The following is a 54,456-nucleotide window of genomic DNA, read 5'->3' as shown; positions in this document are numbered from 1 at the left end:
AAGCAAACAATATAGAACAATAGAGGCATGGTATAGGGTCTCCTATATGTATGAGTATATGTATTGTAAACCTCCTGTCTAATGTACTCATCCATCTAATTCTTATTCAGCTATAAAATGCAACTGCAGTAATTCTGCATAAGGAAACAATATACAACAATAGAGGCATGGTATAGGGTCTCCTATATGTATGAGCATATGTATTATAAACCTCCTGTCTAATGTACTCACCCATCTAATTCTTATCCAGCTATAAAATGCAACTACAGTAATTCTGCATAAGGAAACAATATACAACAATAGAGGCATGGTATAGGGTCTCCTTCATAGGAACATTTTCCTATATAAAACCATATAGGAAAATACCTAATAGCTAATGTTATTAAAGGGAATGACCTTTCCTTAGAATAGGTCCTAATATATGATCATGTTTTCAACCATGTTTGCACTTTGCTGTTATTTGATTTTTGTACCTGAGACCTCCACCATGGAATTTGTTTATTAAATTGTCCTATATGTTATTTAGGTTGTTAGACATGGTTCACACAGGCAGGTTTGGTCTGAGAGATAAGGAATGGATTTTTGGATGTATTTCCCAGCCAGGACCATGATTCCCAGTGGTTACCTGTGATTCTATGAGGCATTGTTTTCAATGCCTCATAGAATGTTTTCAGTACAGGGAGAGGAGAGCCATAGCGAAGCATGGACTCCTAGCTTCATAGATGAAGACAATGCTCAGAGGCCAGGTCTCATCTCAGGATTTGGTCCAAGAAATAGGGTCAATGTATCTCATTCTCTGAACCTGTCCATGTGAAGAATGCCTTAATAATGATTTTTTTTTTACACTAGTGTTTATACATTTTGTACTTTTGTCACAACATACAGTACTTCTGATATATTGTATGAATATTATACAATATATAGTGATTGGTACATTGAGGACTTTAGGGGGAATCATGAAGACATCTGTTTCAACACCAGATTCCTAACTCCTTCATTGGGAGAGGTACGGGTGTTCCCCTCACAGAACCATCACTTGCATGGAAATCTATGCCTGCTATGAGCAATCGTTTATACCAGTAAATTGACACAAAATATAATAAATCTGTCAGGTCTTGTGGCCCTGCTCACATAATACCCCTTGCTATACCAACTTTTAAGAAAGTGATGAGGGCAGATGCTGATGCTGTATAAATTGGAAAGCTACATGTATAATGAAGAATAGTTTGTAGGTGATAAACCCCCCAAATTTTGTCTTCTGCCGAACCCAACATGTGTTGGAAATTGTTAATGAGAAAAGGTTTAGTCAACCCTATGTATGTGCCACTATAGAACATTCTACCAGTGGAGGGGCCACTATGGGAAATTATACAGGATTTGGGTCACTATGGTACATTATACTGTGTGGAGTGCCGTTTTGTGGCATTATTTTGTCATAGGGATCTTTGGTGTGAATAGGGTATGTGTGAAGGTGATGCTGCACTATAATGCCGAACAGCCTGGGGCCCATGGTACTTTTAATACGCCCCTGAGGGTGGGTGTTCCTTTCACTACAACTGGCAAAATATAAGACCGTTATCTCAATAACCTTGTTTTGGTGTAATCTGAAACCCCTCCTATCACAAGTCGGAGTCTCACCTACAAGATAACCGACTCACTGTATACCAATTCTTTGGGGGTATCTCTACACCTTTTTCACCAAACACAAACTTGTGATCCTAAAAAGGGGAAGTTCCAACTCGCTTGTCACAGTAGAAACAACCTTCTACAATCAGACATCTACACACAGAGCTGCCACCACTTGCCACTTAAAGGTAGACAAGATACCAACAAACCTAAATCACGCAAAATTTACTTTATTCAGAATTGTGGGGTCAGTTACTGTAGACCTAAATGACAAGCTTATTAAATTTTAGATTTAATATATGCAAAAACGTAGAGCTTTAACAATATGTGATAAAAAGGCATTCATAGGGCGGGTTCGCACCTGCGCCTGGTCTCCGTTTTCGGGTTTCCGTCTTCTTCCAATAGAAACTGGACAGGAGATGGAAACCTGGCGGTCAGTTTTCAAACCCATTCACTTGAATGAGTTTGCAAAGTGACCGCTCATGTGCGTCTTGTGCCTGTCCGTGGGGAAACCAGTTTTTTTAATCGGACATGCTGCGGAGAGGCAGAAGACACTCACGGGCGGTCACTTTGCAAACCCATTCAAGTGAATGGGTTTGAAAACTGACTGACGGGTTTCTGTCTCCTGTCCAGTTTCTCTCGGGAGAAGACGGAAACCCGAAAGTAGAGACTGAGCGCAGGTATGAACAATGTCTGCTCTGCTCTGCTCAGCCAATCTGCCTTTCCTATTTGAGTAACTATAATTCAATTAGTACCTGCGACTTGGTTCTTCCTCTATAGCCTGAATCGTGGGTTTCGCTTTATCATTACTGTACACAGGAAACACGAATGCAGATAAGTACACAAAGGAGCTAACTGCACCCATGAATGAAAAAAACATAACTATAAAACAATTCCGAAATATACACATAACTCACAATATATACATCTTTTATCACACCTCCTTTTTAATATTGGTAAATAACAAGTTCACCTACTCCACCTCCTAAAACTACAGCTACCATTCAGTTCCTGGCCATCTCATAACACACTTCACAGCTCTTCAGAAGTGCGATAATATATACAGTAGCTGTTCTTGATTACAAACTTTTTGTGAGTTTTAGCTTATTGATACAAAGTGGCCCATGCTGAATAATTTCTGTATATATCACCTGTAACACCTGTTCACATAAATATGATCATGATTTGTTAGCTTCTGAGCCATCATGACAATAATTATGTAGTGTAAATGCATTAAGTCAATGATTTCCAAACTTTCTGAAGGTGGGACCCATTTTTGTCAAACAAGCATGCACTAAGTGATACAGAGTCTTGCACACACCAGAGATCCCACAAACTTAACTTTTACTGATATGCATCTAAAACAAGATCCCCATAAACAATATTAGAACTTGGTCCCCAAAAAAACTATATTAGAACTTAATAAAGTCCATTCATTAAAAAATTTGCTCACGATAAAAAAGGAATCGCTTTACCAGATCCAGCAGAGAGAACTAGAATCTTGGTAGATGGGGACTTGATACGAGGGGAGTTCAGTGTATTCTTGGTATCGGGGCGGTGGTATCGGTAATTATTTTTTGGACAAAGAGGAAAATTATTTTTTACAGGGTATTGAAAGTTATTTTCCAGATCAAACATGTGTATTGAGGTTATGGGGGACTACATTGAAAAATAAAATTTATTCAGAATTTTTGGCTTTTTCCTACATGCCTATACCGAGAATACATTGAACTCCCCTCATAGATAGGGGACAAAGTGAATTTATGCCTTTGTATGCTCTGTACTTCAATATATACCTCCTGTCCTTAGAAGGACGGCCCCACAAAAAAGCTCTCCATATTTCTCCCTGACACAAGTACTCCATTTCAAAAATATTGTTTGGGACCCCTCACTACTGTACTTAGCTCTATTAAAAAATATAAAAGTCTCTGTGGCCTCAAAAACATCACCTATATTTTGCCTTTATTCTGTTTTTCAGCTGTATCTGCCTCTTAGGGATACTAATACATCTGTCATAATGGCACATTAATGGCAATAGAGTGATGGACGCAGACGGAGCCCCCTCCCTCTGGCATCCGTTACCATTCACTCTACTGTGAAAAACATGACAGAAGCTTTCTTTCATCATCTTGGTTTATGTTTGCAACAGAATAAAAAGTCCTGCTTACTTGACTTTCTCTTCCATCGGAAAAGTAAACAAATGTGACGGAAAAACTTTTCTGTTTTTTGCATTAGAATTAATGCTCCGTCTACATCAGTCACTCTGGTGCCGTCAATGTCTTCTGCTCTCATTCTGTGTCAGATGAGAACAATGGACATCAATAACATTGACGTGAACTTACCCTTATTCTGCCTCTCACAAAGCTGTGTACTAAACACCTCTATTCACGCCACTGCTACTGGCCGCGTCCATGCATGCAGTACAAGACATTCTCCACAGACATATGAGACAGTTTCTGCATTGATAGGAAATGTATTTCAGTTCCCACAGGCCCCATATAGTCCAGTAACATTGCCTGGATTGCATTTCATAGTGAGTCCAATGGAGGGTGGCATCAGATGATTGGAAAGAACCAATAAACATCCTTAAAGAGGACCTTTCATCAAATCGGGCACAGGCAGTTTTATATACTGCTGGAAAGCTGACAGTGCGCTGAATTCAGCACACTGTCGGCTTTCCCGATCTGTGCCCGGTGTAAAGCGCTATCGGTCCCGGTACCGTAGTGCTTTAGTGTCAGAAGGGTGTTTCTGACTGTTAGCCAGGAACGTCCTTCTGCCTCGCGGCGCCTATCGCGGTGTACTGTGGAGCGGGGAGGAACGCCCCCTCCCTCTCCTGATAATACTCGTTTATGGACGAGCTGTGTGAGCAGAGGGAGGGGGCGTTCCTCCCCGCTCCACAGCACAGCGCATAGGCGCCGCGAGGCAGAAGGACGTTCCTGGCTAACAGTCAGAAATGCCCTTCTGACACTAAAGCGCTATGGTCCCGGGACCGATAGCGCTTTACACCGGGCACGGATCGGGAAAGCCGACAGTGCGCTGAATTCAGTGCACTGTCAGCTTTCCAGCAGTATATAAAACTGCATGTGCCCGATTTGATGAAAGGTCCTCTTTAATGTTATTCAGCTCTTGCTGCTAGCAGTGTGGAAGATGTCATTCTGTTCATTAACTAGTTACGAAGTGAAAAGACAGGCCATCAATATGGTAGTCCCCCAAAAATCCCAGTAATCCACAGAATAGGGGATAATGGTCTGGTCATTGTGATCTGAGTGCTGGGACCCTGAATGCTGGGACCATCAGCCATCAGGAGAATGAGGATCTGTATGTCTTCTCAAGTTCCTATATGAATAAAGTAGTCACCACTTTTACTTTTATGGTACTACTGGGATCTGATCATCTTCCCTTTTAGATCAAGCATTCATGGGCTCCTGATCACACAACTTCATCCTTTAGATAAAGAATAAATGTCATTAGACAAAATACTTATTTAAACATTAAATAAATACAAAAGTGGTTGAAATACCTAAACATAAGACATTCACAGAGTGTATAATATTTATTGCCATATTGCTCTGCTTTTTTTCCAAAAGCAGGACTTGTGGTTCCAGGAAGCCCTGAATTACTGAAGAAGAGAGAAACGGCCACTTCCATTTGCAGAATTGGGAAGCGAAGGCATTGAACTACAAGAGAACCAATTAGGCCCAGAGTCCAGATAATATGTCTGACCCACCAACAGTGGCATAACAATCACAGTCACAGGGGCTGTGATCATAACGGTAAGTTCACACAGAGTTTTATGGACTGGAACCTGAGGTGGAGGCCGCCTCAGGTTCTGGTCCAAAAGACGAGTTGCCGCAACTGAAAGCCAGTGCCCTGGACTGTCATCCAGCCGTGCACTCCACTCCGGATTAGGCCCAATGAATGGGCCTAGTCCGGAAGAGGGTGTGTCTTCAGGCCAAATCGCGAGGCGAAACGGCTTGAAGAATGAGCTCCTGAACGGCTCTCATTGATTTCAATGGAAGCCATCTTTTTGGTCAGGATTTTGAGGAGAATATGGCCTCAAAACCCTGACCAAAAAACTCTGTGTGAACTTATTCTAACATAGCGGCCGTCCTGACCGCTATCTTCACTATACACCACCAGCAGCAGAGATTAGAACTAATCTCTGCAGGCTGTAGACAGTGCTTCTAATATGAAAGGGGCCTGGAGTAATGTGATGTATGTATATGCCATGGAGCCCTTTCCCAATTGAAGCCTGTCCAGGGATGGTGAGTAAAAATAACAAGTACTTACCTCTCCTGGGCATCATTGGGCTTCTGTGGTAGATGCCACTCATCCCGGGTTCATCTCTGAGGCCTATGATTAGGCCTCAACAGTTCACAGTCCATTCACTCTACTGGTTATCATTATGAGATACTGAAGGCTTACTTCCCTATAGCTCTTCACATCAGCACATAGCAATCTATTTAGTTGCACTTCTCCCTACCACACGTAAATTTGCTCAGTTTGCTGTAGCCCACGTCGATTCAGGTTTTATCTACACTAATGAGGGCAATTTTAATTAGATTTTAATAAGTTATATTTTACTCTTATTATCCTTTTTGATAGGGACTAGAGATGAGCGAACACTAAAGTGTCCGAGGTTCGAAATCCAATTCGAATAGCCGCACACTGTTTGACTGTTCGAACGGATTTCGAACCCCATTATAGTCTATGGGGGGAAATGCTCGTTTCAGGGGTAGGCAACATTCGATAAAATCATACTTACCAAGTCCACGAGTGACGGTCGGGCTGGATTCTGCTTGAAGTTTTCTCCCGGCGCAGGGTCCCCGCGTCCTCTTCCGGGTGGAATTCACTCTGCCTAGGCATCCGGCCTAGGCAGAGCCAACTGCGCATGTGCGTGCGGCTCTGCCCAGGCCTGATGCCTGAGCAGAGCCAACTGCGCATGCGCGTGTATGCGCGTGTATGCCCGCGCATGTGCAGTCGGCTCTGCCTAGGCTGGATGCCTAGGCAGAGTGAATTCCACTCGGAAGAAGACGCGGGGATGCAGCGTGGAGAAGACTTTGGAAAGGTAAGAGAAGAACCAGCGTTGATTGGCAGAATGTATAGCATTCTGCCAATCAACGCTGGTTCTGCATCGAACATTAAACTTTGAACAGCTAGTAGTGTTCGATCGAGTATGAGTATCTCGAATACCATAGTATTCGATCAAACACCTACTCGATCGAACACTACTTACTCATCTCTAATAGGGACCTATTTCTGATGTTGCACTGAATATAAAGTGTTTCATGATCTGTTGTGAAACCAAAGACTGTATAATTTCTATTCAAGTACTTCTGTTATTTGGAAACAAACTTTCTGACAAATCTATAAGAAGTTTCCAAGATAACCCCGGATGACTATACAAGGGGTATGAGAGGAATACTCCTTTCCAACAAGCACACCTCCAAAGGCAGGCTATTACAGACAAGGTAACCAGATCATATATTTGTTGTATCTAAGTGCCACTATTTGGATACTAGAGATCCTGTCTGGATACTGACATGGTGCATAGTGCTGCTGGGTGAAGTGTTTTTACACTAACCACTTTAAGCATATAATTGAAAGCTGTGTAATACCAGTGTCCATAAAAATCATAATCATAGCACATGTTTGTGTCCTATGCCATTATTAATACATGCATCATTGAAACAACAACCTAAATATATGAGGCGTAGTGGTGGGAATTGAGAAATTGAGTCTGATAAAATACTACATCTGGGATTTTCTATGTTCAGCTATGATTTGCTGCTCACGATCCAGCCATCAATCACTTAGGCAGCTGCCGTTAGTTTATGTCTTGTGCAGCCACCTATGAAGCAATTTCAATGTTGGCAGTCAGGCAGCCTCTGTCATTTACTTAACAATTGAGAAAGATTGGGTGATAGGCGATGACTATATTCACAAGGGTCAAATCGCCTGATTTTGTATGTAAATTGGTAGTTATATAAGGCACCTCTGATCATGATAGACTCACTCATAACTTCTTGGGCAATTGCAGCATACAGAATATGGAGAATATATCTGTATATGATCTATGCAAAAATATAAGGGCATAGCCACTGGTAAACTTAATAAACGTTAACCCTTGTGCTCCTAATATCTTATATCAGCAGTACACTAAGAATACAAATTAAATGTGTAGTATGAAAGGAAAGCCTACTACCCTAGACCCGTAAAACAAGTTTAACTACATGTGATAGCTTGTAATAGCTTGAATAAAATGCCAACTGTTTATGAGATTACCCAGTAGAGTCCCTGGCACAATACACCATTCCTGCAAGCAGCTTCTATTAATCTGAACAATACATCCTTAGACTGAGGCCCCATGTTGGAGAAATGCAGTTGTTTCAGATTTTGGTGTGCTTTCATGTGCCAAAGCCAAGAATGGCTACAAAAGGAAGGGGAAATATATAGGAAGTTTTTACTGCAGCACTTCGGCCCACTATGTGTGTCCTTAGCCTTTGCAAGCACCGGGACTCACCACAGGAGTCCTGTGGTTATTACTAGAGATGAGCGAACAGTGTTCTATCGAACACATGTTCGATCGGATATCAGGCTGTTCGATGTGTTCGATTCGAATCGAACATCACGTGGCAAACTTCAAAAAAATTTGATTCCCCTCCCACCTTCCCTGGCGCTTTTTTTGCACCAATAACAGCGCAGGGGAGGTGGGACAGGAACTACGACACCGGAAGCATCGAGAAAAATCGGAAAAAGTCATTGGCTGCCGAAATCAGGTGACCTCCATTTTAGATGAATAGTGGATTTCAAATCTGGGTCATATGAGAATGTGAACTTTGTGACTAAGAGACAGGGATAGCTGTACAGGCAGGGATAGCTAGGGATAACCTTTATTTAGGTAGGAATGTTATTAAAAATAACTTTTTGGGGCTCTATCGGGTGTGTAATTGTGATTTTTGTGACATAAACTTTTTCCAATAGGAATGCATTGGACAGCGCTGATTGGCCAGAATACGGAACTCGACCAATCAGCGCTGGCTCTGCTGGAGGAGGTGGAGTCTAAGATCGCTCCACACCAGTCTCCATTCAGGTCCGACCTTAGACTCCTCCGGCAGACTCCTCCGGCAGAGCCAGCGCTGATTGGCCGAAGGCTGGCCAATGCATTCCTATGCGAATGCAGAGACTTAGCAGTGCTGAGCCAGTTCTGCTCAACTACACATCTGATGCACACTCGGCTCTGCTACATCTGATGCACACTCGGCTCTGCTGCTGCATCAGATGTAGCAGAGACGAGTGTGCATCAGATGTAGCAGAGCCGAGTGTGCATCAGATGTAGCAGAGCCGAATGTGCACACTCGGCTCTGCTACATCAGATGTAGCAATCTGATATAGCAGAGCCGAGGGTGCACTAGAACCCCTGTGCAAACTCAGCTCACGCTAATAGAATGCATTGGCCAGCGCTGATTGGCCAATGCATTCTATTAGCCCGATGAAGTAGAGCTGAATGTGTGTGCTTAGCACAGCATTAGCGCTGATTGGCCAATGCATTCTATTAGCCCGATGAAGTAGAGCTGAGCACACACATGTGCTAAGCACACACATTCAGCTCTACTTCATCGGGCTAATAGAATGCATTGGCCAATCAGCGCTGGCCAATGCATTCTATTAGCCCGATGAAGTAGAGCTGAATGTGTGTGCTTAGCACAGTGCACACTCGGCTCTGCTACATCAGATGTAGCAATCTGATGTAGTAGAGCCGAGGGTGCACTAGAACCCCTGTGCAAACTCAGTTCACGCTAATAGAATGCATTGGCCAGCGCTGATTGGCCAATGCATTCTATTAGCCCGATGAAGTAGAGCTGAATATGTGTGCTAAGCACACACATTCAGCTCTACTTCATCGGGCTAATAGAATGCATTGGCCAGCGCTGATTGGCCAGAGTACGGAATTCGACCAATCAGCGCTGGCTCTGCTGGAGGAGGCGGAGTCTAAGATCGCTCCACACCAGTCTCCATTCAGGTCCGACCTTAGACTCCGCCTCCTCCGGCAGAGCCAGCGCTGATTGGCCGAAGGCTGGCCAATGCATTCCTATGCGAATGCAGAGACTTAGCAGTGCTGAGCCAGTTCTGCTCAACTACACATCTGATGTAGCAGAGCCGAGTGTGCATCAGATGTGTAGTTGAGCAGAACTGGCTCAGCACTGCTAAGTCTCTGCATTCGCATAGGAATGCATTGGCCAGCCTTCGGCCAATCAGCGCTGGCTCTGCCGGAGGAGGCGGAGTCTAAGGTCGGACCTGAATGGAGACTGGTGTGGAGCGATCTTAGACTCCGCCTCCTCCAGCAGAGCCAGCGCTGACTGGTCGAATTCCGTACTCTGGCCAATCAGCGCTGGCCAATGCATTTCTATGGAGAAAAGTTAGCTTGCGAAAATCGCAAGCTGACAGGGATTTCCATGAAATAAAGTGACTTTTATGCCCCCAGACATGCTTCCCCTGCTGTCCCAGTGTCATTCCAGAGGTGTTGGCATCATTTCCTGGGGTGTCATAGTGGACTTGGTGACCCTCCAGACACGGATTTGGGTTTCCCCCTTAACGAGTATATGTTCCCCATAGACTATAATGGGGTTCGAAACCCATTCGAACACACGAACAGTGAGCGGCTGTTCGAATCGAATTTCGAACCTCGAACATTTTAGTGTTCACTCATCTCTAGTTATTACTTTTTTATTTTCACCCTACTACCTATCAAGTTCCAGATAAATTTAGAGATAACCTAGGTGAAATGCATAGAGGGAGTGAAGTGAGCGATACACAGCCCCCCACTAGGATGATAGACATATGAATCACTATAGGTGATTCATAGACTCAGATAGGGAAGGAAGGATTGGGTTTGCAGTTGAGTTGTCTGGCCAATTCTCACTGGAATCTCCAAATTAACCCCTGAGGATCTGATAACACCAGAGTTGTTTATGCATGCATGCATGTTATATCTGTAACATATACTATATTGTGAGCAGTCAGGGAATCGCTGATTTATTTTGGGATATCCCTGATTGATATTTATAGGGATACAAATCCCTGATTGATATCTATAGGGTTACAAAGGGAGAAGAGGTTCCTCAATCGGAGAGCTATCAAGCTGATGAGGTTCCACCTAACATCCTTTGAGTTGTATATATCAGGCAATTGAACAGTGAGGGATATAACAATATATAGTAGATCCCCCAGATGACACAAGATACACACAAGTGTATGGTGTTAGCTCTCTAAATAATTAGTCCCAGAATCTGCTCAGTCCTGGTCAGTTCAGATTGTTAGTATGGAGACTGGAGAGTTAAACCAGATTGTACACCCTTCACTTCCCTGATGGAGCAGTGAAAGGTACTGATAAAGGCACTCTGATAAAAAAAATATTTACGTGTCCCTTGAAATATGTTGGATACAGGAGTCTCAAGGAAATAAATACCCAAGCTACCTAATAAATTGATATTAGCTGGTAGAGTGAGTTTCCAATGATATTTTGCTATACAGAGAGGATTAATAATTTTACAGCTAAATCTATACTTGAATGGCCATGATAATCCCCAGATATCCTTATATAGCCAAATGTATTCTTAAAAAAGGCTATACACATCCCCAGGGATATAGTTAATTTAAGTCAGCAAGCCAACCAGATATTTAGGTGCTTGCTGAAATCATAATCCCTTGGAGACATAATATTGCATTATTCTGAAAAGTTAATGCCAATTTCAAATTCCTGTATCCTCCAAAACATGGTAGCCATTAAAATGTGTCCATGGTCACTATTCAAAGGCACAAATTGATACATTGAAAGGGGATCAGATGAAGACAGGGTACATACTCAAAGTCAGACCCATCTCCTGACTATACCCTAGGTACTGCATGACCAGGTAACTAGCACCTGCTCTAATGATATTAAGCCTGTGTGCCAAATGCCAAAACCCTTGTGCTGGATTAGTGAACCTAGGAGTCACTAATCAATTCCTATAAGGTCATACTCTCCTGATGAACCCAGCACAAGGTTCTTATGCTGGGGGAAGTGCGTAGAGGGTTTTGGTTATCTAACAGAGGACTGCTTTGACCTATTTGCCACACAAGCCATATCATTAGAGCAGACAACAGTCAAAAATGGATAGTTATGGTCACGGCAAGTGGTTGTTGGTAACGCACATTGTGGGCCACTTGGGCCCAGTCATTACTTTCTCTCACTATGTCACCATTAGGTCGAACCATGATTGTTTCTTGGTTCATCTGGATGGCACTGTTTTTAGTTGGTTTCAGTTTGAGACCTCGTATAAACACTGTTTAACTGCGATAGGGGTTTACCATTCCAATTTGGCACTCATTCGTTATGCATCAGGGTGGCGACTGCGGCTGATGTGACGAGTTTGCCTGAGGAGGAGGTTAAGCACATTGGTAGATGGCGCTCAAATTGTTTTCAGCGTTATGTTCATTTGGGTTTGTTGATATTTTAGTTTACATTAAAAAAAAGGGGGGATTTCTTTAGTAGTAGTGTAGTCTTTCCATCGGTTTTTGCACTTGCCTAATATTGTTACAATTTGTTTCTTACCCTTTGTTTTTCTTCAAGGTGCGGTTCCAGTGGTTTGGATCCTTGGCCTTTCCTACATCTATTAGGCTGCCGAGAGGCTTTACGTCCACCCAGTCGGTTTACAGCTGAGTTTCCAAGAGGCGGAGTTGTGGTGGTGTGGCATTAGAAGATGAGCTGGCTGCAGGTGTTGCCAAAAGACATAGCACTCAGTAAGACCTACGCACTGTAGACCTCCCAGGCCCCTACAGTGCTGGTGATTCATGCCAGAAGAAATCATATTGGTTTGGTGCGATTGCTGGAGCTTATTTCTATAATTCATTTGGATTTTGATTGCTTTCCAGCCTTTTTCACGGCAATGTTGGTAGTGTGGTCTTAAGTAGTTCTGCAAGCACACTGGAATGGCATTGAAAAACCCCACTAATATCGAGCAAGCGAGACAGATATTGAATATGAGGGTGTCTTGACATGTCAGGCTGGGTGAAGGTATAGTGCTTTGCCATAAGCAATTGGAAGGGGACAATCGCGCCCTGCTCAAACAGTACATTATCCATTTGAATGAGATGGGTTTGGACATTTTCCTTTCTGAATGACAGGATGCCATCAAAAGGACTCTATTGCTGCTATCTGGTGGAAGTTTAACCTCAGTGTAGGTTTACACCTAGGTCCTGTGACATATGGCAAGACTTTAGTTTATTAATAACCTAGACCTTAAGTTTATTAATAAAGCTATGACCGACCCACACATGATTGCTGTGTTGTTATTGATTATCTTGTATGGAAATTGGAGGGGGTTCTTAATATTGGACGGGGTACAGTGGGTCTGCTGTGTTTGGAAACGCAGAAGAAGCATCCACTGTGCTTTGAAAGCTTGCAAATGTAATTTTTCTGCCAAATAGCCATTAGCCAATAAAATTATCATATAAAAACACTTTTCTCTTTTTGACACAAGTATAAAATATTGTATGATTGATCAATCAATCTATATATACACAGTATATATGTATATATACATATATATCTAAAGCTTTATATACATATGAAAAACAACAAAACACTTGTAGCTCTGTGTTAGTGAATCGAAGACTGGTCTTCCGCATGCCAGTCAGGGATACTTACCAGAGATAAACTAACAGCGTTCGATTGAATATCAGGCTGTTTGAGATATTCGATTCCAATCGAATACCACACGGCAAACGCAGTAAAAATTCGTATCCCCTCCCACCTTCCCTGGCACTTTTTTTGAACCAATAACTGTGCAGGGGAGGTGGGACAGGAACTACGACAATGGAGGCATTGAAAAAAAATTGGAAAAAGCCATTGGCTGCCGAAATCAGGTGACCTCTGATTCATAAGAATAGTGTCGTCCATGTTCATCTCATTTTAGTTTTGGAGAGATCAGGAGAGCTTGTTCTCAGGGCGATACACTAATTTTAGCATTTTAAAACAGCTTTATTCTTATAAAACAGCTCTTTTCAGAGCTACACTGCAGGAACACTGTACACATACAGTGAACCTGCCAATCATGCAGCAGGGTAGCAGCAGGGGACGTGGGCGAGGACATGGATATCCAGCTAGGCATCCAGTCCACAGTCCATGTACTGGAGAGGGGCTGTCAGCAGTGCCCCTCATCAGTAGCAGAAGGGGGCGAGGACGTGGATATGCAGCTGGTTATCCAGTCCACAGTCCAGGTACTGGAGAGGGGCTGCCAGCACCCGCTTCACTCCTCCTCCTCCTCCAACCCCAGCCCCTTCACCCTAATGTAATACTTAAATAAACCTCACTGAAGTTACCTCATTAATTTTTTAGGCCTCGCCCCCCCAAGGGACTGCAATGCAATTTTTTAGGGCTCCCACCGAAGGGCCTGCAAATCAATTTTTTAGGGCTCCCCCACAAGGGCCTGCAAATCAATGTTTTAGGGCTCCCCCACAAGGGCCTGCAATTCAATGTTTTAGGGCTCCCCACAAGGGCCTGCAATTCAATGTTTGAGGGCCCTCCCACAAGGGCCTGCAATTCAATGTTTTAGGGGTCACCCAAAGGGCCTAACACTCTGCTGCTACAAGGCTCAATTCACCATAAGGGCCTACCATTCTGCTGGTGCAAGGCTCTACTCACCCCAAGGGCCAAAAAATAAAACACTGCTGGTGCAAGGCTCTACTCACCCCAAGGACCAAGATATAAAACACTGCTGGTGCAAGGCTCTACTCACCCCAAGGGCCAAAAAATAAAACACTGCTGGTGCAAGGCTCTACTCACCCCAAGGACCAAGATATAAAACACTGCTGGTGCAAGGCTCTACTCACCCCAAGGGCCAAAAAGTAAAATACTGCTGGTGCAAGGCTCTACTCTACTCACCCCAAGGGCCAAAAAATAAAACACTGCTGGTGCAAGGCTCTACTCACCCCAAGGGCCAAAAAAATAAAACACTGCTGGTTAAAGGCTCAGCTCACCTAAAGGGCCCAACATTCTGCTGGTTAAAGGCTCAACTCAATTAAAGGTGCAATGTTTAGATGGCTTCTTTCCAAACCAAGGGTGATTCCTTTTGGTAAGATCTGATGGCTGTTTCCAGCCCTGATTATCCTGGTTGATCGTGTTCAGTAATGAGGCCAGCTCAGCATGAGGATCTTCTACGTTAGGTTGTCCATGCCCACTAATATGCATGAAGACTCAATCACAGTAAATGTTCTTATTTTTCTCCAATTCAATCTCTGAATGAACTGCTCTGAAAGATGGCTTAGGCACTGCTGCAATGGCAATCACTGGGTTTTCCTGTTCTGGTTCCAAAGAATCTTGTGTCTTACTTGAAGAAGAGACAATCTTAGTCTGACTGCTGGTTGCTTGTGCTGCAGCATTTGGAGTTGGGTTTGTCAGCCTTGTGATGAACTCCACACACACACACACATACACACACACACACACACACACACACACACACACACACACACACACATGCACAATGACAGTTAAGGGTGGGTACTGTTGGATTTCCCATTGCCTATTCCATCTGTAGTTGTCATGGGCAACGTGATTTAAAGGGGTGCTTGGTAATGTTTCTTTAGCTTAAAATTTGGATTTCTGTCTATACAATTGTGGAGTAAAGAAGGTTTCCAGGTATTTTTCCACTTTCATAGAGGTCTTTTTAAGTGTGGAAAGTGTGGAAAGTGTGTAGTTGATAGGCTGTGATGGTGGGGTAAAACTGTGACTTGGGTGTGTTAGATGCCCCCAGGCATGCTTCCCCTGCTGTCCCAGGTGTTGTCATCATTTCCTGAGGTGTCATAGTGGACTTGGTGACCCTCCTGAGTCGAAGAGTGGTTTCCCCTGAAATGAGCATTTTTTCCCCATAGACTATAATGGGATTCAATATTCGTTCGAATAGTCGAATATTGAGGGGCTATTAGAAACGAATATCAAATATTTCACTGTTCGCTCATCTCTAATACTTACAACTATACTTGCGAGGAACAGCTGTAAATTTCAGCTTACTACTATTGCTCACATATACACATTCCATATGGTCCTAGAGTAGGTTGGTAAAACACTGTAATAGAGTCCAATGCTGCCCCCAAGTGGTAAATAGTACTAATTTCTTTATTTATTTTTTTGGCTTGTTTATTTTGCATACTTGTATTCCGCAGTGCTTTACAGACATTGTACATACAACCTTTCCTGATTAGTAAAAATTATGGACATGTGTATGGGGTCCTAGAAATGAATATGTCCATATGCTAGCCACAATTTTGAATCTGTAATTGCAGACTATATACTGTAAAAAACAACACTTGTGTACATGAGGCAATAGTGTAGCATTTTTACTGTGAGGGTCCACTATGGAGCATATTATACTGCGCAGGAGCCACTGTGGAGCATTAAACCATGCAGCGGCCACTGTGGAGCATAATATATTGTGCAGTGGCCACTGTGAAACATTATACTGTGCAGTGGCCCCTGTGGAGCATATTATACTGTGTAAGGACCACTGTAGAGCATTATACTGTGCAGGGGCCACTGTAGAGCATATTATACTTTGTAGGGGCCACTGTGGAGCATTGTACTGTGCCTGGGACCACTGTGGAGCATATAATACTGTGCGGGGGCCACTGAGAAGCTTATTATACTGTGTGGTGGACACTGTGGAACATCATACTGTGCAGGGGCCACTGTGGAATATATTTGACACTGTGTGGGGAACAATGTGGAGCAATATGCTGAATGGGGACCTTTGTTGAGCATTATATTGTACAAGGACCACTGTGGAGTATTACAGCCAAAGGAGAAGGTTATTGAGTGAGTGAGAACTAAAAGTCTAAAGATGACTGCTCAGGCTGTAGTGGGTGGGCTCAGGCTGCACCAGTGTCCAGTTTCAGCGCCCATCAGAGAATTTTTTCTTAGCATGGTTAAGGCCTGGTGAACTTTTTCCTAATCTGATATAGTCAACATCAGTCACTCAATTCATCATTCTGCCATACAATAAGATTTCTTCCACTGCCTTTGTGCAGCAGACTTGTTTGTTTGGACTTATGTGAGGACCTTTATTGGTAAAGTGGTCCACTATGTCCACCAAATATTTGAATTATTATAACAAGGATTCTTATGGTATTATAATTCTTATTGTTAAATAGTCCATCAAGCTGTAAGGAATAGTGAATCTGGTTGTTTTCTATCAGAGCTGGCTCTGAACAAACTGCAACTAATCTTGCTTTGCTAAATTCTAATGCCATTTTCTAACTTTTTTTCAGATGTTTATTTTTTTCTAAAAACACCCTACCCTACTCTACAACCCTGGTAGTACAAGCTGCTGATGGGATGAAATTCAGTGGGTAATTTGAACCTTCAATAGAGAACCAGCTCATGGAACTCTTGCCATTCCCATTCTAACATATTATTTCCAAGGGATATCGGTCTCTCCCTGTCACTGGAACCAGGTTGGTTGCCTTCCAGAAGACTCTAGAGATACTCATAGTTTAGCTCACCATTTCACAAGTCCATCAATTGCTACAAAGTATTTGGGGTGTTGCTAAGGCTGCAAATCCTGGGTCAATCCAGTGGCTGTTCATTTTGATTAGTGTCAGCTGGCCAGCACTGTCAGCTGACAAATGGCTGCACTTATCGGTGATGATGCCACTGGTTGTGCTGAAGACCCTTTCAGATAGAACGCAGGGCAAGATAGTACCTCCAAGGCATAAAACATCAGTTACAGCCACAGGTCCAACTTCGACACCCAATACGTGTAGGGCGCAGAGGGATCGGAGAGGACAGAGCTGTGGTCGGCCAGGTACTCACGCAACATGAGTCTATATTTGTCTCTCCTGGTGACACTAGGCCCCTCAGTGGCGGTAGTTTGGTGAGGGGGTGCCATTACCGTGTCCCAGACCTTGAAGACTGTTCCCCTGGTGGGTGTGGACCGGATGGCAGTTGTTAGCCTCTTGGAGGAACTCTCCTCTCTGCCGCCAGTGAGGGTTAATGGAAACATTTCCATCATATTCTGCACCAGTTGCTTGTGGCAATCATTTATGCGATTGGTCCTCCCCTCTACCGGAATGAAAGACGAGATGTTATTTTTTATACCGGGGGTCGAGGATTGAAAAAATCCAGTATTGGTTGCTCTTTATTATTTTTACACTGCGTTTGTCACTGGAAAAGCAGCCCAACATGAAGTCAGCCATGTGTGCCAGAGTGTTACTTGGCATGACTTCGCTGCCCCCACTGGAAGTGTCACTCTCCATTTCCTCCTCTTCCTCCTCCCCTTCGCCCCATCCATGCTGAAGCAATGGGACGCACTGAACTTCCCCGCTAGCCTCGTGTGTGACAATGACATCATCTGCCACTTCATCCTCCTCCTCTTCCTCCGTCATTCCACGCTAAGAATCTGACAGGAGTGTGTTCTGACTATCCTGCTGGGATGAGTCTGCTCCTATCCCAGGACTTCTCAGCATGCAAAGCGTTATCCCTGATTGCGAAGAGGGATTCTCGCATTACACAGAGTATCGGGATGGTTACGCTCACTAATGTGTTGTCACAGCTGACCCTCTTGGTGGACTCCTCAAAGACCTGTAGTATTTCACATAAGTTTTCCATCCATGGCCACTCATGGTGGAGAAACTGAGGGAGCTGACTTTGAGGAACCCTTGGGTTTTGGAGATGGTACTCCATCAAAGGTGTCTGCTGCTCACACACCCTGCTCAACTCATGGTATGTTGAGTTCCAGTGGGTGGGGATGTCGCACAACAGCCGTTGTTCAGGCAGATGTAGGCGTTGCTGGAGTGTGTTCAGGCTAGCAGCGGCTACTGTAGACTTACGAAAGTGGGTGCACAAGTTCCGCACTTTCACCAGTAGTTCAGGCACATTGGGGTAGATTTTTAAAAACCGTTGCACCACCAAGTTGAAAACGTGGGCCAGGCATGGAACATGTTGGAGGCTGGCAAGCTCCAGAGCCACTACCAGGTTTCGGCCATTATCACACACGACCATGCCTGGGCCCAGGTGCAGTGGCGAAAACCACATTGCCGTCTCCTCGAGGATGGCATCCCTCACCTTGGAAGCAGTGTGCTTTTTGTCCCCCAAGCTGATGAGCTTCAGCACGGCCTGCTGACGTCTCCCCACGCCAGTGCTGCAGCGTTTCCAGCATGCAGCTGGGGTCGATGTTACGTCGGAGGAGGAGGGTGGTTCAGAACCCCTGCCAGGAATCTTGGGCGGGGAGAGGAGATAGGCCGCCCCAGTTTGCGACCCGGTCCCAGCCTCGAATACATTCACACAGTGTGCCATGAGTGGGATGTAGTGTCCCTGTCCACATGCGCTTGTCCACGCGTCAGTGGTCAAGTGGACCTTAGTGCAAAGTGCGGAACTCAGGGCCCGCCTGATGTTATGGGAAACGTGCTGGTACAAGGCGGGGATGGCACAACGGGAGAAGTTGTGATGGCTAGGGACGGTATAGCGAGGTGCCGCAGCTGCCATCAGGTTACGGAAGGCCTGAGTCTCCACAAGCCTAAACGGCAACATCTCCAGGGCCAGCAGTTTGGAGATGTGGCCGTTTAAGGCTTGGGCATGTGAGTGTCTTGCGCTGTACTTTTACCTGCACTCAAATGCCTGGCAGATGGTAAGTTGCTGGCAAGAGGCGCATGATGGTGCAGGCAAAGGAGCAGAGGCAGGAAAAGGGAAGGATGAGGGTGAAGTCCCCAAAGTATCAGAGGCAGATGTGGAGGTGTCCTGGCTGGTGGTCTGGACTGCAGCGCCAGCACTGGAAACAGTGGAAGAGGTAGTGGCGGCAACGCCGGCCGATGATTGTCCTGCGTTTACTCTCTCCCACTGAGCAGAGAGCTTGCCTTCCAAATGATGGCGATTGGCTGAGGTGGTCAGTTTGCTCTTCTCATAGCCCCTACTCATTTTTGAGTTGCACAGTTTGCAAACCGCACTCAGTTTGTCCACCGCGCATACGTTGAAAAATCTCCACACCATCGAGGAATGTGGCCTCGTTCGGCGAGTTTTTCACGAGTGGCTAGGACAGGGAACATCTTAGACCTTGCTGGCTCTGGCCTGGCTTCTCCGAAGCAACTGTCCTGTGCATCTGGAAAGCCTCTGCCTCTAGCCACCTTTTTTGGTGCTGTGCTTGCCTCCACATATACATTGCTTTCTCCGCTAGACATCAACCCTGTCCAGGTCGGGTTGGTCGCCTCGTCGTCCACCACCTCCTCTTCCAATTGCTCACTCTGCTCCTCCTCCTGCTCACCGCATATGACAACAGCCTGCCCTGATAGCAACTGTGTCTCATCATCATCACTGAGGACAGGTTGCAGGTTCACAACAACAAAATCGCCAGGAGATTGCGGATGCTCCAGTGTTTGGGCATCAGGACAGAAAAATTAATCTGGTAGATCCTGGGATTTGGGAAGTGGTTGAACAGAGTGCGAGAGGGTAAAAGGACCCGAAAACAGCTCCTGGGAGGGGGAAAAGGTGGGATGACTCTGCTGGGAAGATTGGGAATGTTGGGAGGAAGGAGGGGTAGACTTTTAGGTAGGAACACAACTGGAGGTAGTGGCTGACTGGCTGGTGGAAATACAGCTGGAAGCATTATCCGCTAGCCATTGTAACACCTGTTCCTGGTGCTCCGGCCTTGTCAGCATTGTACCCTGCTTAACATTGACATCAAGCCAGGGACTGTGGATGAGCGCAATGCTGACTGCCCCTCACCAATAGGCATTGGATCCGCAGTAGCTTGACCGCGGCCTTGGCCCCCAGCTGCATTTCCACACCCCCATCCTCATCCTTTTGTGCTATCCTTACGCATTTCAAGATGTATACAAGCGTACTGTATAGCAAGTAAACACCTTGCTTCACACCGGTATAGGACAGGTATATTGGGTGCACAAAACGACGTATACAAGTGTACTGTATGGCAAGTATACACGGTATGTACTGTATATATTTAGAGTGTATAGCAAGTACGGTATATACTGTATGGCAAGTAAACACCTTGCTTCACACGCGTATAGAACAGGTACATTGGGCACACAAACTCATGTATACAAGCATACTGTATGGCAAGTATACATGGTATACTGTATATATTTAGAGCATATAGCAAGTACGGTATATGGTGTATGGTAAGTATACACCTTGCTTCACACCCGTATAGGACAGGTATATTGGGCGCACAAGCCGGTGTATACAAGCGTACTGTATGGCAAGTATACACGGTATATACTGGATATATTTAGAGCGTATAGCAAGTATGGTATATACTCTATGGCAAGTATACACCTTGCTTCACACCCGTATAGGACAGGTATATTGGGCGCACAAACCGATGTATACAAGCGTACTGTATGGCAAGTATACACGGTATATACTGTATAGCAGGTACTGTTTGCAGGGTCGGACTGGCCCGCCGGGGAACCGGTGAATCCCCCGGTGGGCCCCAAGCCTTGACTATCAGTTCGGGGCCCCAGGCTGCCGGCAGCACTGTGATGATTAAAGATGGCCGGCTGCCGGCAGTTTCCCAGGGCCCCGACACTTGCACAGAGGGGCCTCCTGCCAGTGCTATACTTTCCCTATTAACATAGGGAAAGTATACATCGGGACTCGGGAGCACATCAGGGGCAGCAGCTCTCTCTGCAATCTTTAGAAGCGATCTCTCTGCAGCCCGGACTTCCTTCCCCTCCCCCTCCCAGCAGTGAGTCATCTCTTACATCGAACTATGTGGGGACAGAGTAGTCTGCAGCTGCGATGAACTGCTTCACAAATGTGAGTATATATTTTTCTTTTTTTTGGTAAAATGTAATGTTTAATATGTATTTGTGTACATTTGTTTAACCCTTAAGTCCTATCATGGTGTCTATCATACACCACTACCATACACATATCACTATGATAGACACCATGATAGTACTTAAGGGTTAAAGTATGTGACTTGTATACTGTGTGAGGACTGTATGTTTGTATAATGGTATTTGTGATTGTATACAGTATGCTATAATAATGTGTATATGTATATATAGTATTCATACATTCATATAAGTGTATATATGGCTTATTTATGGTATATGAATGTATATCTATGAGTGTGTAGGTATATAGTGTGTGCAATCCCATCCACACATTGCAGAAAAATACACAAAGCGGAAATGCTGCAATTTCCAAAATTTTTGTGGTTTTGGAAATCGCAGCATGTTACTTATACCTACAGAATCACTTGCAGTATCCCTATAGGTATAATGGAAGCAGAAAGTCCTCAGAGGAAACCTCTGTGGTTTCTGCAAAAAGTGCTGCAGGAAAAACTGATGCGTTTCTGCCGGGGGCTTTCCCACAGCGCTTTTTTGCTACGGCTTGCTACATGGGGCCTTAGCCTTATAGTGTAGTACACAATGTATTGAGATAATAAGGATGAGGCCCAACAGCGAAACGCAGCTAAAAAGCACTGCTGAAAAATATAGCGGTGAAGCACAATGTATTTTTTCCACAGTGTATTTCATTGAGCTTTTGATGCATTTTCCCGGCACTTTCTTCTGATTGTGCAGCTGAAAGTAACTGGCCACGTTTTTAGAAGAACACGCATTTTAGAGTTTTCAGCATCTTCCACGTCTTTTTTTTCCTGCAATGTGTGGATGAGGTAAATTTGATTAAATTTCATTCACTTTGCTTGTTTTGTTAAGCACATAATTTTTTTTTTCTGCCGTAGCCAAAACCTCTGTGTTTCTGCAGTGTGAGGCTTTAGCTTAAAGAGGTTGTCCACAAACTGGAGCGATCACAGTGGCGGCCGCCAGGTGGGTGTAAAAATTAAAAAAAAAAAAAAGCCTTCTCACCTGTCCCCAGCACCCCATTGTTCCCCGCCTGTGTCTGTTCAGTCTCATGGTAGCGCCTCATTTCTGGAAATCCTGTACCTAATTGGTCTTAGCAGTCACATGAATTGCAGGACTCCCAGCAAGGAGGCGGCAGCACAAGACTGAGTGGACACTGGAAGTGCACAACGTAGCGCCAAGGACAGATGAGTGCGCTTCTTACTTATTTTTTTTAATTTTACTCCTCCCGCCCGGCACATGGGTTGTTCCAATTCCTGGACAAATCTTTAAAGGACTTATCCACCTTTCGAATATTGATGGTCTGTCCTTAGGATAGGCCATCAATATTACGTCTGCGGTGATACAACAGCCAGGACCTCTGCAGATCAGCTCTTCCAGGATAGTGTGGCTGCAGGTAATGGTAACATTTCTAGGAGCCACGCTGTTTATTTGCCATACAGGGTGTAGCAGTGGGTTTAGGTAGTGAAGTGGTGCACAGTGTATGGTGGGTGTGCAGCATGGCTCCTGAAATGTTACCTGTAGCCGCCCTGTCTCAGTATCACTGGTCTGCAGGGTCCTGATGGTGGGCCCCTAGAAATAATTCCACTGGTGGTCCCTAGACACCCCAGTCCGACACTGACTGTATGTACTGTATATAAGTATAAAAGGTTGTAGGGAGCCCTAAAAAGGGCTTTTGTGAAAATTATCTGTAAGAAGACTCTATATACTGAAGGTGTATATACACTCTTCAAGCAGTTTAGCTCTTATAAGAGCTGTTGTTTTAATATTTCCTGCCTAATTGAAGCTAATTCCTAGCTAAACCTGAGCAGCAAGTCTCTCCCTATCTAAATCCAAGTTGCATCTGAAACGAATCTCACAGCCACTATTCTTATAAATCGGAGGTCACCTTATTTAGACAGCCAATGATCTTTCCTTTTTTTATCGATGCCTACGTTTTCCTACTTTCTTTCCCACCTCCTCTGCACAGTTATTGGTGCAAAAAAAAGTGCCACGGAAGGTGGGAGGGGATTCATATATTTACTGTGAAAACCGCATGGTATTCATTACAATATGAATATTTTGAATATCTTAGTATTCCATCGAATATCTATTCTATATTTCTGTATACCTGTACTCATCTCTAGTACAAATATAGCTTTCTCTTCAACGTTATCCGCAAATGTTCGATTGGGTTGAGGTCTAGGGCCTGTGAAGGCCAATCAAACACCTCTACTTTGTTGTCATTGTCACCCCATATCATCAGGCTGTCTCCAGCAAACTTGACAGTTCCTTCAATTTCTTGATATGTTAGACCCCTTTTCCCTTGTTCTTCCAGACCCATTTCCAGAGAATACTTTTGGCCATATAGTGTGTGTTGCCTCTGCCACTATTTGTATGTATAGCATTTAGTAACATGTTGTTTGTTATTCTTTTAGCAATTTTTGTTAATATGCATTGGGAAACAAAGTTCTAAAAAGATTTCTCTACATTAGAGACATTGATAATTAACCTCTCTAGGATATTTTAACAATGTATCCCATTATCTGTATACTAATTTATCCTCAGGAGTAGACACCAAGATATAATAAATCCTATGTTCACTGTACATATAAAAGGGCTGGTGGTGTATACTGATGTTCTTCTTTACCTTTCCTCTGCACTGAACATGTCCAGCTATGCATCTACAGCTTTTCAAAACAACATGACTTAGCATTATTGTATCAAAGAATGGCTAAAGTATATTTATCTAGAAGTTGTAATTTTGTATTCAATTGATGTCATGAAAATTTGGATTCCTTAAGCAAATCTGAGCTAAGGTAAAAGTGGACACATTTGTACATTGTCCTGATGACAATTCTTTACAACTAAGAAAACACCTAATATTAGGAAACTGAACAATTACTACAAGAACAAGGAGTTAGCTTACACCGAAAATAAATACATTCATAGTCAGCTGTGAACATGGATGGACTTACAAATGGTTAGTGACAAGTTATTGATTATTCCTGTCCATATTGTAATTTATTAATTGGATATCTGAATTAAATATCTCATGTTAATATGTTGGTTACCACAAACTGTAACAGATACAATATTTGCAGTAACTTGGTGCACACAGCAAGGTATTTCTTTCATTGCCAGTCACAGAATATTCACCTAGCCAGACAAACTCTATTAGAAATCCTATTCATTTTAGGCTATAAAAAAAGAAGAGCAGTAAAACTAAACAGATTGTACGTTCTTAGTTCAGTTAGAGTTATTGAAGAAATTTCTGTGACTGAATAACCTTTACATTTGAATGAAGCATGTGCAGAAATTGGTAACCTGTCACACTGAACATGGGTTGAAAAAGTTTGGTACAAGCCACAGCTTAAATTGGTTTATAGGCGCTGCTGGGCAGAAGGGCGTCCCTGGCTAAGTGTCAGAAGCGCCCTTCTGACTGTAAAGCGCTACGGTACCGAGACCAATAGCGCTTTACCCGGGGCACAGATCGGGAAAGCCAACAGTGCGCTGAATTCAGCGCACTGTCAGCTTTCCAGCAGTATATAGAGCTGCCTGTGCCCAATCTGATGAAAGGTCCTCTTTAAGTCAACATCACAGGTATGGAAAAATGGAATGGTAAGCAGTGGCTACAAATTCCTAGTTTAATCTTACACTTTACAGTCACTCACAGATATTGGGTCTTTAGCGCTGGAGCTAAGTGCCACCATAGTTTGCTGAGTCTCTGCTGTATTATTCATGTTGGAACATGTTGGAGTTTCATCAAGGTGGAACACAACAAATAAAATGCAATACAAAGGCAAACTGTTATGTTGTTCCAAATCCAGCAGATGGTGTTTATAGCAACACGAGAATGGCTGAAATGCGCAGACACTTGTCTGGCCATGAGCAGAACCTCTTGTAAGCCACTGTACATGTTAAATAAGCAGCTCACCATCAGATTCAACATATACACAATATAGAGACAATGTGTCATTCGTTGCAACGGTAGCTCAGCAACAACATTGGTATCATTGTCACTGAAAATACAACACTGCCCAGTTATAGCCGGCGAGCAGCCATCCAACGGGATATTTGCAGGATAAAGTGGTAGATTATTGCAAATGAAAGGGTTAATTGTCCATTGTCTGTACTGCCATCCCTTTCCCCATTTTATTAATGAAAATACACTAACATCACTAGTATCACTGTGTCAAAAAATGACAGAACTATTGAAATATGCAAATATTTATCCAATACTGTAAGTGCTATAGAGATACAATCTAAATGTCTGAATACCTGTTTTTATGATCAGTATCACCCCCCCCCCCTCGCGCAACAAATAAATGGCATAAATAATGATCAAAAAGTCATACATGTCCAAAATTGTTATTGATGAACACTAATACCAAAACATGGTGGAATTCAATAGAAAAAGAATGTTTTCCAAATTATCTATTTTTTTTTTAATTATTAGAACAAAAACAATGCAAATTTGGAATGGTTCTAATATACGGAACTAGAATAAAAATTATTATTATAGTTTATTTATATAGCACCATTAATTCCATGGTGCTTTACATTTGGGGGTTTACATACAATACACAAAATATACATGTAGATATAATACTAACAGTGTCCGACTGACACAGTGGGGTAGAGGGCCCTGCCCACGAGGGCTTACAATCTTCTGCACAATCACCACCGTAAAAATGAAACCCATAAAACATTTTTTTTTCCAAATCTAACCCATTAATATTTTTTTCATCTTTCCAGTACCTTTTATTAAATGGTGCTATTAGAAAGTAGAATACATTAGTTTTTGAAAGTTGATGAATAAAAAACACAAAAACAAGGTAAAATGGCTGTTTCAAGAAGGGGTTAACAATAGCAGCCATAGAACAGTACTAAAGTCTTCAATGGTGTCTATAGCATTGTAAAGTAGTTTAATCTATTTTACAGGTCATCATGTGAATAATAAATCATCCGAGAACTATTTTACCTTGCTAGGATTTAGTGACCAAGCCAGTCTCCAGTTGTTCCTCTTCCCAGTGTTTCTATCCATGTATCTAATCACTGTTGCTGGGAATCTGGGCATCATACTGCTTATAGTGACTGACACTCAGCTGCATAGCCCAATGTATTTTTTCCTTTCTAACTTGGCATTCATTGATTTTTGGTATTCTTCAGGCATTACACCCAAAATGTTGGTTGATTTAGTTACATTGGAGAAGAGTATATCGTACATTGGATGTGCATGTCAAATGTATTTCTTTGTTTCTCTAGGGAGTGCTGAGTGCTTTCTACTTGCAGCCATGGCGTTCGATCGCTATACAGCAATATGTAATCCTCTTCTTTATCTGAGGAACATGACCAAGATGAAGTGTCTTCAGTTGCTTAGTGGATCCTATGTCGCCGGCTTTCTTCACTCTTTAATACAAACATGTTCTACTTTTCTTCTGCCATTCTGTGGTTCTCATATTATTCGCCATTTCTTTTGTGACATTCCTCCTCTTCTAAGACTGTCCTGTTCTGACACCACTGCAAATGAATTAATTCTGTATATTTTTGCATCTTGTGTCACCATCACTTCTGTCATTGTCATTATAATGTCTTACGCTTCCATTTTACATGCTGTGTTTAGTATTAGCTCTTCTAAAGGAAGACATAAAGCCTTCTCCACATGTGCCTCTCATTTCATATGTGTGATTCTGTTCTATGGCACAGGTATGTTTATGTACTTAGGGCCAAGTTCTGTATATTCCATAGAACAAGACAAGATTGTTTCAATATTTTACACCCTGGTTATTCCTATGCTGAACCCCATTATATACAGTTTACGGAATCAAGATATGAAGCTTGAATTAAAACGGTTACTAGATTTTCATGTCAGTAAAAATACACACTAATGTTATCTGTCTGTAGAGTCTTGTTCTTTACAGATTTAGTTTGTTGATTTCCAAATATTTGCTTTTGCTACTATCTTGTTAGTGTACCTCCATTTCATATATATCAGTTCTACTGCTAGTTCTGGTAACACACACGGATGTCATGATTTCCATATTTTCAACATGTATGATGGACATGTAACCATTATGATCCACTTTGATGGCTTTGCCTTTTGTTCTTTTTGTTATACATTATTGGCTTATAATGGGTAGACAAAGCCCAACGAATAGTATTCAATTTACTAACGTTAACATACGAAGCCATACACAACCTGTCCCCTCCATATATCTCCAACCTAATCTCACGCTACCTGTCCACACGTAACCTCAGATCCAAAGACCTCCTACTCTGCTCTGCTCTTATCTGCTCCTCACACAACCGCCTCCAAGATTTCTCCCGTGCATCCCCCATACTCTGGAACTACTTTCTAAGACACATAAGACTGAACCCCACAATCATAGGCTTAAAGAAGGCCCTGAAGACTCACCTATTCAGAAAGGCCTACAACCCCCAATAACACTAAAGTCAACACACCACCATCTGTACAGTCTCTACCCTCACCTTCTGTCTCTATCCCTCTTCCCTCATAGATTGTAAGCCCTCGCGGGCAGGGCCCTCTATCGCACTGTGCCAGTCGGTCATTGTTAGTATTATATCTGTTTGTATATTTTTTGTACTGTATGTGAACCCTCAAATGTAAAGCACCATGGAATTAATGGTGCTATATAAATAAGTAATAATAACAATAATATTAATAAACAGAGTGTATTGTTTAGTCCCTAATATGCCTAATTGTAAGTAGCAGATTTTCTCTTTCCCAACTGGATAGGTAACATCTTTTGTAACATCTTTGCTTGCTCAGACTTATACGCCATCCTCAGGCCACATGGTATGGTGCAGCAGGCGTCCCCTGCTCCTGGGTCTCTTGTATTCTATTTTAGCACAGCTGAGAGTTTTTTCAGTGTATCAGTCTAGCCAGTACTCTAAGTTCCCTCTGGTTTGCTAAGAGTTAATGTTAGTTGCTCTATGATTGACATTTTACTAGAGATGAGTGAGTATTCTCAATCGAATACCTCGGCCGCATAGCTCCCAGCGGCAAGGAAGGTGGAGGGGCAGTAAAAATTTGAAGCCCCGGAAGTGTTTTTGCACCGGGAGCTATGCGGCCGAGGTATTCGATCGAGGATATTCGCTCATCACTACATTTTACCTTCCAATCAGTTCTGGGGTGGGTTTCGGGCTTCCCATATACAGCCCATTAGTTCACACATGGGTGCTTGCTATTACCCTCTTTAGAGCGTGTTAGTGTATTACTTTTTCTCTGATATTCTGTATTCTGACCTTTGCTTTGATCTCTTGACTATTCTTCTTGAATAGTTGCAGCTACCGTTTTTTTGCTCCGGAATCTGAGGGGGCCTCCGCGTTAAATTCCGGACCAGGATTCTTATGATATTATAATTCTTATTGTTAAATAGTCCATCATTGCAAACTGCAAGGGAAAGAGGGCCTGGTTGTTTTCTAACAGGGCCAACTCTGGACAAGCTGCCACTACCCTTACTTTGGTAAATTCTAGTGTCATTTTCTATTTTTTTTCGGATATTATTTTTGTCTAAAATTACCCTTATTTATCTTCAGTGGTCTGAAAGACCCTTTATTCTCATCTATACATTCATCTGACCTTCTTACTTGTACCCTACCCATCTCTAGTACCCTGGTAGTACAAGCTGCTGACGTGATGAAATTCAGTGGGTAATTTGAACCTTCAATAGAGAACCAGCTCATGGAAATCTTATCATTTCCATTCTAACATTTTATTTCCAGGGGATATTGGTCTCTTACTGTCACTGCAACTAGGTTGGTTGCCCTCCAGAAGACTCTAGAGACACTCATAGTTCAGCTCCTTCAACCTACAAAGTATTTGGGGTGTTGCTAAGGCTGTAAATCATTCTCATGAATTCATACAGCCACATCAAAGTGATAAAAGTTGTCTTTTCACATGATTTTTTCCCACTGGCTAGATCCAGAGTGATGACCGCCCCAGGCATATGGATAAATATACATTATTTTTTTTTTGAACGGAGTAAATTACAAGTTAGGTGGATGGGAGGGGTTTAGCTTAATTTATCCAGGACAACCCCTTTAATGCCTAAGGATTTAAGATGGGTTGTCATAAAAGTTCTTGTCACTGACAAACAAAAGGGTAACAATGTTTCAAACTTTTGATGTTCAGGCTCCATATTTCACCATCCACTACAGCTTGGAACGTGAGACTACCATCATTTTATAGACGATCATCTTTTGCTATCTCATACATGAATTTGACTTGTAAATACATTACTTAGCATATGATTAGTTATGTAGATTCTTTTCGTGATTCTGCATTGTTTTTATTGTTTTTCTCCTAAAATTCTAAATTTTTATTATTTTGTAAATCCATCTTTGGCTTTCACTTCCTGAATCCTTCTAAGCATGCTCTCTATCAGATTAAAGCATGTCTCAACCAAAATCGATCCCAGGTCTCTTGTACACATTCCCAATGTTGTTGCATTTAGGTACAAATACAGCTTTCTCTTCAATCCACAAATGTTCAATTGGGTTGAGGTCTGGGGCTTGTGAAGGCCAATCAAGCACCTCTACTTCATTGTCATTGTTACCCTATATCAGTGATGGCGAACCTTTTTGAGACCGAGTGCCTAAACTGCAACCCAAAACCAAATAAATTATCACGGAGTGCCAACACGGCAATTTAACCTTAAAACTCTGTGGGTCCACAATTGCGGACCCACAAATTACAGTCATGTGACTGGGGCTTTACAGATCTTGTACTGAAAGGTAAAGGTCTCTGCATTCTGTACTTTTAAACAATTAATTTTCACTATTTACATCGCACAGGATCTGTTTTATAGTTTACCGTGCAATGTTATTACATCCTGTACTAATTTCACGTCTGCTATAAAACAAATACTGTGTGATATACATAGTGAGGGGACCCCACACAGTACAATCTGCCCCTCAGTGGCCCCCCCACACAGTACAATCTGCCCCTCAGTGGCCCCCCACACAGTACAATCTGGCCCACAGTGGCCCCCACACAGGATTATACCTGTATACTCCACAGTAGCCCCCTCCCACACAGCATGAACTGGTCCACAGTAGCCCCCTCCCACACAGCATGAACTGGTCCACAGTAGCCCCCTCCCACACAGCATGAACTGGTCCACAGTAGCCCCCTCCCACACAACATGAACTGGTCCACAGTAGCCCCCTCCCACACAACATGAAATGGTCCACAATAGCCCCCTCCCACACAACATGAAATGGTCCACAGTAGCCCCCTCCCACAGAGCATGAAAGATCCACAGTAGCCCCCTCCTACACAACATGAAATGGTCCACAGTAGCCCCCTCCCACACAACATGAAATGGTCCACAGTAGCCCCCTCCCACACAGCATGAAATGGTCCAGAGTAGACCCCTCCCACACAACATGAACTGGTCCACAGTAGCCCCCTCCCACAGAGCATGAAAGATCCACAGTAGCAGCATAAAATGGTCCACAGTAGCCCCCTACCTGCACAGCATGAAAGTCTACAGTATCCCCCTCCCACACAACATGAAAGGTCCACAGTAGCCCCCTCCCATACAGCATAAAATGGTCCACAGTAGCCCCCTACCCACACAGCATGAAAGTCTACAGTAGCCCCCTCCTACACAACATGAAATGTCTACCGTTGCCCCCCTCCCCTGACAGTGCAAACAAACACAATATAGTTACCTGAAGAGCTGCCGGGTGTTCTCTCTTCTGTTCACTGCGCGCGCTGATGACTTACGTCATCACGCCCGCGCTTGTTCAGAGGTCACACTCTGTAGTCAGTGTAGGCCGCGTAGTACGCGTGGCCTACACTGAGCTACACTGACAGCTTTCAGCTGGATGCGCATTTGCACAACCAGCTGAAGGCAGCGATCGCTCACTAACGGGGAATCCTGCATCGGATTCGCCGTTCGTGAGCGATCAGGGCGACAGCACGCGTGCCAGCAGAGGGGGCTCTGCGTGCCCTCTCTGGCACGCGTGCCATAGGTTCGCCATCACTGCCCTATATCATCAGGCTGTCTCCAGCAAACTTGACAGTTCCTTCAGTTTCTTGTTATGTTAGACCCCTTTTCCTTTGTTTCTTCCAAACCATTTGCACCCATCAGAGTCCAGTCTATTGATTTTTGTCTCATTGCTCTAAATCACCCGTTTCCAATCTTTTACTGTCCACTTTTTATATTTTTTTGAAAACTTGAGCCAACACTTCTGACAATATTGAAGTTGAGGCGTCTTAAAATTTTTTAGGTCACCATTCCAGACTTGTGTAATGCGTATTGCACAGTGTCTGCATGGATGTGATATATATCACTATTAGAAATCATACTGCCTTATTTGTTGTGCTAAAACTAATAGACTTTGTGATGAGCCGCCTTTTTTTTACAACAATATTTTGCCTGGACGTCCACCTGTTGGATTTTGAATAGACAGACGCACTGCATTTTGCATTCTTCCAACTGTTATGACATTCACATGATGCAGTTTGGCAATTTTCTTGATCTTGACCAATAGACAGATATCGAGCTGGATGATGCTGTTTCTCTTTTCTTGTTAAATCTTCTTCACGGCTGATCCTTGTGTTGAACCAGTGATCTTTCGCTTGGAAATAAACCTGATAACACACTGAGCTATTAGAGAATGTGAGAACAGGTTGTAATTTGTAATATACAAGAAGAAAAAGTTTTTTTCACCACCATTAGCAAAACAGTATCAATGCAGTTACATTATAAGACTCTGCATAATCATATGCTAAATAGTTGTAAGTCACATTTATGTATGAGATAGCCAAGATGATTGTCTATAAAATTACAATATTCTCAAATACGAAGCTGTAGTGGATAGTGAGATATGGAGCCTGGAAGTCAAAAGTTCAAAACATTGTAACTTCTTTGCTAATTGGTATATCACAATACTTTTGTCCATATAGTGTGTGTTGCCTCTGCCACTATTTGTATGTATAGCATTGAGTAACATGTTGTTTGTTATTCTTTTAGCAAATTTTGTTAATACGCATTGGGAAACAAAGTTCTAAAAAGATTTCTCTACATTAGAGACATTGATAATTCACCTCTCTAGGATATTTTAACAATGTATCCCATTATCTGTATACTAATTTATCCTCAGGAGTAGACACCAAGATATAAGAAATCCTATGTTCACTGTACATATAAAAGGGCTGGTGGTGTATACTGATGTTCTTCTTTACCTTTCCTTTGCACTGAACATGATCAGCTAAGGAAGTTGTAATTTTGTATTGAATTGATTTCATGAAAATTTGGAGTCCTTAACCAAATCTGAGCTAAGGTAAAAGTGGACACATCTGTACATTGTCCTGATGACAATTCTTTACAACTAAGAAAACACCTAATATTAGGAAACTGAACAATTACTACAAGAACAAGGAGTTAGCTTACACCGAAAATAAATACATTCATAGTCAGTTGTGAACATGGATGGACTTACAAATGGTTAGTGACAAGTTATTGATTATTCCTGTCCATATTGTAACTTATTAATTGGATATCTGAATTAAATATCTCACTTTAATAGTTTGGTTACCACAAACTATAACAGATACAATATTTGCAGTAACCTGGTGCACACAGCAAGGTGTTTCCTTCATCCCCAGTAGCAGACAAACTCTATTAGAAATCCTATTCATTTTAGACTATAAAAAAGAACAGCAGTAAAACTAAACAGATTGTACGTTCTTACTTCAGTCACAGATTTATTGAAAAAATTTCTGTGACTGAATAACCTTTACATTTGATTGAAGCATGTGCAGAAATTGGTAACCTGTCACTTTGAACATGGGTCGGACAAGTTTGGTACAAACCACAGCTTAAATTGGTTTACAACCTTAGTGTAGAACACTCCTAAAAATCCATCTATCCAATAACTAGTTCTCTAATGCACACATAGCAGAAGTTGCATCAAAATCTCAGGTATATCTATGGAAATGAGCAGACACTTTTCTGACCATTAGACAAACCTCTTTTAAGACACTATACATGTTTAATAGACAGCACACCACCAGACACTCAACATATACACCATATAGAGACAATATGTCATTTGACCCAACTGTAGCTCAACAAGAATATTGGTGCCATTGTCGCTGGAAATGCAACACTGCCCAGTTGTAGTCGGTGAGGAACCATCCAGTGGGATATCTGCTGCAGAATACAGCAGAGTGGCTCCTATGCTGTGTGGCTCTTCTGATCCAAGTTCAGTAGTTGTAAAACTGAATAGCAGCGCTTCACCTTACACTAGGGAGAAGTAGAAGCAACGCCTTACCCTGGCGAACATGTCGTCAGTACATATACATAATTGCTGGTCCACATGTTGATGGTGACATGAACATTTCCCCAATCTCACATATCCAGGGAAGGTCCCATATTCTTTGACACATGGCTATATAAAAGGACAGTTTTCCTAGAGAAATAATGGTGGCTAGGAATTCTCCATGAAGGTTGAGTGCATGCCAGCAGTTTTGCAAAATGCAATGGAATCCACTAAGTGGCATGGCAGCAACTACACTGCCAGCAAGTTGGCCAGGTATGAGTAAGTTGCAAAACTGTCAGATGACTGGGTGCATATTGATGTTTCCTGGACATACATTCTCTTATGGATGACTGACGACAAGGAAGAAGAGGAGGAAGAGTAGTAGGTGAAACCGTTGGTGATGATAATAGTAATGACAACAATGTCCTAAGTGTAGATGTGGCCTGCCTACAAGGAAAATCACAGAGAGGAGTAAGATGGTCCTGCTCACTTTCCTTGCAAGTGACACTGCCAAAAGTTTAATTATACTTTTAATTATAATTATAATAGTAATATAATAGTAATTGGCAACAATCCTGACACTGTATGTATGTCATGCTGTTTGTTTCTTTTACAAAAAACAGGACATATATACAGAGTCACTGACGGGTAATTTACTCAAGGTACTAAACTAGATCACTGTAGGAGTAAATACTAAAACATAACTTTTACTAATATTTGTTTAAAATTGGCCTAAATAAAATGATAACACAATTGCAGTATGACTTCACTATTATCAGGCAACAATTAGTATTTTTATTGCCTTCCCTATACAGTCATCTACAAAATAACTTTTTCCCATATGTAGCTCTCAGATAGTTTGTTGAGAACCACACAGTTTACCCCTTGATATCTGGGTACTAACAAATGCAGAGACCAGAGACCCAGTTGATCAGGTAGCAATCAACATCTCCCACCAGGTGAATGAAAGCTCTGTGGTCTATATACTACATATGCAAGGCTGGCTGTGGCACAACAGGTCCCAGCCAGACCTTAAATAGCTCCATTCATCACAACGTTTTGCAGTGATGTTCACATATGCTGCTAGGTATTTCTATATTGTGGAGCCTAGATTTAGCATTGCATCCACAGTATACCAGTCACAACGTTTTGCAATGATGTTCACATATGCTGCTAGGTATTTCTATATTGTGGAGCCTGTATTTAGCATTGCATCCACAGTATACCAATAATAAGGTCTGGAGCACTTCCTAGCACTGCAGCCTAGCCACAAGCCGTAGTTTCATCTCTCCCTGTGTAGTGTTAGTCAAACTGTCTACCTTACAGCCTCATAGGAGCCCAGATGCAACACGGCCCCAGAGTTATTTAGTCTCCAATTACTCTGCTATACTAAGTTACCAGGTCCTCCCCATTTGCTTTAGAGGTCCCTGGTTTCCCCTCTACGCAGCGTTTCGCTAGGGTAACTAGCTCATCAGGAGGATATTGATATGGGAAACGATGTCTCTGCAGTTAAAACTGCAATTCCCGTGCCCCTGATGGTGGGACACGGTACCTCTGTACTGCCAGCAGTACAGAGGTACCGTTTCCCATATCAATATCCTCCTGATGAGCTAGTTACCCTAGAGAAACGCTGCGTAGAGGGGAAACCAGGGACCTCTAAAGCAAATGGGGAGGACCTGGTAACTTAGTATAGCAGAGTAATTGGAGACTAAATAACTCTGGGGCCGTGTTGCATCTGGGCTCCTATGAGGCTGTAAGGTAGACAGTTTGACTAACACTACACAGGGAGAGATGAAACTACGGCTTGTGGCTAGGCTGCAGTGCTAGGAAGTGCTCCAGACCTTATTATTGGTATACTGTGGATGCAATGCTAAATACAGGCTCCACAATATAGAAATACCTAGCAGCATATGTGAACATCATTGCAAAACGTTGTGACTGGTATACTGTGGATGCAATGCTAAATCTAGGCTCCACAATATAGAAATACCTAGCAGCATATGTGAACATCACTGCAAAACGTTGTGATGAATGGAGCTATTTAAGGTCTGGCTGGGACCTGTTGTGCCACAGCCAGCCTTGCATATGTAGTATATAGACCACAGAGCTTTCATTCACCTGGTGGGAGATGTTGATTGCTACCTGATCAACTGGGTCTCTGGTCTCTGCATTTGTTAGTACCCAGATATCAAGGGGTAAACTGTGTGGTTCTCAACAAACTATCTGAGAGCTACATATGGGAAAAAGTTATTTTGTAGATGACTGTATAGGGAAGGCAATAAAAATACTAATTGTTGCCTGATAATAGTGAAGTCATACTGCAATTGTGTTATCATTTTATTTAGGCCAATTTTAAACAAATATTAGTAAAAGTTATGTTTTAGTATTTACTCCTACAGTGATCTAGGACATATATACAGTCTGTAACTGTAAGCTTGGTCTGACCTTTCATGTCCTCATATACCTCTAGGTAATGCATATAACCTCTTAGAAGGCGAGAGTAACAGCACCAATATCTCAAGCCTCTAACTGGAAATATCGGTTTACTAGCGGTATATAAAACTGAATATGCATGAGCACATGAAAGGTCCAATTTAGTTGGAAGTGTCAAGGCAAAAAATGTAAATGCTGTAGTACCATTGTACATGGCGCAAGGGATATCTGCAGCACCAACACCGGAGAAACTTTCAGGATTAAACATCACCTGTCTTGTGATTCCAAATTCGTCATTTACGTCCTGCAGTGCCCTTGTGGCTTGCAGTACGTGGGTCGTACTATCCGAACACTTAGAGAGAGGCTGAATAAGCATCGTTCGAATGTGCTAAACAAGTTTGAAAAGCACAGTGTATCTAGACACGCCGCTCAATATCATAATGGCGAGTTTGGGGACTTCACGGTTGTTCCGGTTGACCACATTCCAGATACACACCATAATAGATTCCAGACACTTCGACGTCGTGAAATGTTTTGGATCTACCGTCTGAATTCTCTGATCCCCACAGGTCTTAATGTAGCATTGGAAGACGTGACGGGTTGATCACCCATTATATATATTTAAAAAAACTCCCCATATATTCGAGGATAAATTAGTCCATGCTTGTATGCTCCTACATTAGTCATAGGATTTTACGTCCAGCCCTTGTGGGATTTTATAATATTACTTACCTTCCGTTTTTATTATATGTATTTTATTAGCATTGGAGTCTATATTGTACTTCAACATATATTAATATGTTAGGTTTTAGACAATAATATCTAGGCCACAAAATTTGTAGCATATTTACTCCATGCTAATTGGTATCCTTGGTTGTGAAGGCCCTATATTTATGTAATATATTTTTAGATTATTACAAACTATTCCTCAATTATTTTAAAGGTTGGAGTTTATTTATTTTTTATTTTTTATATATTTTATATAATATTTATTGTCTGTGTATATCTTTTCATTTATTTATTCACTTTTTCAGTTTGTTTCCCAGATCAAATAGATGTTTCACTGCTGGTTAATTACACCTCTAGCATATCCACCAAAAACTAGCCTGAATTTAAGAAGGAATCCCTTTAAAACATTAGGGATCTTCTTCTATCTGTATACAGGCAGCCGTCTAGCAGGTCCGGCTGTTGGACACTGACGGCTCACCAATGATTCACATCATTCAAAACGTCTCGGACTGGGGCGCCATCACGGCGCATGCGCAGCCCGGCCGAGTGGACGCATGCGTACTTGAAATTCTGAGACGCGCTGCTCCGTGTCGACACAGGAGCACGTGCGTCCCAGAGCGCATGCGCCCGCGCGGGAAGCAGCGGCTTCCTTTATCCACTCCCACCAATGGTTTAAAATAATGCACCTTCCGCTGGGCCAGCAATCCATCTCCCCAGCGGTGAAGGTAAGACATACTGGTCCTTTTATCTCAGCCCTAGAAAACTTCTATTGTTCACTTGTACTTGCATACTGTCTATTAAGACCTAGCCTGACATAGTGGAGTACTGGATTCAGGTAATCTGCTCAACTAAGTGGGTTTAGATTCTTTCACAGTCACTTTACATTTTTTTTTTTATCCTCTGCTATCTGATTAAATATCTGGCCAGTAACACAAGATTTTGGGCACAAAACATAGAGATATATATACCTATTGAATGGGTCTACTTGTCTTGTGTGAATAATTTACAGTTCCCCCAATGTAGGTTTGGTTAATTTGTGACATCATTTTACGATAATGTGCCAATGTGGGGATTATGAAAAATATGGAATGGATTCCTATTCTGGGATTCATTGAGTATTGGATTGTACTATGAGTCCATGTGAATCATATAATTCTGTACGTGCTTGAGGACACAAACATATGTGGTCAGATGGATGTTTGGGTCTTTTGTTTTTATTATATTGTTTTATCTATGAATATGGAATATAGCCAAGAAAGGAGATGTTACATTTTATTTTATCTGTTTGTAGTAACTATTACACCTGAAGAAGGGCGTGGTTTAACGCCCGAAACGCGTTGTGTGTGAGTTCGTTGAATAATAAAACCGTATTATCCAATCATTGAGAAGAGCGCAGTTCCTTATTACCGGATTTACGATCGAATCCGGTTTGTTGGTCCTTTCAATTGTAAAAGGAAGAAGAGGAGGAAGAGTAGTAGGTGAAACCGTTGGTGATGATAATAGTAATGACAACAATGTCCTAAGTGTAGATGTGGCCTGCCTACAAGGAAAATCACAGAGAGGAGTAAGATGGTCCTGCTCACTTTCCTTGCAAGTGACACTGCCAAAAGTTTAATTATACTTTTAATTATAATTATAATAGTAATATAATAGTAATTGGCAACAATCCTGACACTGTATGTATGTCATGCTGTTTGTTTCTTTTACAAAAAACAGGACATATATACAGTCTGTAACTGTAAGCTTGGTCTGACCTTTCATGTCCTCATATACCTCTAGGTAATGCATATAACCTCTTAGAAGCCGAGAGTAACAGCACCGATATCTCAAGCCTCTAACTGGAAATATCGGTTTACTAGCGGTATATAAAACTGAATATGCATGAGCACATGAAAGGTCCAATTTAACAAATGGAGATTGTGCATCACTGTTTATTAGTTGCAAAAACACTGCAATCGATTTAGCTATGGCGGAAATGCCACAGTGGCAAAAACCAGAGTGTTTTACAGTATCTGCCAAGTGAATGGGATTCTGTCTCATCTCATTCACACCTTGCAGAAAAATATCCGCAGTGGAAATTCTGTGATTTAAAAAACCACTACGTTTTTGAAAACTGCAGCTGTTCATTATATCTATGCAAACGCTGGCTGTTTCTATACAGGTATAATACCAATAGACTTTCTGTGAAAAGCACTGCATAATAAAATGTGATATGTTTCCTACGCAGTTTCTTCCGCAGCGCTTTTTGGCCGCAGTTTGCTACATTGGGCTTTGGCCTAAGAGATTTTTCAGATTAGCACAGGTTGTGAGACTATTTATTGGATAAACAAAAAAAATCCCTTAATAAACTGAGATTTTTTTCAGTTTAGCAGGGTACGTCACACTCATTATTGGGTGAGAAAAAAAATAAACCCTTTAACTAACAGATTTTTCTTTTAGAGTGGCAGTTTGTATGTGCTTAATGAAAAAAAAAATTAATTCTTGCCCCCCCAAAAATGTCACTAACAGGACTGACTTTGTCAGTAATAACTCTGCAAGACACTCTCTGTGGACAGTCAAAGGTCAAACTGTTGTATTGTAAAAAAGACATGGACAAAATTAGATTGTTTGCCAATGCAAGGGTTAATTGGCCATTGTCTGTACCGTCACCCCTTTCCCCATTTTATTAATAAAAATAGATAAAAACTAATACCAAAAATAAGGTGGAATTAGATAGAATTTTTTTTTCTAAGTTATCTATTTTTTTTTTAAATGATTACAACAAAATTACCGTATTCTATTTTTTCTGCACGGTGACCAACACAAAAATGAAGCCCATCAAACAATTACTTTTTTTTTTATTTTTTCTTCAAAATCTACCCCATTAATCTTTTTTTTCAACTTTCAAGTATTTTGTATTAAATGGTGCTATTAGAAAGTAAAATGCAATGGGTTTCAGGAAGGGGTTAACAATAGCAGCCATAGAGCAGTACTGTACTAAAGTCTTCAATGGTGTCTATAGCATTTTAAAGTAGTTTAATCTATTTTACAGGTCATGATGTGAATAATAAATCATCCGAGAACTATTTTACCTTGCTAGGATTTAGTGACCAAGCCAGTCTCCAGTTGTTCCTCTTCCCATTGTTTCTGTCCATGTATCTAATCACTGTTGCTGGGAATCTGGGCATTATACTGCTTATAGTGACTGACACTCAGCTGCATAGCCCAATGTATTTTTTCCTTTCTAATTTGGCATTCATTGATTTTTGGTATTCTTCAGGCATTGCACCCAAAATGTTGGTTGATTTAGTTACAGTGGAGAAGAGTATATCGTACATTGGATGTGCATGTCAAATGTATTTCTTTATTGCTCTAGGGAGTACTGAGAGTTTTCTCCTTGCAGCCATGGCGTTCGATCGCTATACAGCAATATGTAATCCTCTTCTTTATCTGAGGATCATGACCAGGATGAAGTGTCTTCAGCTGCTTAGTGGATCCTATGTCGCCGGTAGAGATGAGCGAACAGTGTTCTATCGAACTCATGTTCGATCGGATATTAGGCTGTTCGGCATGTTCGAATCGAATCGAACACCGCGTGGTAAAGTGCGCCATTACTCGATTCCCCTCCCACCTTCCCTGGCGCCTTTTTTGCTCCAATAACAGCGCAGGGTAGGTGGGACAGGAACTACGACACCGGTGACGTTGAAAAAAGTAGGCAAAACCCATTGGCTGCCGAAAACATGTGACCTCTAATTTAAAAGAACAGCGCCGCCCAGCTTCGCGTCATTCTGAGCTTGCAATTCACCGGGGACGGAGGTTTCCGTCCAGTTAGCTAGGGGTTAGATTCTGGGTAGGCAGGGACAGGCTAGATAGGAAGGAGAAGACAACCACAACAGCTCTTGTAAGAGCTAAATTCCAGGGAGAAGCTTGTCAGTGTAACGTGGCACTGACGGGCTCAATCGCCGCAACCCAGCTTTCCCAGGATCCTGAATGGAATACACTGTCAGTGTATTCCCGTATACCCGATATATACCCCCGATACCCGTTCCAACGGTGTGCCCCCCCACCTTCACCCCAGAAATACCCTGCAAGTCCCCTAGCAATAGAATTGGGGCTATATACACCAACAATTTTTACTACTGGTATACAGTGCCATTGTCTGACTGGGAATTCAAAGAATATATTGGGGTTATAAATACCCTCATTTCTTGCTACTGCCATATAGTGCCAGTTTCTGACTGGTAATTCAAAGAATATATTGGGGTTACGTGCACCCACAATTTTTACTACTGGTATACAGTGCCATTGTCTGACTGGGAATTCAAAGAATATATTGGGAATACAAATACCCTCATTTCTTGCTACTGCCATATAGTGCCAGTTTCTGACTGGTAATTCAAAGAATATATTGGGGTTACGTGCACCCACAATTTTTACTACTGGTATACAGTGCCATTGTCTGACTGGGAATTCAAAGAATATATTGGGGTTATAAATACCCTCATTTCTTGCTACTGCCATATAGTGCCAGTTTCTGACTGGTAATTCAAAGAATATATTGGGGTTACGTGCACCCACAATTTTTACTACTGGTATACAGTGCCATTGTCTGACTGGGAATTCAAAGAATATATTGGGGTTATAAATACCCTCATTTCTTGCTACTGCCATATAGTGCCAGTTTCTGACTGGTAATTCAAAGAATATATTGGGGTTACGTGCACCCACAATTTTTACTACTGGTATACAGTGCCATTGTCTGACTGGGAATTCAAAGAATATATTGGGAATACAAATACCCTCATTTCTTGCTACTGCCATATAGTGCCAGTTTCTGACTGGTAATTCAAAGAATATATTGGGGTTACGTGCACCCACAATTTTTACTACTGGTATACAGTGCCATTGTCTGACTGGGAATTCAAAGAATATATTGGGTTTATAAATACCCTCATTTCTTGCTACTGCCATATAGTGCCAGTTTCTGACTGGTAATTCAAAGAATATATTGGGGTTACGTGCACCCACAATTTTTACTACTGGTATACAGTGCCATTGTCTGACTGGGAATTCAAAGAATATATTGGGAATACAAATATCCTCATTTCTTGCTACTGCCATATAGTGCCAGTTTCTGACTGGTAATTCAAAGAATATATTGGGGTTACGTGCACCCACAATTTTTACTACTGGTATACAGTGCCAATTTCTAACTAGGAATTCAAAATGCGCAAGGCTCCCGGAAAGGGACGTGGACGAGGCCGTGGGCGAGGTCGGGGGAATGGTTCTGGGGAGCAAGGTAGCAGTGAAGCCACAGGGCGTCCCGTGCCTACTCCTGTGGGGCAGCAAGCATTGCGCCACTCCACAGTGCCAGGGTTGCTTGCCACATTAACTAAACTGCAGGGTACAAACCTTAGTAGGCCCGAGAACCAGGAACAGGTCTTGCAATGGCTGTCAGAGAACGCTTACAGCACATTGTCCAGCAGCCAGTCAGACTCTGCCTCCTCTCCTCCTATTACCCAACAGTCTTGTCTTCCTTCCTCCCAAAATTCCGAAGCTTTACAGAACAATAACCCAAACTGTCCCTGCTCCCCAGAGCTGTTCTCCGCTCCTTTCATTGTCCCTCAACCTGCCTCTCCACGTCACGATTCCACGAACCTAACAGAGGAGCATCTGTGTCCAGATGCTCAAACACTAGAGTCTCCTCCATCTCCGTTCGATTTGGTGGTGGATGACCAGCAACCCACCCTCATCGACGATGATGTGACGCAGTTGCCGTCAGGGCATCCAGTTGACCGGCGCATTGTGCGGGAGGAGGAGATGAGACAGGAGTTGGAAGAGGAAGTGGTGGATGATGAGGACACTGACCCGACCTGGACAGGGGGGATGTCAAGCGGGGAAAGTAGTGTGGATGTTGAGGCAGGTGCAGCACCAAAAAGGGTAGCTAGAGGCAGAGGCAGAGGTCAGCAGCTTAGGCGAAGCCAGGCCACACCCGGAATCTCCCAAGATGTTCCAGTTCGTACCCAGCCCCGAAAAACTCCCACCTCGAGGGCACGTTTCTCGAAGGTGTGGAGTTTTTTCAAGGAATGCGCCGAGGACAGATATAGTGTTGTCTGCACAATTTGCCTCTCGAAATTGATTAGGGGCTCTGAGAAGAGCAACCTGTCCACCACTTCAATGCGCCGTCATTTGGAATCCAAGCACTGGAATCAGTGGCAGGCAGCAACGGCAGGACAAAGGCCGCCTGCCGTTCACGCCACTGCCTCTGCCACTGCCTCTGCCTCTGCCACTGCCACTGCTGACTGTGCTGGCGATGCACTCCAGAGGACGAGCCAGGACACCACTTCATCTGCCTCCGCCACTTTGTTGACTTCTCCCTCATCCTCCCCTGTTCCTGTCTTATCTCCTTCTCCTGCACCATCAAAGGCACCATCAGGCGCTTCTTTACAACAACCCACCATCTCTCAGACATTGGAGCGGCGGCAGAAATACACTGCTAACCACCCACACGCGCAAGCCTTGAACGCCAACATCGCTAAACTGCTGGCCCAGGAGATGTTGGCGTTCCGGCTTGTTGAAACTCCCGCCTTCCTGGACCTGATGGCAACTGTGGCACCTCGCTATGCCGTCCCTAGCCGTCACTACTTCTCCCGGTGTGCCGTCCCCGCCTTGCACCAGCACGTGTCACTCAACATCAGGCAGGCCCTTAGTTCCGCGCTTTGCACAAAGGTCCACTTGACCACCGACGCGTGGACAAGTGCATGCGGACAGGGACGCTACATTTCACTGACGGCACACTGGGTGAATGTAGTTGAGGCTGGGACTGCTTCCCAAACTGGCCCGGTGTACCTCGTCTCCCCGCCTAACATTCCTGGCAGGGACACGAGAAGAACACCCCCCTCCTCCTCTACCGCCTCCTCCTCCGCCACCGCCTCCTCCTCCGCCACCGCCTCCTCCTCCGCTGTTAGATTGACCCCAGCTACGAGTTGGAAACGTTGCAGCACTGGCGTTGGTAGACGTCAGCAGGCTGTGCTGAAGCTGATCAGCTTGGGGGACAGACAGCACACTGCCTCCGAGGTGAGGGATGCCCTCCTCGATGAGACGGCAATATGGTTTGAGCCGCTGCACCTGGGCCCAGGCATGGTCGTTTGTGATAACGGCCGGAACCTGGTAGCAGCTCTGGAGCTTGCCGGACTCCAACATGTTCCATGCCTGGCCCACGTCTTCAACCTAGTGGTGCAACGTTTCCTAAAGAGCTACCCCAATGTTCCAGAGCTACTGGTGAAAGTGCGGCGCATGTGCGCCCACTTTCGCAAGTCGACAGTAGCCGCTGCTAGCTTAAAATCTCTCCAGCAACGCCTGCATGTGCCACAACACCGGCTTTTGTGCGACGTCCCCACACGCTGGAACTCAACGTTTCAGATGTTGAATAGAGTGGTTGAGCAGCAGAGACCTTTGATGGAATACCAGCTACAAAACCCTAGGGTGCCACAAAGTCAGCTGCCTCAGTTTCACATCCATGAGTGGCCATGGATGAGAGACCTTTGTGACATCCTACGGGTCTTTGAGGAGTCCACAAGGAGGGTGAGCTCTGAGGATGCGATGGTGAGCCTTACAATCCCGCTCTTGTGTGTTCTGAGAGAATCCCTGATTGACATCAGGGATAACTCAGATCACACAGAGGAGTTAGGGATAGCATCCGATCCGTCACAGCTGGAGAGTAGGTCCACACATCTGTCCGCTTCACTGCGTTTAATGGAGGAGGAGGAGGAGGAGGAGGAGGAGGAGGAAGAAGAGTTGTCCGATGATGTGATGGTGATACAGGAGGCTTCCGGGCAACTTCGAATCGTCCCATTGTTGCAGCGCGGATGGGTAGACATGGAGGATGAGGAGGAAATGGAGATTGAACTTTCCGGTGGGGCCAGAGGAGTCATGCCAACTAACACTGTGGCAGACATTGCTGAGTTCATGTTGGGGTGCTTTACAACCGACAAGCGTATTGTCAAAATCATGGAGGACAACCAGTACTGGATCTTTGCTATCCTTGACCATCGGTATAAAAACAACATCTCGTCTTTTATTCCGGTAGAGGGGAGGGCCAATCGCATCAATGCTTGCCACAGGCAATTGGTGCAGAATATGATGGAGATGTTTCCAGCATGTGACGTTGGCGGCAGGGAGGGCAGTTCCTCCAGTAGGCAACCAAGTTCTCACCGGTCCACACAAACGAGGGGCACACTGTCTAAGGTCTGGGACACCTTGATGGCACCCCCTCGCCAAAGTGCCGCCACGGAGGGTCCTAGTGTCACCAGGCGTGAGAAGTATAGGCGCATGTTGCGGGAATACCTTTCCGACCACAGCCCTGTCCTCTCCGACCCCTCTGCGCCCTACACGTATTGGGTGTCGAAGTTGGACCTGTGGCTTGAACTTGCCCTATATGCCTTGGAGGTGCTGTCCTGTCCTGCCACCAGCGTCCTATCTGAGAGGGTGTTCAGTGCAGCCGGTGGCATCATCACTGACAAGCGCACCCGTCTGTCAGCTGAGAGTGCCGACCGGCTCACTTTGATAAAAATGAACCACCACTGGGTAGAGCCGTCATTTTTGTGCCCACCTGTGTAAAGCACCCCAACATGAAACTCCATGTCTGTACTCAACCTCTCCAATCCCTCCGCATCCTCATACTCATCCACCATAAGCGTTGCACAATTCTGCTAATACTAGGCTCCCTCCACCCAGATTTCCCCCAACTCTGCTGGTTAGAGGCTCCCTCCACCCTGATTTCCACCAACTCTGCTGGTTAGAGGCTCCCTCCACCATGAATTTCCCAAAACTTGGCTGTTTAGAGGCTCCCTCCACCATTAATTGGTCCAAACTGGGCTGGTTAGAGGCTCCCTCCACCATGAATTTGCCCAAACTGGGCTGTTTAGAGGCTCCCTCCACCATGAATTGGTCCAAACTGGGCTGGTTAGAGGCTCCCTCCACCATTAATTGGTCCAAACTTGGCTGTTTAGAGGCTCCCTCCACCATTAATTGGTCCAAACTGGGCTGGTTAGAGGCTCCCTCCACCATGAATTTGCCCAAACTGGGCTGTTTAGAGGCTCCCGCCACCATGAATTTGCCCAAACTGGGCTGGTTAGAGGCTCCCTCCACCATGAATTGGTCCAAACTGGGGTTTTTAGAGGCTCCCTCCACCATGAATTGGTCCAAACTTGGCTGTTTAGAGGCTCCCTCCACCATTAATTGGTCCAAACTGGGCTGGTTAGAGGCTCCCTCCACCATGAATTGGTCCAAACTGGGTTTTTTAGAGGCTCCCTCCACCATGAATTTGCCCAAACTGGGCTGTTTAGAGGCTCCCTCCACCATGAATTGGTCCAAACTGGGGTTTTTAGGGGCTCCCTCCACCATGAATTTCCCAAAACTTGGCTGTTTAGAGGCTCCCTCCACCATTAATTGGTCCAAACTGGGCTGGTTAGAGGCTCCCTCCACCATGAATTTGCCCAAACTGGGCTGTTTAGAGGCTCCCTCCACCATGAATTGGTCCAAACTGGGTTTTTTAGAGGCTCCCTCCACCATGAATTGGTCCAAACTGGGCTGTTTAGAGGCTCCCTCCACCATGAATTTGCCCAAACTGGGCTGTTTAGAGGCTCCCTCCACCATGAATTTGCCCAAACTGGGCTGGTTAGAGGCTCCCTCCACCATGAATTGGTCCAAGCTGGGTTTTTTAGAGGCTCCCTCCACCATGAATTTGCCCAAACTGGGCTGGTTAGAGGCTCCCTCCACCATGAATTGGTCCAAACTGGGCTGGTTAGAGGCTCCCTCCACCATTAATTGGTCCAAACTGGGCTGTTTAGAGGCTCCCTCCACCATGAATTTGCCCAAACTGGGCTGGTTAGAGGCTCCCTCCACCATTAATTGGTCCAAACTGGGCTGGTTAGAGGCTCCCTCCACCATGAATTTGCCCAAACTGGGCTGTTTAGAGGCTCCCTCCACCATGAATTGGTCCAAGCTGGGTTTTTTAGAGGCTCCCTCCACCATGAATTTGCCCAAACTGGGCTGGTTAGAGGCTCCCTCCACCATGAATTGGTCCAAACTGGGCTGGTTAGAGGCTCCCTTCACCATTAATTGGTCCAAACTGGGCTGTTTAGAGGCTCCCTCCACCATGAATTTGCCCAAACTGGGCTGGTTAGAGGCTCCCTCCACCATTAATTGGTCCAAACTGGGCTGGTTAGAGGCTCCCTCCACCATGAATTTGCCCAAACTGGGCTGTTTAGAGGCTCCCTCCACCATGAATTGGTCCAAACTGGGTTTTTTAGAGGCTCCCTCCACCATGAATTGGTCCAAACTGGGCTGTTTAGAGGCTCCCTCCACCATGAATTTGCCCAAACTGGGCTGTTTAGAGGCTCCCTCCACCATGAATTTGCCCAAACTGGGCTGGTTAGAGGCTCCCTCCACCATGAATTGGTCCAAGCTGGGTTTTTTAGAGGCTCCCTCCACCATGAATTTGCCCAAACTGGGCTGGTTAGATGCTCCCTCCACCATGAATTGGTCCAAACTGGGCTGGTTAGAGGCTCCCTCCACCATGAATTTGCCCAAACTGGGCTGGTTAGAGGCTCCTTCCACCATGAATTGGTCCAAGCTGGGTTTTTTAGAGGCTCCCTCCACCATGAATTTGCCCAAACTGGGCTGGTTAGAGGCTCCCTCCACCATGAATTGGTCCAAACTGGGCTGGTTAGAGGCTCCCTCCACCATTAATTGGTCCAAACTGGGCTGTTTAGAGGCTCCCTCCACCATGAATTTGCCCAAACTGGGCTGGTTAGAGGCTCCCTCCACCATGAATTGGTCCAAACTGGGCTGGTTAGAGGCTCCCTCCACCATGAATTTCCCAAAACTTGGCTGTTTAGAGGCTCCCTCCACCATTAATTGGTCCAAACTGGGCTGGTTAGAGGCTCCCTCCACCATGAATTTGCCCAAACTGGGCTGTTTAGAGGCTCCCTCCACCATGAATTGGTCCAAACTGGGTTTTTTAGAGGCTCCCTCCACCATGAATTTGCCCAAACTGGGCTGGTTAGAGGCTCCCTCCACCATGAATTGGTCCAAACTGGGGTTTTTAGAGGCTCCCTCCACCATGAATTTGCCCAAACTGGGGTGTTTAGAGGCTCCCTCCACCATGAATTTGCCCAAACTCTGCTGGTTAGAGGCTCAATCCACCCTGATTTTCAAAACAAATGTTGGTGCCAACCTCAACTTACTACAAGGGCCAAATTCACTGCTGGTGACAAGCTCTCCTCACTGCAAGTGCCAAATACACATGTTTCAAGGTGTTTTCCTACTGTCAGAGAGGTGGTATTGAGTGTGTAAAGTGTGTAGTTGTTAGGCTGTGATGTTGTAGAGGGTCTTTGGTGTGTTAGATGCCCCCAGACATGCTTCCCCTGCTGTCCCAGTGTCATTCCAGAGGTGTTGGCATCATTTCCTGGGGTGTCATAGTGGACTTGGTGACCCTCCAGACACGGATTTGGGTTTCCCCCTTAACGAGTATCTGTTCCCCATAGACTATAATGGGGTTCGAAACCCATTCGAACACACGAACATTGAGCGGCTGTTCGAATCGAATTTCGAACCTCGAACATTTTAGTGTTTGCTCATCTCTAGTCGCCGGCTTTCTTCACTCTTTAATACAAACATGTTGTACCTTTCGTCTTTCATTCTGTGGTTCTCATTTGATTCGCCATTTCTTATGTGACATTCCTCCTTTGCTAAAACTGTCCTGTTCTGACACCACTGTCAATGAGCTCATCCTCTCTTTTTTTGCATCTTTGGTCACTGTAATTTCCATCGTTGTCATTGTATTGTCTTATGCTTCCATTTTACATGCTGTATTTAGAAGTAACTCTTCCACAGGAAGACATAAAGCCTTCTCCACTTGTGGTTCTCACTTCATTTGTGTGATTCTGTTCTATAGTACAATTCTCTTTATGTACCTGAGGCCTAGTTCTGTCTATTCCTTGGAACAAGATCGAATTGTTTCAGTAGTTTACACATTGATAATTCCTATGCTGAACCCTATCATATACAGTTTACGGAATCGAGAAATGAAGCTTGCGCTGAAACGGACAAAAGCCTTTCATGTCCGTGTAAAATGAACAAATATTACATATTACATACGGTATATATTACAATATGTACAGACATCTCACATATGAAATTATTTCTCTGCATTGCCAGCAGAAAAAAAGCATTGCAGTGAGCAAAATTTAATCTAGAGACAAAATACGAGCCATGTCCAATCAGGTACACATTCAGGCACTCCTTCTTCAGTACATGAATGCCTAGAACATCTTGACTAAACTTTATTGATCCTTTGTGAGAGGAATGGGGAAAAAACACCAATTTTCACATTGTTTGTTACATTATAAATTTTGTATTGCTCGCTGTAACATTATGCTTATCATATTGGGGAGTATACGTACTGCAACATCAAATGTATTTATTTATTTATTTTTTACAGGAGACATCTGTATAGCAATTTCTGATAACTCAGCTGTGTAGCAAAAGAAAATTGTCACTGTATAATACATTTCCCCCAAGTTTTTCCACCTGTATAAGCTCTCTTCTTCATCCCCTCTCCATAGGCTTCTATTATACAGATTTGATCACTAGCAGAAGGTGATAATATACTTTATCAAAGTACAGTCATGGCTGTAAATGTTACTCCCAGAAAATGATTGCAAATACACTTTTCTGTATACAAGTTTATTTCTTTTGTGTGTATTGCAACAACACAAAATCAGAGAAAAAAATAACATAAATTATGTAATTTTACGCAAATCTCCAAAAATGGGCTGGACAGAATTATTGGCACCCTCCACTTAATATTTGGTTTTAGATCCTTTGGAAAAAAAATAACTGAAATCATTAGCTTCCTATAACCATCAACAAGCTTCTTCTACCTCTCACCTGGAATTTTAGACCATTCTTATTTTCCAAACTTCTCCAGGTCTTTCACATTAGAAGATATTGATATTGCTAGTCTGTATGGATTTTCTATCGATTTAAGAAATTCATGATTAAATCACTACTATAACTCATCACTGGAGAGCTCCATTTTGTTTTCTTATATGTGAACAGTGCCTTCTCCTAATTGCAATTTTAAGATCTCTCCACAGTTGTTCATTGTGATTTAGAACTGGATTCATTGCTGGTCACTTCAGAACTCTCCAGCTCTTTGTTTATACCTATGATGTGCTTTACCAAAAAGCTCTATCTTGGTCTCTGCTGTCTTCAAGACAATTTCATTCAAATATCAATGGATAGTTTGCGCTGACACTGATGCACCCTGAGCTTTCTTTGGAACTTGATTGGGGCTGCTTATTCACCTTTCATCAATTTTTCTCTTCCATCCATGTCTGGGGAGATTAGCTACAGTGCCAGAGGTTGTAAACTTCTTGATTATGTTGAGCACCGTGGACAAAGGAACATCAAGATCTCTAGAGATGGTCTTGTAACCTTGGGATTGTTGATATTTTTTCACAAATTTGGTTCTCAAGTCCTTAGACAGTTCTCTTCTCCTCTTTCTGTTCTCCATTCTTAGGCCTAGTTCACATCTGCGTTTGGTAGTCCGCATGGGGACCTCCCCAAATGAAATAAAAAATAAAAAACATACTCACCTGTTTCTGGTGCTCTGGTGTCTCCCAGCACAGTCCTGCTTTTTTCTTTTCACAGTAGTCCCCACCACACTCAATCATCAGCCTCAGCAAATGACATGGGACATCATTCCCTGTGATAACCCATGTCCTTTGCTTAGGTTGCTGATTGGTCTCAGAAATCACATGAATGCTGAGGCTAATTATCAGTCTAAGGAAAAAGACACAAGATGTCATTGCCGGTGAGGACGTCTGGCAAAACAAGACAGTGGAACAGCAAGACCAGCCAGAGCTGGAAGGTCACCAGACCACCGGGGACAGGTAAGTTTAGTTTTTTGTTAATTTTTTCTTGTAGCACATGGGCGCTGACATTTTGGGGAGGATCACTGGTCCCCAGAATGAGATTCAGGGCTGGCATTCACTTTTATTGCAGGCTGCCCTACACGGAATGTAATAAAAGTGCCAGCATTTTGCAATGCATTAAAGTTGTAATGCATTGCGTTAGTGATCAGACACCCTGTGATCTAATAAATACAGTAAAAAAAAAGAAAAAGGAATTAAAGATCAAATCACCCACCTTTCCCTAGAAAACACATAAAAGTAAAAAAACACACAGTGATAAACTGTGTCTGAAAATGCCTGGTCTACAAAATTTTACAAAAAAATGTAAAGGGAGAAAAATAATCAAAGGAACCAAACTGATGTTTTTTCTCTAGTCCTGCAAAAAAGACACTATATGCATCCCAGTTCATGGAAATATAAAATGTCTGAATATGACAACGCCAAGAAAATGGGGATTTTTTTGAGTTTTTTTAAAGGGTTCCAACATAAATAAAACTATATAGCAAATCTCATGCACTTATTGCGGAAGAATTTGTGCAGGGGACAAGCTGTGATTTTCAAAATTGTCGCAGAACACACCAGTAGTTTCCCTGCAGAGGAAACCTCTGCAGACTTTCTGTGAAAAGTGATTGGGGAAAAATTGAGATGTGTTGCTGCCAAATTTTTACCTACAGCATTTTTTTTTTCTACGGCCCTCTTCGTGGGTCCTAAGCCCAAATTTGGTATCCCCAGAATCATATCCCATTGTGTGAAATTATTTTCTTTGTAATGTATCTTTCTGTCTGTATTTGAACCCTACAAATTGTACAGCGCTGCGGAATATGTTGGCGCTATATAAATAAAATGTATTATTATTATTATTATTATTATTATTATTATTATAGAATACAGGTTACAAAAGCTGTCAAGTATGTACTGTCCTTACAATTAACAAGGGGTTAAGTAAAATGAAAAAATTAACCCTTAAGTACTATCATGGTGTCTATCATAATGATGTGTGTATTATAGTGGTGTATGATAGACACCATGATAGTACTTAAGGGTTAATTTCCTTCACTCACTGAATCTTGTATTCACCCTTCACTAAGGCTTCAAATTGATCTTAAATCACACCCCCTCATTATTATTGAAGTCATTTGTCGATCACAGGACATTGGATAAATAAGGGAAGACAAGTCCCATGATTAGTAATTGTTCCGTTTTTTAATTGCATAGGATGGGAGTTATTTACTCTTGGAACATTTATTTGTCCTTTTGGTCAACTTGGGAAAGTTGTATAGACCAGACCCAAGTGAGAAAACACACCCTGTCTGGTATACAATTAAGGATTTCCCTGGATAGTTCAAAGACTCATATTGATAAACAAAAACTACAATGAAATACCACTGACATATACATTTTTAGTTTCATGACATTACATAATCACACATGGGAAATATTATAAAGCATTGTACAACTGATCAAGCAATCGCATAGTCTATCCCCCTAGAGGGACTAAAAAAAGGCTAATAAAGATACATAAAGGTCTATAAACATGTAAAACCAAGACAAATATTAAAACAACCCTATTTTCCTCGCAATAGCGAGACAATAAGAAATAAACATATAATCAGAAATATATGAACTATTACACAAATATGAGATTTTTTAACCTACATGCTGAACACTATAGCTTTTTAAAAAAAACAAACAGATTGTCAGGACTGTAGGGTTTTTTTTTTTTCACCTTGAATCCCATAAATTCAAAGTGGTACCAATAAAAACTAAAACTCTCCCTGCAAAATATAAGCTCTCATACAGCTCTGCCATTGGGAAAAAAAAGAAGCTAGGAGTATCAGATATAGCACACAATTTTTTTTTACATTGTTTTAAAAGTAGCAAAGCAAAAATCATTTCAATGTGTTATGTGTTGTTTTCCCATTGCATTCTGCAAATAATTTTGTGTAATAGTTTCTTAATGCATGACATGGAACACTAAATTGCACCAATAAAAAATACAAATTGTACCAGAAAAAAAAGAACTCCTATGGCTTTATCAATAGAAAAATTAAAAGTTGGTTCTTAAAAATACAGGAATACAGGAATACCGGAAAAATGTAGAAAAAAAATTGGCTATGGCGTCAAGGGGTTAAAGGAATTCTACTAGATGTGACTGTTTGGAATGATCGTTTTATAGCTAATTTAATATCTTTGTTTCTTAAGCTATAAATCAGTGGATTTAACATAGGTAGTACCACCGTATAAAAGACAGTTGCCATATTTACATTATCTCTAGAGGATGGAGACTTTGGAGTAAGATACACATATAGGACTGTACTATAAAGTAATGTTACTGCTATCATATGTGAGATACATGTAGAATAGGCCTTTTGCCGTCCTTCTCGAGTTGTTAGTTTTAGAATAGTAATAAAAATTGACACATAAGACCCAAGAATAACCACAATGGAAGGTACTGTGAGTGAAGATGAAAAAATGAGCAGAACAATTTCATTTATTGTGGTATCTGTACAAGAGATACTTAATAATGGAGGGAAATCACAAACAAAGTGATGGAGGACATTGGACTCACAGAAAGAAAGATGAAAGGTGCAGCAAGTCTCTATCAGAGAATGAAAGAGTCCAGTGCTGTAAGCTCCAATCATCAATCGAAGGCACATCTTCTGCTGCATTATCAGGTTATAGTTTAATGGGTTACAGATTGCCACGTAACGGTCATAAGCCATAACAGCAAAAAGGATACATTCAGTGCTCCCGAGAGCACAAAAAATGAAGAGCTGGACGGCACAACTAAGGTAAGAGATAGACGTCTTATTGAAATACAGGCCCACAAGCATCTTTGGAGCAATGTCGGAAGCATATATAACATCTATAAAAGAGAGATTGCTCAGAAAAAAATACATTGGTGTATGAAATATTTTATTGCTACAAACAAGATAAACAATCCCAATGTTTCCAAGAACAGAAACAGTATAAATAATTAAAAACACAACAAATAAACATACACTTTGGTAAGGCCTATCAGAAAAGCCAAGAAGGACAAACTCGTGTACTAGTGACAGGTTCTTGTCTTCTAAAATTCCCATTGACATTTTATGAAGAAATCTCTGAAAATAATAATAAAGATAATAATAATAATAATAATAATAATAATAGTTATTCTGCATAGAAACATTCTTTTTATAGTGAAATCAATTTGAGTTGATACCAGAATTTGTACAGAAAAATGGTCTTTTATGGAAGTGGTTCCCTCAAAGAAAAGAGTATACATAATGTAGGATAAAGTATCTAAGTCAGCAAGCATACACAGCCCAAAAAAACCACTAATAATGAAATAACTTCCAAAAATGTATTTAATGTTTGGTATCACATTATCATATCACACAGAACCAGGCATAGTCTAATGAAACAGTGGTGTACCATACACAAGCCTCTCCAGCCCAGACACACAACCATAGAGGGCCCCATCTTTTCTGTAGTGCCCATTTTGGCCTATCCATTTCCTAGTTAAAGAAGGTCTTATCATTCTTGATCCTTAGCATGGTACCCTGTAAATTGTATTCTCCAGCAT

At 42.9% G+C, this 54,456-nt stretch overlaps 3 protein-coding genes across 3 annotated transcripts; 2 read left to right on the top strand and 1 right to left on the bottom strand.

Moving 5' to 3' along the window:
* Positions 1-24,429: 24,429 nt before the first annotated feature.
* On the top strand, positions 24,430-27,356 carry LOC142204519 (olfactory receptor 5AR1-like). Its single transcript, XM_075275835.1, has 2 exons — positions 24,430-24,448; positions 26,410-27,356. The coding sequence occupies exons 1-2, from the start codon at positions 24,430-24,432 to the stop codon at positions 27,354-27,356; spliced, it is 966 nt and encodes a 321-aa protein (XP_075131936.1).
* A 9,054-nt stretch (positions 27,357-36,410) lies between these two features.
* LOC142204518 (olfactory receptor 5AR1-like) lies at positions 36,411-49,046 on the top strand. The gene is made up of 3 exons (XM_075275834.1): positions 36,411-36,525; positions 39,959-40,414; positions 48,556-49,046. Exons 1-3 carry the CDS (start codon positions 36,411-36,413, stop codon positions 49,044-49,046), a joined length of 1,062 nt encoding a protein of 353 aa, XP_075131935.1.
* Positions 49,047-53,008: 3,962 nt separating this feature from the next.
* LOC142204517 (olfactory receptor 5D18-like) lies at positions 53,009-53,977 on the bottom strand. The gene has a single exon (XM_075275833.1). It carries the CDS (start codon positions 53,975-53,977, stop codon positions 53,009-53,011), a length of 969 nt encoding a protein of 322 aa, XP_075131934.1.
* Positions 53,978-54,456: the final 479 nt, after the last annotated feature.

This window comes from Leptodactylus fuscus, chromosome 5 (assembly GCF_031893055.1).
Source record: "Leptodactylus fuscus isolate aLepFus1 chromosome 5, aLepFus1.hap2, whole genome shotgun sequence".
Lineage (NCBI taxonomy): Eukaryota > Metazoa > Chordata > Amphibia > Anura > Leptodactylidae > Leptodactylus > Leptodactylus fuscus.
The sequence above is the reverse complement of the archived record's forward strand: the minus strand, read 5'-3'. Positions and strand labels throughout refer to the sequence as shown.

Coding starts and splice junctions, on each gene's coding strand:
- LOC142204517 (XM_075275833.1), bottom strand. CDS start 53,977: ATGTCAATGGGAATTTTAGAAGACAAGAACCTGTCACTAGTACACGAG.
- LOC142204518 (XM_075275834.1), top strand. CDS start 36,411: ATGGCGCAAGGGATATCTGCAGCACCAACACCGGAGAAACTTTCAGGA. Junction 36,526..39,958: donor CAGTGCCCTTGTGGCTTGCA/GTACGTGGGTCG, acceptor TCTATTTTACAG/GTCATGATGTGAATAATAAA. Junction 40,415..48,555: donor TAGTGGATCCTATGTCGCCG/GTAGAGATGAGC, acceptor GCTCATCTCTAG/TCGCCGGCTTTCTTCACTCT.